Raw genomic sequence first — 70,371 nt, 5'->3', positions numbered from 1 at the left:
AAAATATTCAAACAACTTAATAATAAAAAAACAGAGGATCTATGGGGTATATCTGTTAAAATACTGGATAGTATAATGGAAATTATTGCGCCCTCTCTTGCTTTTATTTTCAATAAATGTATAGATGAAGGTAAATTTCCTAACATAATGAAAATTAGTAAAATCATACCGCTTTTTAAATCTGGAGATAGGAGTGACCCAATAAATTATAGACCTATATCCATACTCCCAGCACTCAGTAAAATTTTTGAAAAAATAATCCTTATGCAACTTGTCAGTTATTTCAATTTAAATAATTTAATCCACAATAGTCAATTCGGTTTTTCCAAAGGTCGTTCAACTACAGACGCAGGTGCAGAGTTGCTTAGACACGTATTTGCTGCATGGGAAACTAAAATTTTTTTTTTTTTTTTACAACACAGGGGGCAAACGAGCATGCGGCTCACCTGATGGTAAGTGACTACCGCCGCCCATGATCACCCACAACACCAGCGGCATTGCAGGTGTGCTGCCGGCCTTTTAAAAAGGAATATACTCTTTTCTTGAAGGTTATGTTGTCGTATCGGTTCGGAAATACTGCTGCTGGAAGTTGATTCCAAAGAATGGTTGTGCGTGGAAGAAAGTGCCTTGAAAAACGCACGGTGGAAGACCGCCACTCGTCCAGATGATTGGGATGAAACTTTAGTTTGTGGCGGGTTGTACGGTGGTGAAAATCAGCAGCAGGTATCAATCCGAACAATTCCTCAGAACACTCCCCATGATAAATTCGATAGAAGATGCACAGAGACGCAACATCTCTACGCAGTTTCAGTGGGTCGAGTCGGACAGTAAGGCGTTGACTATCGATAATTCGAGCCGCCCGACTTTGAATGCGGTCTAACGAAAGGAGTTGGTACTGTGGCGCTCCTGCCCACAGGTGAGAACAGTATTCCATATGCGGCCTGACTTGGGCTTTATATAATTTCAGGCGGTGTTCTGGCATGAAATATCGTCTCACCCTATTGAGTACTCCTAACTTTTTGGAAGCTATCTTAGCCTTCTCCTCCAGATGACCGCAAAACTGGACGTCGCAAGATATATCAACGCCCAGAATTCCTAGACTCGACTTTTTATCAAGGGAAGTGCCCTGAAAGTGAGGAGATACGACAAACGGCGTCTTTTTTGCGGTAAACGCGCAGACTTGTGTCTTTTTGGGGTTAAATTGGACAAGATTTTGTTCACCCCAGATCGAAACTTGATGGAGTGAAGTTTCGATTTCAGACACAAGTCTATTCCGGCACTCATCGGTATGTGCCCGCGAGATCTTTGCATGACCGGTATATAATGTATCTCCTGTACTGTCGTCTGCATAGCAATGAATATTACTTATCTGTAACATATCATTGATATGCAGAAGAAACAGAGTCGGAGATAGTACACAGCCTTGCGGGACACCAGCATTCAAAGGTTTTAAATCAGAGCATGCTCCGTCGACTACGACCTTAATGCTACGTTCCTTGAGAAAACTGGCGACCCAAATGCACAGTCTCGCAGGCAACCCAAATGAAGGTAGCTTTGAAAGCAGCGCTCTATGCCACACCCGATCAAAGGCCTTCGCGATATCCAGACTAACTGCTAAGGCCTCTCCCTTACTCTCGATTGCCACTGCCCATCGGTGTGTTAAGTAAGCTAAAAGATCACCAGCCGAACGTCCCTGTCGAAAGCCGTACTGGCGATCACAGATCAGCTGGTGCTCTTCTAGGTACCGGAGCAGTTGACGGTTAATGATGGATTCCATAACCTTCGAGAATAAGGAAGTGATAGCTATGGGCCTATAGTTAGCTGGATCTGAGCGATCTCCCTTTTTAGGGATCGGATGCACCAGAGCAGTCTTCCAAAACTTTGGGACTATGCCCGATGAGTAGCTAAGCCGAAAAAGACGCGTAAGAACCGGAGCCAACTCTGGTGCGCACGTCCTAAGCACAATTGGAGGAATACCATCGGGCCCACTCGACTTATGGATTTCGAGGGAGAAAAGTGCTCTACGCACTGAGCTATGCGTGAATTTAATGTCAGGCATAGAGCTCCTACAACACGTGATGGTCGGTGGTGATTTCATCCCGTCATCCAATGTCGAGTTTGACGCAAAGATGGATCCAAGAAGATCGGCCTTTTCCTTAGCGTTCTGGGCCAACGAGTCATCCTCCCTGCGCAATGGTGGAAAAGATGACTTACAGAAATTCCCTTGTGCAGCTTTGGCAAGAGACCAGAAAGCTCGAGTCCCAGAGGGCAAACTAGCCAATCTCTTGCCAATTCTACTAATATGCTCTGACTTCGCTGTGGCTATAACTCTTTTGAAAGACCTAGAGGCAGAGTTATACTTCTTTTTGAGAGCACTGGTGTTAGGATCTCGCGACGCCACACCTTTAGCCCAGGTTAGGAAGCACTCCTGTTTCAGACGAGATGCTGTTCTACAAGAGGCTCCATACCAGGGCTGGGATTTCCCGCCGACGGGCACCACAGAGTTAGGAATAAATAATTCCATTCCCTGAAGCACCACATCAGCAATGGAATCGGCAATGGCGTCAGGATCATCCAGTGTGAAGCAAACCCGCCTCCATGGGTAAGATGCGAAAAAAATCCGCATCTCATCCCAGTCCGCTGACCTGTAGTGCCAGACACGACGTCTACCCGTGGAACGTGGTGGAATCGGACTCATGAGAGGCACCTCGCTCCGCACCAGACTGTGATCCGACGATCCAAGCGGAGCTTCGACGGAAATCACATAGTTGTCTGGGTGGGTGGTCAGCAGAAGGTCCAACAGTGAAGGTGAATGGTCCAACACATCAGGTATTCGCGTAGGCGAGGAAACAAGCTGCGTCAGACCATAAGCCAAAGCAAAGTCATGAACAGATCTTCCCGCATAGTCGGTTGTACGTGAACCAAGCCATTCGGTATGGTGGGCATTAAAATCGCCAAGAATCACGACTTCAGCGGAAGGAATCTGTTCGAGCAGGGAATCTGTAGCCATTTGGACGTGCTCAATGAGTTGGTCGGTTTCGATGTTACCGCTGTGGGACCTGTATAGGCATGCATAGACGCGAGGATGGTCATTGCAGTCTACGCGCAGCCATAAAATAGACAGGTCCGTACCTTCAAGAGTTCCAAGGCGGCGACAGCAGATATCCTCTCTGACATACGCGCATACACCGGCACGTGAAACAAAACAATGTTCAAGTTTATAGCCCGGGTACGTCAGGTATGAAGTTTCGTTTGGAGAGGATATCTGTGTCTCCGTTAGAAAGAGCAATGCCGGCCGCGCCGTTTCTAGGTGGTGGTGGACAGCGTTTAGGTTAGAATGTAATCCCCTGATATTGCAGAAGCTCACATTGAGCGAAGGGGATGCCGTAGAAATCTTGCTCCGTTTGCCCTTGGTTCCAAAGAGCGGAATTTTGCCCCCCCCCCCAGAATACGCAGGGCAGCCCGAGCGTGGTTGCTCGAGAGAGGATTCTCCAGCAACATGGTTACTGGTACCTCCCTGGGGTATGCTATTTTTTTTTAATTCCACTGCCATGGTTGCGTGTTGTAAGATAGGGGGACGGGGTTGGGGAAAGGATTTTAGGAATAGGAAAGGGATGGGTATGGGATGGGTATGGGATGGGCCTCCGGACTCCCTCACTCACCGTACGGAATGTGATCGCACTGAAAGTGCAACCACTTAGCGTCGGTATTCTGTGAGGGTGTGGTACTTCCCCGGTCGAGCCGGCCCATTCATGCTGCAAAACCATATGGTATTACAGCGTGGCTCTACCACCACCATAAAATGGATGTGATAGGTGTTTTTTGTGACCTTTCTAAGGCTTTTGATTGCGTTGATCATAATACATTGCTAAAAAAACTTGCTTTTTATGGCGTCAAAGACAATGCTTTAAATTTAATAAAATCTTATCTATCTGATAGAATACAGAAAGTGAAGATTAGCAACGCTACGTCTGACGGGTCATTTGTGCAAATGGGTGTACCTCAAGGATCTATTCTCGGTCCATTTTTATTCCTAGTTTACATTAATGATCTCCCATATGCCATGCAGGATAGATGCGGCATAGTATTGTTTGCAGACGATACTTCATTGATTTTTAAAGTTAATAGAATGACAAATAATTATGACGATGTAAATAGTGCTTTGCGGCGTCTCCTGCACTGGTTTACAACTAACAATCTTATGTTAAACGCTAAAAAAACAAAATGTGTTAATTTCTCTCTATCTAAAAATTTTAATACTAATTGCAATATTAAATTAAATGACGAATCTCTCGAATTTATAGATTCTACTGTCTTTCTAGGAATCACACTAGATAATAAAACACAATGGGGTGCACAAATTCAAAGCCTTGCAGCGAAACTAAGTTCAGCAGCTTTTGCCGTGCGTAAAGTTAGACAGTACACTGATACTGATACTGCTAGATTAGTCTATTTTAGTTATTTTCATAGTTTACTCTCTTATGGAATATTACTATGGGGAAAAGCGGCAGATATTAAGAATATATTCATATTACAAAAACGTGCCGTTCGAGCGATCTACTGTATGAAGAGTCGTGACTCATTAAGAGAGAAATTCAAAGAGGCAAATATTCTCACCGTTGCTTCTCAATTTATATATTCAAATATTCTATATGTTCATAAAAATCTTGACTTATTTCCAAAAAACAGCAATATTCATAATATTAATACTAGACTTAAAGACAAACTTGCTGTCCCCAAGTATCGTTTAGAAAAAGTTAATAGGTCTTTTATGGGAATAGGTATAAAAATTTACAATAAGATACCAAAGGATATGTTGGAATTACCCTTAAATAAATTCAAAACATCTGTTAAATCATATTTACTGAGCAAAGCCTATTACTCACTAAACGATTACTTGAATGACGAGTGTGCATGGCAATAGTTGTTCATGCACTGAATTTTCATTTAACGTTAGACATAGACACCTATATAAATATACATTGTAAATAAACTGGCTTTAAAAAAAAAAAAGTAATTCAATTGAGTTTCTTGCCAGTTCTTCTCAATTGGACCTATATACCGAACTGGACGGTAGGGTAAATATAAAATTATAATGTAAAAATTTGACGTTCATAAGCGGCTAAAATGTCCTACATGAATAAATGATTTTTGAATTTTGAATTTTTTTGAATTTTAAATTTTGAAAAAAACCGTGAAGCAGTTGTGTTTGCATGGCTGTGTTTCTGTTTGAAGGGTGAGATATGGCGTAAATTTATAGGGTACAGAGGAATAACACCTGAGTCCTCAGGAATGGCAACGCATGGGGGATATCATGGGTGAAACAGTATGTGTGTGTACTGTTATATCCATGGTACTGCTCATGTCTTTAGGCGACGGTTACCACTTTCCATCAGGTGGACCGTCAGCTTGTTTGCCATTCGAAGTTGTATAAAAAAAAGTACATATACCTGGTAATTTTATTGGTTGCTAACTACATGCACCATGTTTGCACTTTTATTTAAATATAATAATATACAGCCTCGCCTCTATAATTACTCGCTGATAACGTAGAGGTGAAAGAATTTTTAGAATCGATTAAGTTGTTTTTGAATTAATCCACTATAAGCAAACATACAAAAAAAAAAAAACTTTTTTCCTTATAATATTTAGTTTAGATTTTTGATATTTTCTAACATCATCATCATTCCAGCCATTATCCGTCCACTGCTGGACATAAGCCTCGCCCATAGACTGCCATAAAGAACGGCCCTGAGCCACCTGCATCCACTGACTCACTGCAATGCATTTCAGGTCCATCTAGTGGGGGGGTCATCCTACACTGCGTTTATATTATTATATTTAGATTTTCTATCAATAAATATTTATTCTCACTACATAAAATACACTTATTGCTTACTGAAACATATAGACATAAATACAAGTACATTTTTTTTTACTTTTTGGTACAAAACCCAAAAAAAAAACACAAGGCAGAGTGAAATTGTTTCAACAGTTTTATTTCACGGTCCGCCATGCATTTTTCAGACATTATGACCAGAGTCTTGTATTCTCTGTGCAATTTCAAGATGGTTGCTGGCTGAATAGAGTGAAATGAATGCTCCCGCGGCACGTTAACACAAACGCGTTATAAATAATAGAAGCTCGCAAGTGGCTCCAGGAAATAGGTCACGTTAGAGTTTTGAGTCGATTGTTACACTTTCGTACCTAATAGTTCTGAAAACTGCCTTATATGCGACGAAGTGATTCAGAGCAATCATTTACTTTGAAGAAATATTCAGTGATATCTATATATCTTCTTTTCATTTAAGAGTTTCCTCTTGTCGGTGCAACTAATTCATGCGTCTTCCTCCAGCCAGCTCTATCCCAGGCCATATCCTTTATCTCCCTATACGACATGACGCCTAGTGTTTCCTTTATCTGTCCCATGTAGTTAATCCTCGGTCTTCCTCTTCCTCTTTTGCCCTCTATCTTTCCTTCTACTATGTTCTTAAAAAAATCGTCATGTCGTATAAGGTGGCCCAGCATTTTGCCTCTTCTATTCTTTATTATTTGAACCAATGTTCTCTTCTCGTTCACTCTTTTTAGGACTTCCTCGTTCGTTAGTTTTTCTGTCCAGCTTATCCTTTCCATTCTCCTCCATGTCCACATTTCGAATGCCTCAAGCATCTAGGTATCTATATATGATGAAATCTATATATCAACCGTTATACAGATATATAGATAGAGGAAACTAGTGCACTGCTAAACATAGGCCCTTTCATAAGGGAGATTTTGCCCTTATGAGGGGGCCTGTTTAAAAATGTACTAGTTTCCGGTTTAGCAATAATTTCGATGCTTGGTAGGCAGGTTAGCAACCGTATTTAGACTTTGTTGATGTTTTAACCCTTAAAAGCCTGATTATATATATATATATAATGTGTGTCTGTGTGTGTGTGTGTGTAGATTTATATTTTTTTTTACAACACGGGGCAAACGAGCATGCGGCTCACCTGGTGGTAAGTGACTACCGCCGCCCACACCCCACCCACAACACCTACGACATTGCAGGTGTGCTGCCGGCCTTAAAAAAGAATATGCTCGTTTCTTGAAGGTTATGTTGTCGTATTGGTTATATTTTTTACATTAAATTTGAGTACATTTCACTACAATCTCACATTACAGTCCTATTATTATTCATATATAAAAGTGTATGCAACTATTTAATAATACTATGGAGAGGGCTATGTTCGGAGTGTCTTTGCATGATAGAATCCGAAACGAGGATATCCGCAAAGGAACCAAAATAACCGACATAGCCCGAAGGATAAGCAAGCTGAAGGTACAATGGGTACATAGGTCGAAGAACCGACAACCGATAGAGAAGAAAGGTTCTCGAGTGGTGACCACGTACGGGTAAACGCAATGTACGACGACCCCCCACTAGATAGAGGGACAACCTGAAATGCGTTACAGGCGGCTCAGGACCATAGAGTTATGTATTACATTTATGTACTACATATGTACTCGTATTACCTTTAGCTATACAACAACGATACGATGTTGTATATACGACCGATACGACATAACCTTCAAGAAAAGAGCATATTCCTTTTTAAAAGGCCGGCAACACACCTGCAATGCCGTAGGTGTTGTGGGTGACCATGGACGGCGGTAGTCACTTACCATCAGGTGAGCCGCATGCTCGTTTGCCCCCTATGTTGTAAAAAAAAAAAAGTTGACTATAAGAGATCCTTCTGTAGGATAAGTTTACCATTGTATTTTAAATCCTTTTAATGTATCCAATGTAAAGTATTTACAATAAATATTTTACAATACATTAAAACACTATACCAGTTTATTTTGTGAAGTCACAAATTTTACGTTTTCTTTTTCTTAAGTCTTATTAACTGTTTTTTTTTTTTTTACTGAACTATTTCACTATATCATATCCCAGCCTTCAAACTAAAACGGCAGAACGACAGAAATACAATTGGGACAGAGGAGCTCATGCGGGCGACTTGTGCACATAATCTCATTCTGGTATTAGATTCAAATCAAAATATTAAATTGCTTTTCAACCAACTTCAAAAAGAAGGTTATATTTCTGTATGTTTATTACTGTTTACTACCTCATAACTCCATCAGTTTAAACCTATTTGGATTATTTTTATAATCTGAAAGGATATACTTACAGGCTGATCCCATAGACATTTTATCAAAATCGTTTCATTAGTTCAGTTTTGAAATCAGAATAACTGGTATTTCCATCATTTTTTTTTGTAGAACAAAATTTAATTATGTAATAAAAATAGTTAAATATATCCCAAATATCAATCTAAAGATTATAATACTTTAAAGTTTGTTTGTTTGGTCTGTAATCTATAATTATTTTTCCATTCGACAGCTCATTTCAAAAATAACATCACACGACCACAGGCAAAGCCGCGGGATACAGCTAGTATTTTATATTGCAAAACGGATGAATAATATATAAAGCTTAGAAATACTAGAAAAAAAAACACTGTCTGCTTTCACCTATAAGAATAGACGATGTTAGAACACGATATCTATCCGACCTAAAAGCATTTACAAATCTAATACCAGCCACTGTAAGTCGATATTTTAACAGCAACATAGATATAGTACATCTTATATGTATTCTACATCTAGAGATATCGATACATTAGGTATTGCGTTACATTTGATGGATCCAATCTCTCGGTACTTTGAAGAATATAATGAACGTATCCGGCGAGCGACAGCGGTAACAAAGTTGCACAGTGTACTCACAGAGTTTGGAAACTGCCATACACCATTTTATACTTACATCTATTGCTCTGTACACATTTTTATTATATGAACAAAATTTATTTATTTATTTATTCAGAGTCTGGGTAAATTCATCACGATGTACTGACTGGCTTGACTTGGTCCTCATATATAATTCACGAGGTTACCGTTCCATTATCATCCATCAAAAAAAACTTCTCTACCTTTTTTTTATGCAATTTGGAATGGCATACAAACTGACGGCCCACCTGATGAAAAGCAGTAATCGTCGCCTATACTCGTAGACATGAACAGTACCGTGGGCATAACAGAGTGTACTGTTTCGTCCATGATACCCCCCATGCGTTGCCATTCCTGAGGACTCAGATGTTATCATACCATTAGGTAGGCGGGGTTACCATACCACTTTCACCCATCAAAAAAAAAAATACTGAGAAATATAAAGATAAATACAGTAACATTTCTAACAGGAAGACTTGTCAATTTCCATACATAAAAAGTGTTAGGAAAAGTTTTTTCGTCTTCTTTTCATTTAAGAGTTTCCTCTTGTTAGTGCAACTAATTCATGCATCTTCTTCCGGCCAGCTCTATCCCAGGCCATATCCTTGACCTCCCTATACGACATGACACCTAGTGTTTTTTTTTTTTACAGTGCAAGAAAAGGAAAATTTGTAATGTAAGTGTAAACCTACTCACCATGGCCACCATAGAAACAGTCTACTAATAATTATATTGTTATCATGGTATGAATTCCACATCAGCGAATGTTTTGAATTCACCTGACTTTAATGATTTCCACGAATTTTGCTATACAGCGTATTTTAGAAATAAACATTTCTACTGAATCTGGAACTAAGATTCTACCTCCAACAAAGAAATAATAAGCTCGCGCTCGTGTCACGGCGCGAGCACGATTGAGGGTCCCGAATGCTTCCGAAGGTAGTCGAGTATTTTCGACTAAAATATACTTACGTCTGCTAATCTAGTTAGTTTTATAGTTAAAAAAATCAAATCGCAACTCAGTACAAACATTTTATTATATTAAATATATGACATGTAAACATAAAAACAAACAGTATATTTTATATACATACAAATAATTAACGGACATTTAATATGTTAAGATTTTGCCATGTAAGCACCATACTCGATCTGAGAAGACTTTCAGATGAAGTAGCAATAATTGTCGGAAATGATGAAGTTAAATAAGTTATATATAAATAAATAATAAAACAGATGTATTAAAAACTACTACTACTTACAAAAAATATCGTCCTTTAGTGTCAAGAGTTTCTGAGCCATCGTCAATACATATTAAAGCCTCTAACGTGACTTGCAAGACAAAGACTTACATACTCTCAGAAGCATGTGACAACAATTAGACGAACCAAACACAAATTTGATTAATTCAGAGGATTAAGCTGGGATTTGATTTTGGAATCCCCGGAGCACGATCAAGTGGCCAACTAAGCTGTCACAGCTTATTCAATCAATTGTAACCCTGCTAATTTTATAAGAATCCCCAACCACATCGGCGGTGCTTGTTCTTTGGTAGAAATTATTCTTCGGCTCCAACCCTGTCTCTCCGGTCATTCCCGTGATCGCTGTGACCACATCGTTTGTCTTCTTCCCACTTCTGCGACCTAACGTTATATTGTATCTAGTCACTTCCAGCCCTAAGGATCTGGAACTAAAAGATCTGCCTAAAGACTTAGATCTTTTAACGCGGAATTTGTCTCTGGGCATTTTTATGTCGTAAATAGGGTTGATGATCCCAGTATATGTGTCATTTGTTGGTTTCGGTTGATTCAGTTTGGCATTGCTCGTTTCTAGATATGTCAGTTGCTGCTCCAAGTGTTGTAGGCGATTGGGAGGTAGGTAATCAGTGTACTGCTTGCTTACCTGTAATATATTGCACATTAGTACACTGTCTGTATTTACATTAAGTTCTTTTGAAGCATTTTATATGTATATATTAATACGTGAAGCAAAATTAAATTTATTATATCTTATGGTCGAATTTCGACCACTGCTATGTCAGCTAGTTATTATAAATGTACACCATGGACCAGCTGTAATAATAACATTACAATGGTATCAAGCAATAAGACAAAGGGCGCCATTCTGAGGCGGTATTTCCCTAAAGTTGTCCCTTAATCTTATTTTAATTTGACAGTTTCACAAAATTATTATTTTATGGACAATTCATTATGAGCTAAATTTACAATAATTATGTTTTAAATATATTACAAATCGACAGAGAATTTATCCTCATGCACTTGAAATGGTCACGTACAGTGTGGTTTCAAAGATATTTTCTCCCGTGAACACTCAAGTTGTGGAATGAGGTCTCTGCCGAGGTTTCCCTAGAGACTACAGTGTAGGGTTCTTCAACAAGGGTATAGTAAGTTTTCTTCAGGGTCGGTAACGTACACGTGACACCCCTAGTATTGCAGGCAATCATAGGCTACAGTGACCGTTTACCATCAGACAGGTTGTATGCTTTATTGTCACCTTTGTGGTATAAAAAAAATTATTTATTAGTATATAGTAGTTTTTAGTAGCATAAAGACCTCGTTATGATATCAAATTGAAAGTTTAATTTAAGAAATAGGTTAAGAGATATCAATAAAATAGAATCGAGCCCAATTAGAGCGCGCAAACTAGCAACGTTACCTGTTTCTCCTTCTCTTTACAGACACGTCTTGGTAAAGGTGGTGGTGGGGGTGGTGCTTCGTCCCCAGACATGTAATCCGGTGGTCGGCTTCTGTACTTCTGCGGTGGCTCCACCGTTGACCCTTCAGCTTCGGGAAGCTTCCAAGAACTACGCAAGAAGTGAAAGAAGTAATATAAAACTAATATAAAAAATGTGAAAGTTTGTTTATCATCTCTTAGCGCCTTAACGGCTCATCCGATTGTTATGATGTTTGTTATATACCTATACATATATATAGAATGGAAAAGAACATAAGCTAGTGGCACACTCACGAAATGAAAAATTATATTATTTCTTTTATGTATTTTTCCTTTTTTTTGTATATGTATACTTTTATCCCTTTTTTTTTATCTCTGTTGCTTAAATTATATAGATAGAGTGTCTCCATACAAATGATTCGAGAAAAGCGAGTCAACTTTTTCATACAATTTTGCGTGATAAATAGTTATAAGTGATTCCTTTATAACTTTTATATTTATTTTATTTTATAATTTTTGCAGCTTTTTAATGCGTAGAATCTCATTTTATTAATTAAATAATTAAATATAGATACGTCACAAGATACATTATGTGCCTAAGTATATAGAACACTGATTAAAAAACGAGTCAGCTAATTTGACAATTAGCTGACAAAAAGTTGACCCGCTTTTGAGACTCGATGCTCTATCTGTAATCTAAGCTCTGTTATTATTTGTGGGCTGTACGAGAAAGTAATACAAATAAATTATATACCTATCCATCTATCTCTCTTTATCTATATATCTATTTTTTAACCCGATCAATCTACATACTCCGGTTACGAAGATAATGACGTTAAAAAAGTTCATTTCATGCGATAATAAAGTTATTTTAAAAGGGTACAGGTATACAGCTAAACATAACGTGTATATTACTTGACGAAATAATATTTTATATAAAAAAAAAACTTAATTTTGCAAATAAACTAACAACCTGTCTTCATTAAATATCTTCATTAAAACACTATTATAATAAAATATTAAATTCCGCTTGTATCTTTATATAGGTATAAATCTTTCTTTGAACTTATTATACGTATTATATCTCTATATTTATATATAATATTTAAACTAACGAACCAAACTTTCGTGCCTCCAGTCAAACTGTTTATAATTGCTCCTCTCCATCCAAAGGTTGCCTGGAAGAGATCGCTCTTAGCGATAAGGTCGCCCGTTGTTTTCTCAGTGTAATATTTTCTTATAATTGTTTATATTTATAAGAAGTTTACTATTGTAATCTTATGGAGGAAACAAGAAAGAGTATCTATCTATATACACATATGTGTTTGAAATGTATTAATATAGAATTTCACGTTCAATTGTTTTAGTAATTTTTAATAGTTTTAATTAAACTGCATCTCATTTATGTTGTGTTAACACGTTTTAGGATACCAATCTTGTCTTGTCTTGCATGTATATAACTACGTATTTTTTCAATTGTAACTGTTATGTTTTCCAAATAAATAAATAAAGTGAAAATGTTTCAATAAGGAAGACCATAGGGAGACTCTGTACAAAAGTAATTTACTTGGACACCTCTGTCCCATTCGTGATTCAACCGTGAAGCAGTTGTGTTTGCATGGTTGTGTATCAGTTTGAAGGGTGGGATATGGCAGTGAATTTACAGGGTACAATGGAATAAAACCTGAATCCTCAGGAATGGCAACGCATGGCGAAACAGTATACTCTGTTATGTCCATGGTACTGCTCATGTCTATAGGCGACGATTACCACTTTTCATCAGGTGGGCCGTTAGCTTGTTTGCCATTCTAAGTTGCATAGAATAAAATGATCCGCTGAATTGAATAATATAAAGAACAGAGGCTACAGTCTCAGTCAGTCAATACACATTGGATAACTTTTTATTCTATGTCAAGGAAGTAAAGCTGCAAAATAGAGCTGAATCGCAAATTTGGGCGAAACGGCACATATTCTCGTTTCCCATGCGATCCGCTAAAGAATGACATGCTCTTACTGCCTCTTGAGAAATACAGTCTGAAAATGTTCTAGTTCTAGTCAATTTATACACACAGAAAGAAAGAAGTAAATCGTTTTTATAAATATATATATGTATAGTGTAGGTAATATGAGTATTTTTTTATACTACTTTATAATACAACTGTTTCGTCCATGATACCCCCCATGCGTTGCCATTCCTGAGAAAAATAACACCTGAGTCCTCAGGAATGGCAACGCATCATATCATGGGCGAAACAGTATACTCTATTATGTCCATGGTACTGCTCATGTCTATAGGCGACGGTTATCACTTTCCATCAGATGGACCGTCAGCTTGTTTGCCATTCTAATTTGTATAAAAAAAAAGTTGATATTTTGATAATGTCAAACGAAATTATACCTAATATATATTTTTATAGTATTTATTTTAATTTACTTTTTTTTGTTAAATTTGGCACCGATATCTACTCGTAGCATTGCATTTAAATGGCCCGGAGCAAGAGGGTTAAAATCGCTTCAAGTCCATTGTTTTAATTGCCCTCCTTTAACTATCAAATTGCCTATCTGTGGGGCGTGGGCCCCACGTTGGGAAACACCATTCTGAAGTATCACACGGTTATTGTATTGTAAGAAATCTATTACTTCATCCTTACAATTGAATTGACGGAGGGTATTTGCTTATATTCCGAGTACAACCTGTTGATAGCACTTACAATATGAATAGACATCATAGCGAGCCGCCGACCGACGTCACGTCTAAAGATCAACGAGTCATCTCGCAATATTGACCTGTATATATGCTGATGTTTACGAATATTAATACTGTAAACGATTTTGTCTACTAAGTTTTGTCCGTGGCTTTCTCTGTTTAACCAGGTAATATTGGGGGGAAAGGGATTGTTAGCAATGGAGTTTGACAGCCCCATTACTAGCAATATGCTGTTTACCATCAGACGAGCTGTATTGCCCTATTTGGTCGACCTCCACGTGGTTCCCCCTGGAAACCATCGTGAACAATTCTTGTTGAATTCGTCACGATGGGCTAACTGACCTACTTCATCCTCACCTATCATCCTTCACTGGTGCCCCGCCGGTGTATACCGATAGCGCGGGCGGGGTTACCATTCCATTATATATCATCCATTAAAAAAAAAACAGGTAATATTGGGGAGGAAAGAATTGTTAGTAATGCGAACTACCAGTTCGCAATATACCCTGTCACGTCGACCTCCAAGTGGTTCCCTCTGGAAATCATCGTGCTGAATTCAAAGTGTATTACATATTATAATGTGCTAACTGACCTGCCTTTTCATTCTCACCTATCATCTCTCACTGATGCCCCGCCAGTGTATACCGTTAGCGCAGGCGGAGTTACCATACTATTATTATCCATTAAAAAAAAGGTAAACACTCGTGCGAAACCGGAGCGGACGACTATTTATAAATATTTAAGTTGCATTGTGGTCCCGGGATAGAATCCTTTCCCATGGGTGTCGTAAGAGGTGACTAATTGAATTTAATGGTCGAGGAATAGGCAACAACGTCCCTCTTAAAACATCACTAGAAGCTTAATTGTGGTTGCTAACTCGCCCGCCAAGTTTGGCAACTACTGGCAAAACTCCCCTTATGAGGAAGGCTTATGTTCAAAAGTGAACAGTTTATGATATAAGGGGATATGAGAGTGTTTACAACGAAGTCTAACAGCCCCGTTGTTAGCAATATATGCTATTAGATCGACCTCCACGTGGCCAGGCTGTGGAATTAGCTCCCTGCGAAGATTTTCCCTAGAGACTACAGTAGGGGATTCTTCAAAAAGGGTATATTAAGATTTCTTCAGGGTCAGCAATGCGCACGTGACACTCCTAGTGTTGCAGGCGTCCATACAGTAACCGTTTACCATCAGGCGAGCTGTATGCTTGTTTGCCATCTTCGTGGTATAAAAAAATGTGTAATACGTACTTAGTAGCTCTCTCGCTACTCCTGGACCTGGCGGCGCGACCCAGCCGGTGCAGAGCGAAGAGGGCACCCTCGCTGGACTCCCCCAGCCAAGAGCACAGTTCTTGCAGTATCTTCAATGTAGAGAAGAAATTGCTATTATTTGGCAAACGGAGAACATACTGAAGGAAGGTTATCAATATAATTAACTCCACATATCATATCATAAAATTATAATATTTATACACATAAAAACAGAAAATTTTAAATTTAAAATCAAATAAATAAATCGTAAATTCACCATTACACCGTTATACCGTGAAGCAATTGTGTTTGCATGGCTGTGTTTCGGTTTGAAGGGTGGGATATGGCGTGAATTTACTGGGTACAGAGGAATAACATCTGAGTCCTCAGGAATGGCAACGCGTGGGGGGTATCATGGGCGGAACAGTATACACTGTTATGTCCATGGTACTGCTCATGTCTATAGGCGACGGTTATCGTTTTCCATTAGGTGGGCCATCAGCTTGTTTGCCATTCTAAGTTGTATAAAAAAAATAGTCTGTTATATGCATGATGCTATTCGTGTTCATACCTGTGGATGAGCAACAGTTACCACTCACCAGCAGAAGGCCATAAGACTATTTTGCCATTAATAATTAATTTAAAGGCAACTAGAACTTCTTGTTAGTATCAAAGTTGAATTTGTTCCATAATCAGATCATGCACTATATTTTTAACCGACTTTAAAAAAATCAGGTTTTCAGAGCGTTTGTATATTTTATGTTTGTTGCCTCATAACTCCGTCATTTCTAAACCGATTTGGAAAATTCTTTTTTTATCCGAAAGGATATATTTTCAGGTGACTTCTATAGAAATCTTATCAATATCGGTTTAGTAGTTAAATTTTTAAATCAAATTAACTAATTATGTTCCTAAATCCGTGTTTTTTATGGAACAAATATTTTAAAATTATATACCTCTATATTTTTTATTTAAAAAAGCACTCAATATCAGATACAATTTACTCACGGTGAACCTTCCGCGCTGCAGAAGAGCCAGTACCAAGTCTCCGAGGGTGAGGTGCAGCGCGTGCACCCCAGACCGAGAGGCGATCAAGTTCAAAGGCGCCGTTTGTCCTACCAGCCATTCTTCCTCCATAGACCAGGCTGTCTCCTCGGCATCCGATGCCCCTGATTCCTCCACTGAATATAGGGATTTTTATCAGTAATATAGACACAAACTAGACTCATCTCCGTAATAACACATTAAAGATGATATTGGTCGAATAATACCGTGCTTAGTGCATGGTTTTAGGTATTTCTGGTTTTCTTTTCTTATACTGAAATATTATACTTCGTTTTGTCATTTAAAGAGAAATGTTTGATCAAAGAGTTTGACATTTTAATTATTCAAATAGATTTACATACGGTAAATCTATTTGACATTTTTAAAATGTTATTAGCAATTTGCTATTTATTATTTTTATTTTAAATAAAATAAATATTGTCACTATAAAATTTGATATTATCTAAAATGTATCTACCTAAATAAGTCTTTACATTTGTACGCCATTAAAACAATATGGCTAAATATGTGATTCTTAAACAATTTTTTTTAAAGGGTGTAAATGGAATCGTAACCCCGCCTACGCTAACGAGATACGCTGGCGGAGCACCAGTGAAGGGTGATAGATGAGAATGAAAACAGGCCAGTTAACCTCATTTATCATGATGAATTCATCAGGAATTGACCATGATAGTTTCCAGGGAAAACCACGAGAAGATCGACCTGGTTGGGTATGTTGCTAGCAATGAGATTCTCAGTCTCCATTACTAACAATCCCTTTCCCCCTAAAACACTAATTAGGATCTATTCCAACCATATTTATAAAAAAAAATCATTATTATTATTAATTCCCTAATCACCTCTCAGTATATCTGGGGAAAAGGTGTGGTGACAAATTGTATTGTTACTCAGTACCTATACTTTTATCACAAGTTATTTTGTAGTTATCTATATATTAATACGTGATGCAAAAACTTTGGACCGCTTTTTACGAAAATTGCGCGGACGTAGGAGCATAAAATTTGGTACACTTATAGTTTATATAGAGAAGGAATGCAGAATGCTATTTTTTTTTTAATTAATCATAAAAATACATTAAATCAATAAAAAAAACATTACACATACTACCATGTATTTGACACACACACGCATATATATATACTCTTTTGTTTATTGTTAAAGTCCGTGGTTAAACTGAGAATAGATTAATATTGTTTGTCTTTAATATTATTTGTCTATAGTCTTTCTGAATGTCAAACATGACCATAATCAATTCATTTATTACATTATATGTTATTTAATTTAATTTAATATTTTTTTAATTAGATTAAAAAACGCTGTTATTAATGACGCATATCTGATCATCTATTTAACACATCATCACCATTATATTGTTAAAATCCCATGACCCTCATGGACTCATAAATGAAATATGTACATTCTTAAATATGTATTGACTTACCACTTAATGCATCCTTAACGCCGTTAATAAAGTCCAATGTCTCCAATATACTGGGCCTGCTCAAAGCTGCCTTGTTTCTTACGGTATTTCCTGCAGACTTGGGCCTCTCACGCAATTCTTTGATACTTTCAACAGGCTCCGTGTACACCAAACTCCTCAAAGTATGATACTTCCGCCTCATCGTCTTCGCATCCGACTGGTCGGTGAGAGAAATTTCTGGAAAGCCATACGAGGTCACCGGCCTATTCCTCCTGGATCTTCGTCTCACCTTCAACACATCATTGTTCTCCCTAGAAATATCCTGTACGGACGTTGAAGGTATGATATCCGGTCTTGTATTGTTGCGCCAGTAGTTGCCATTCTTGACGCTGGCCAGAATCTCTTCGCTGCTCTCGTGCCGAGCTATTCCGTTTAATTTCGAGCTAAAAATAAACGGTGTACATAAAATAAATTAAATCTAGGCGCTCTTGAGTAGCGTCAATAAAAACTTGCCTCCTAAAGCGTGTCGCTAGAAAAACAAGATTGATCGTTAACACGGCAGGGCTCCATCCATGTACGTGTTTCAAATTCGAATTTCTGCGCAGCTGCTTTGTTGCAGCTGACAGAATCGGTAGTTCGTAACTATGGGGTGATAATGGACAAAATTATGGGTCGTATAAGATTTCTTATGACACCTAAATTTGCAAACAAGTTGACGAACAACCTGATAACGGATCTACTGTCGCCTGTAATCATGAGGTGCACTGTGATGATCCCCTCATGCTATAATTCCTGAGGATTATCGAATTATGCAACAGCACTCTATAATGCACATACCTTCAAATCGAAATACACACATATTTCATATGTAGTTAAAATATATATGTATTTACTTCTATGCACGACGCACTTTTTTAGTCTCTTTTTTAACTTTTATTAAAAAGATGTTTTATTTCTAATTTGAAGTCTGTGTCAGTTTAGTTTTGTTTTCGTGCGCTTTTTTGCTCCGTTAGTTTGCTTTGTATATTTTTTATATAATTATATTATCTTTCTAAAAACACCGTGTTTCCATACCAGCATACAGTCCTTTCGCTCACAACTTCCTTACTTTACATTTTACTGCTTATATAGTTGTTTCGCAGCAAAAACATAAGTAAAACAAAGATATTTCATGTCGATGACTTTCATACAATTTAAAAACCAATTGACGACAGTCTATAAGCGCATCACTTCAGAACAGATGTGCATACATAGCCAATTCTTTTTTGGTGTGTTTATAATTATCAGAACAAGGTTTGTATGAAAGAAAATTTTTGAAAATTCAATGAAAAATAAAAAATAAATTCACTAATAATCTCTATATTAAAAGTGAGTAAGATGGAAGATTCGATCTCATTTTATTCATTAGTACACTCGTGCGAAACCGGGGTGAATGGCTAGTTATAAATATTTAAGTCACCATGTAGGTCCCGGCATAGAATAAGCCACTCCTTCCATTCCCGTGGGTGTCGTAAGAAGCGACTAAGAATGGCGAGGAATGGGCAGTAGCGTCTCTCTTAAAACATCACTAAAAGTCTAACTGCGATTACCAACCCGACGCCAAACGTGGCAACTACTCGTACTGGCAAAACGCCCCTTCTAGAGAAGGCTTATGTTCAACAGTGTACAGTTAACGACTCATATAATGATGATACTTAAGTTCCATCGATATCAATGAAGTTTTATAAACATATAATAAATCCTTAAAATAATCTCCTACATTTTTTATTTATTCATTAGTACAAATATGTGTACATGGCGGACTTAATGCTAAAAGCATTCTCTCCCAGTCAACCATAAGCAAGTGTCAGAATACTCGAAAGCGGTACTAGTAATTATTGATAGACATACATACTAAAATTACATATATAAACGAATATACTTACACACATATGACATATACTATATTATACACGAAATTGCGAATAAAGTACTTACTGTTCGGATAAAGTAAAAAAGTGAGCATGAACGTTTTTCCTACATTGAGGTCATTCAACGATAAAAATAAAGTTTTTTTTATTCCTTAAAAAGTATTCCATAGTAGCGCTCCATTAATATTCTAAACATGTTAGGAACTGCTGTCTGCAAGTCGAACGGAGCCACGTGGCCGTTATCAATAGCCGGCGCGCCGACCTATCGACTAGAAACCGATAAATTGTGCCCCAATGGAAATCAGGTCGGGCCCGTTGTATCTTATCAGTCCACGTTTGGAAGCTTACTTTACAAATTAACACTGCTTTAGTTTCAAATTATTTAAAAAACGAGATTTTTTTATATATTTAGTTCATGTACATTGAGTGAGATGTTACCACTTTCCATCAGGTGGGTCGTCAGAGGGAGACTTTGTACAAAAGTCGATTGCTTGGGTACCTCTGTCCCATTCGTGTTTCAACCGTGAAGCAGTTGTGTTTGCATGGCTGTATTTCGGTTTGAAGGGTGGGATATGGTGTGAATTTACTGGGTACAGAGGAATAACACCTGAGTCCTCAGGAATGGCAACGCATGGGGGTATCATGGGTGAAACAGAATACTCTGTTATGTCCATGGCACTGCTCATGTCTATAGGCAACGGTCACCACTTTCCATCAGGTGGGCTGTCAGCTTGTTTGCCATTCTAAGTTGTATAAAAAAATTTCTTTGCCTATCTAAGAGAGTACATAAATAAGTTATTTATTTATTTTACTCTTTATTGTACCAGAAACCTAAAAATATACAAAGACAATTAAACAATTTAAGTGAAATATAGTAACATATTACATATACATATTACTTAAGCCTGATTGTATTTGTAAAAAAATCCTGACATAATTGTCTTACATAGCTTCTCTGTACAGACAGCGATCTAGGTCATCAGTATACTAAGTAAGATTGGGGGGAAAGGAGTTGTTAGCAATGGAGTCTGACAGCCCCATTGCTAGTAGTATACCCTATTAGGTCGACCTCCACGTGGTTCCCCTTGGAAATCATCGTGAACAATTCGTGTTGAAATCATCACGATGGGCTGACTGACCTGTCTTTTCATTCTCAGCTCAAAGGATGATCCTTACACTGGTGCCCCGCCAGCGTATTCCGATAGCGGGGGCGGGGTTACCATTCCATTACCACCCATTAAAAAAAAACTAAGTAAGATTTCGATCCATCAGAACACGGGTAGGGTTGGATAAGAAAGTGAAATTGGACCGTCCTCGTCCCACATCAGCGCTGTTTGTTTTATAGCCGTCTACGGGACGAGGGTGATCGTCTGTTAACAATATAAACGGCGTCAATACGTCCACTTGCATGTAACTACGTAACACATGCGTTTGACAGGTCAACACGTGATCATAATGTTATTGAAACGGGTGTTATTTTATTGACATCTAGCGATCAGGACCAGATTCGCAAGGGCAAATAGAATTTTCGAAAATAATTTTTTTTAAGCTGACGGCCCACCTGATGGAAAGTGGTAACCGTCGCCTATAGACATGAGCAGTACCATGGACATAACAGAGTACACTATTTCGCCCATGATACCCCCCATGCGTTGCCATTGGAAATTGAAATTGCTTCAAATGAGTTGCTTATATAGAGCGTTCACTGTATTTCATTAAAATCGGTTGAGCTGTTTCGAAGATTAGCGTGAACGAACATTGTAACACGGGATTTTTATATATTAAGATTAACGACCTGCCGCCAGGGTCACATGGATGCAATTATCTATGTAAGTTTAATTAAGATTCATTGCACATACAAAAATAATGGAAAAAATATCTAAACGAGAGTATAACTAAGAGGAACACTGCTGCCCATTCCTCGCCCTTCGTTAGTCGCCTCTTACGACACCCACGGAAGAGACAGGGGTGGCTTATTCTATGCCGGGACCACCCGTCCAATTAATTAAGTCGTTTGCTTGGATAAATCTATCCTCGTGTTTCTACCATGAAGCAGTTGTGTTTGCATGTATGTGTTTCGATTTGAAGAGTAGGATATGGCAGTGACTTTACAAGGTACAGAGACGTAACACCTTAGTCCTCAAGAATGACAAAGCATGGGGGGTATCATGGGCGAAACAGTATACTCTGTTATGTCCATGGTACAGCTCATGTCTATAGGCGACGGTTACCACTTTCCATCAGGTGGGCCGTCAGCTTGTTTGCCATTCTAGTTGTATAAACAAATTAATTCATTACTATTAGTAACCATTAAGTTGGGTTAAAACAGTCAATAATAGGATTATCACTTACCATCTGTCTCCAATAATCGCTGTGGTGAACGCAGCCAGCACACACCTCCTGGCGAGACGCAGTTTTGCTTCAGCCTTGTCCCGCCTGCTGAGGGTAAGGGTGCGAGCGGAACTGTGCTCGCGGCGGGACGGCAACTTCATCGGATACGATATAGCCATGCCGTCCCCTGTCGGGAACACTAAACGGAAGTCTGTAACAAAATTACTCCATTACCCTAAAGGTTGTCTTGAAAAGATTGCTCTCAGCAATAACACCGCCTTCAGCTTTAGTAAAATTAACTGATTCCATATTAGTCGTTAACTGTCCACTTTTGAACAAAGACAGCCCCTTATAGGAGGGGAGGGGTTGCTAGTAGTTGCCACTCTTGGCAGTCAGAATAACAACCGTTAGTTAGGCTTTCGTGATGTTATAAGTAGGACGCTACTGCATATCTCTCGATTGTTAAGTTCCCTTAGTCGCCTCTTACGACACCTACTGGAAAGGAGGAGGTGGTCAATTCTACGCCGGGACCACATATAAACTGATAGCTAGACAAAAATCGAAATTGTGCAATTGTACATGAATATCAAAAAAATCAGTAACATTCTATTAACTAAATTTTTTTTTTATTTTGTGCAAATGAACATGCCAATAATACATTTTCTGAAGAGTCTTTAAGTTAAAATTACACTGTTTTCTATAAATACTCGTTATTAAATAATTATATATCAACGGACAGAGAATTTGATCAAATTAATGCATTAATTTATCTGTGGACAAGAAAGGTAGCAAGAGGGTAACAACAAAAGGCCTAATAAGAAATAAATAAAATAAGAGTTCCAAAGAAGCAGTTCGCAAGGGCTAATTGCCTTAAGATGCCTTCCAAGTGCCACTGACTCCTGGACCAAATGTAATTAAGCTTTTATTATAATTCAAAGCGATTAAACCCGCTGAGAAACTTTTCAAACGAAAATATTCCATTGTTTTTGTTGAATTTCCCTTTTCACTCGGCCGATGAATTCTCTTGAGCGTCACTTTGACACCCTTTTATAGATTTATTGTCCATTAGTCCATAATCGTAGATTTATTGTATGTATTTCATATTTGGTGAGAAGACAAATTAAATATTTCCGTCATTTCAATAGAAGAAATTATTAAATAATAAAAATATAATTAGTAAATTAAATATTAATTAAATTTCACTTCTTAAGACCTTAATTAGTAGTACCGCATTCGAGTATTCTAACACTTCCCTATGGTTGACTGGGAGAGAATGCTTTTAGCATTAAGTCCGCCATGTACACATATACTACTAATGTATAATGAATAAATAAATATGTACTAATGAATAAATAAAATAAATAAATAAACTACAAGAGAGAAAGTGAATAAAACTTTGAGAAATCAAGTCAGGGTACAATAGGGCTTATATTCCTGAATAAGGTAAAAGCACAAGTCTCTTCTGACATGATTTACAGAAGTACAGAACTATAAATAAAATAAATCACATAGAGATCCTATGATCTCAATGTAATTTATTTTATTTATAGTTCTATTAATTATTATTATTACTATTAATAACCAGATCTACTAGCCATAGTTTCGACTTTATTAAAAAGATAAATTTATATTATAAGTGCCATGTCATCCCGACATAGAATGGGCCATTCCTTCATTTCCCGTGGGTGTCGTAAGAGAATGGACAGCAGCGTGCCTGCCAAATGTGGTAATTATTGGCAAAACTTCCCAAAATGGAGGCCTATGTTCAACAGTGGACAATTAGCGGCTAATATGATTTTTTTTATACAACTTAGTATGGCAAACAAGCTGACGGTCCACCTGATAGAAAGTGGTACCCGTCGCCTATAGACCAATTGGACATAACAGAGTATACTGTTTCGCCCATGATACCATTTGCCATTCCTGAGGATTCAGATGTTATTCCTCTGTACCCTGTAAATTGACTGTCATATCCCACCCTATTAATATTTAAAATATTATATTATTATTTATGTATCAAATATTAATTTGACAAATATTCACTATTAAGACTAGAGGCTTAATAGTTATTACACACACAACATAGATACTTTACTACTTATAAGTTTTTAAGGCTGTTTAAATGTTTATTACTCAATTACTCTTAAACGACTAAAAGAGTTTAAATAAATGGTCCTTATCTTACATTATTTTTTTTTTACAACACAGGGGGGCAAACGAGCATGCGGCTCACCTGATAGTAAGTGACTACCGCCGCCCAGGATTACCCACAACACTAACGGCATGGCAGGTGTGCTGCCGGCCCTTTAAAAAGGAATTTGCTCTTTTCTTGAAGGTTATGTTGTCATATCAGTTCGGAAATACTGCTGCTGGAAGTTGATCCCAAAGAGTGGTTGTGCGTGGAAGAAAGTGCCTTGAAAAACACACGGTGGAGGACCGCCACTCATCCAGATGGTTGGGATGAAATTTCAGTTTATGGCGGATTGTACGATGGTGAAAATCAGCAGCAGGTATCAATTCAAACAATTCCTCAGAACACTACCCATGATAAATTCGATAGAAGATGCACAGAGACGCAACATCTCTACGCAGTTTCAGTGAGTCGAGTCGGACACTAAGGCGCCAATCGTCAACAATTTATATTACAACGTCAACAATAATATATTACAGGATACCTTTATGCTAATTAACATGAGCAAAACCGTAGTTTGCAGCTAGTGATTTGTAATTAGCAATCAACAAGAGATACTGAGGTGCATAGTGTTACTAAACTATTACAAGTACGCGCAGATTTCACAGGGACTCTGTATCGAGAACTTAGCCGGGATTTGCAAGTTGCCACAGTTGCAAGTTCTTAACTTTTCACACTGATGTTACACATGCAAAATGGAAGAGGCATTTGTAAATTTTAAACTTCCTCGAAAGTCCGCGTAACAAACAGCCACCCAATGACGTTAATTATTTTATTAATTCAAACTTATTTTTGAGTGTGTCAATTTACATGCTGATACGAGTAGTAGTAACGCCTTTATAAAGAAATAAATTCAGTATCAATAGTTTCTTTTTCTCTCTCCATCTCTCTCTCTCTCTCTCTCTCTCTCAAACTACAAGCTGACCTCACCTCAATATCATATTTCTAACCTTTTGACGTTTCCTTTCATATTGACCTTTGCGTTTATTTCCCTAAATTGAAAGAAGCGATATCTAGGAGATGAATAAAATGTAGACACATTGTATTCTTGCATATGGTAGTAGCTACACGTAATGGGAGGGGATAGAAATTGTTAGTAATGAAGATCTGACAACTCTATTGCTAGCAATATACCCTTCCAGGTCAACCTCCACGCGTTTCCCCCTAGAAATTATCTTGGTTAATTCTTTTTGAATTCCTCACAATGGATCAACTGACCTGCTTTCGTCCTCTCCCATCATCACTCACTGCTGCTCAGCATATACCGATAGTACAGGCTACCATTCCATTATCACCCATTGAAAACAAACCACAAATAACATTTCTAGTATACTTAACTCTAAGTCGAGCGGCCTTAACTAGTACTAACTTTTCACCAGCTCTAGTTGACCTACCGACTTTCGGTTTACCGAGAGAATACTACCAGCCACCCCAGGATCTGGGGGTCCACGTCGAATAGTCAAATTTTAAATGTTAACGTATTCACGCGCAATGCAAAACCGTTCTGAAATTTTGATCCTCCCGCCTCGATACGAAATAGTCGGCTTTGTTTTTACCCTTATTAAAATATTGGGCATGCATAAGTTAAGAGGAAGCGATAACTAGTTACAACTTTATGTTTGCTCTTCACTCCCTGAAGGGTATTATGGCTTTTGACCGAAAAAGTAGAGAGTGTACTAATATAGAGGTTTATTTTATAATTTCCTTTAAATATGTTTAAAAATTCCCTTCCCTTCCCATGGGTGTAGTAAGAGGCGACTAAAGAGAACTCAGTGGTCGTGGAGTGGACAGCTTGATAGAGTATATTGCTAGAAATGGCATTGGTAGTCCGCATTACTAACAATCCCTTCCCCCAGTTTTTTTAGTTATAGTTTATTTATGTTAATAATAAGAGTAAAATTATGACCACAATATGGTAATAAGATTAACATAATATCTATATCATGCAAGTTTTCTCAAGTTTATCATGAGGTGGAGAACACGAGTGAAGCATATCACATGTGTAAGCAATATTTTACAATAACCACTGCAGGCTACCCGGCCACATAAAATATTGGATATAGCTAAATTTATTCAAAAAGCTGGAAATTTATGCAACAGTAAAGAATTTCTGATGCTTGAGCTACTTTAAATATTCCCATATTCTTAAGTGACTTCTAAAAGAAGGAAATTCGAAATTAGACTGACTTTTTTATGTCTCCATTACGGAAATATGTTATCAATTCTAAACAGATTTGCTCTTATTCATTTTGTGACAATTTATAATTTAAGATTGCCGACCTGAAATCCATCGTGGTTAAACATCAGGTAAATGCGTCTGATCTGACTTCATTCTCACTTAAACTACTTCATTTTAACCCTGGCAACGCAAATCGATAGCGCAAACAGAACTACCTACTAACTCATTTACTTTCATAAAAAAAAAACTTACCCACATGGCGAAACTTGTCCACGAAGTCCACCATAGCCTTCGCCCAAGCATGTCTCTTCGCCAAATCAAGTAACCCCATACAAGGCTCCACATTCCCATCATGCACTCCCATGCAATACTCTCTGAGGCTCTCCAACTCATTCTCACAAGATTTGGCCTCAAACTCTTCTAAAAACCATCCATTCTCCAAAGAACAATTGAAAAGTCCATCCAGATAGGGTTTCAATACTGGCCCCAAGTACTTTTTGTCTTCTTTAGCACCCTTATAAAGCCAATTGAGAATGTTCTTCATGACATTGAGTGGATCTGTAAGGTCTTCTTGACGTAGATCAGAGTCTCTGCGCACAGCATCAATGAGACAGGCTGATGATGCGTCATAGTAGTCTTTGAGTTTGTTCCATTTCTTGGACCTGCGATTTGAAGAAAGATTTATTTCCACATGTGCTCTCTAAAACTATATTATTTCTTTGGATAACTTTTTTATGGATGTAATATTTCGGAATTCTCATTTTCATACATGCTTATTATACTGGTATTTATTTCGTTAACTGTCTACTACTGGACGAAATAAGCCTTCCCATAATGAGAGCTTTTCTAGTAGTACCACGCTTGGCAGACGGATTGGCAACTGCAGTTAGGCTCTCAGAAATATTTTAAGAAGGACGCTGCTGCCCATCCCCCTATCATAAAGTTTCCTTAGTCGCCTCTTACGGCACTCACGGGTAAGCAACGAATAGCACACGGCAGATTATGCTGGTATATACTCAATAAAAATGTATATATACTGTTGATAGTATCCATATGGTGTTCTTATATGTATATTTAAATAACACGTGTATAAAACATAATACACTGTACTACCTATAATATTCTAAATACTACTCTCCTGAGAATTACCTTCGAAATAATAATAGGAAATATCTATAAAGTTACCAACGAAACCCAAACAGTAACTACTAAGTAAAAAAGAGTATAAATTACGAAATGCCAATTAGAGAGACTAATCCCATTGCTCCAATGTAACGTATATTCAGGTCGACGTCTACAGGGTCTCTCCAAAAACCATCGTGATTAATTCCTGAGCAATTTGTCACAATAGCCCAAATGACTGTACCCAACCTGCGTAAACCAATACCGTAGGAGGCGTTACCATGACACGTAATATTAAATTCGACTAAAACCTTATAACAATACAGCAAAGTATCCAAGACATTCGTTTCTATAGTTGTAAATTTCATATAAATTCCAACTAATTTCTCTACACTTGTTCAAATCTATTTTGAAAACTTTACAGACGTCCTTAATTCACAAGTTCGGTCTATCAGGTCGTTTGTTTTGTTTCAGAAACAAGTCACGCCTAGGTTTAAAGAGCTAATATTGAAGTGAAACTCAAAGGACCATTGATAACTGGTATTGAATTCTGGTCTCCCCAAGGTACATTACCTGAGCCTTTGACAGAATTTGTTTTACGGTTCAACCACGGTCTAATAAATTAAGTATTTATTAGACTGTGGTTACTTTTACCTACTCGTCTTCTAACGATGATACCAAGTTATGTCCCTAAATTGTTATATAAACATTCCGACATTGCCTAAGGTACTGGACCATTCATTTCTTACATTCCAATATAACTAACTATGTATAGGCAGATGACCTATACATATGTAACTATACATAACTCGCATAATGCGAATGAAAGCTCATAGAACCATAAAAACAGAACTGTTAAACTATAACTATAACGGATTCAGTAAAATATATAATTGCGGCAAAGGTTTAATTATGATTACTAAATAGACTTAGGAAACAAAAACAACTCAGGACTGTAAAACAGCTACTTAAAACCTACCAAAATGTCAGCCTTTGCCCATATGCTATTCTATGATGCGTAGAATGTAGCAGTAAAAACTTTCAAATTTGTTTTCTGTGCCACGAAGGTGGCTAACAAGCATACAGCCTGTCTGATGGTAAACGGTTACTGTAGCGTATGGATGGCCTGGAACACTAGAGGTGGCACGTGCACGTTGCCAACCCAGAAGATACCTTAATATACCCTTTTTGAAGAACACTCTAGAAGACTCTATTAGAAGTCCCTAGGGAAAACCTCGGCAGAGAGCTCATACCACAGCCTGAGCGTTCACGGGAGAGTATTTCTTTGAAACCACACTATACGTGAACGTTTAGTAGTTGGGTATACCAAATTAAAAAAGACTAATAAAATTGGTTCACAATTGGCAAATATCCAATGTGTCTGTAGAATCGAGTCTCTCCCTTTATTGAAGTCGCATGTTTTAATAAAATAAACTATAAAACATGACCCACCTGTAGGTAGACAACTCCCTATCGAACTCCCCCAGCGTCCTGTGCTGGAAATTGTTTAAGTACAAATCCCTGGCCTGGTCCAGCATGATTGCCAGGATGTGGATCAAGTCCTCCACCGACTCCTGATTCTGTGACGTCGCCTGAATCAGGTTTTCACGGAAGGCGAAACGGTTCTCCTGTTAATGCAAAAAATGAGAATATTCATATGTTTCTTAGTTTATAATACTTACATATTGAGGGGGGGGGGGGGGATTGTTAATAAAGGGGATTTTTTTTATAAGTAAAAAAGGAATGGTAGCCCCGCCTGCGCTAATGGGATACTCTGGCGGAGCACCAGTGAAGGGTGATAGATGAGAATGAAAACAGGCCAGTTAGCCCATCATGATGAATTCATCAGGAATTAACCATGATAGTTTCCAGGTGGAACCGCGAGGAGGTCGACCTGGTTGGGTATATTGCTAGCAATGGGATTCTCAGTCTCCATTACTAACAATCCCTTTCCCCCCTAAAGGGGATTATTTGCCCCATTGCAAACATTACACCCTATCAGGTTTTCCTTGGAAACCATCGTGTCCTAATCGAAGTGAATTAAGCACGAGTGGTTAACTGACCTGCCATTTCATGCTCACCTATCATCCATCACAAGTGCCCCACTAGCGTATATTGTTAGCTTGGGCAAGGTTAGCATTCCATTATCATCCGTTTAAAAAAATCACACATTTTACTTTATTTTTGGGCACATTGCATAAAGAAATTCTCGCATTTGGTACTCGGTTGGGTCAATTTAGAAATAGAACTTTCCTGAATTACCTCGAATCTGGATGTTCTGGATTATACTTCCAGATAGTCGTTGCCCGATTCTTCATAACACAAGGTATCCTAGCTTGAGCACCAGGCATTTAGTGTTATTGTGTGGCTCTTACTATTTTTTTTTTATACCACGAAGGTCTAAATATCTAATGATAAACGATTACAGTAACCATGGGCATCTATAACACTATGGATGTCACGTGTGCGTTGTCGATCCTGAAGAATCTTTAATATACCCTTTTTGAGAACTCCATATTGTAGTCTCTAGAGAACACCTCAGCAGGGAGCTCATACCACAGTCTAAGCGTTCACGGGAGAAAATCACTTTTAACTAGGAATTAAATAGGAATAAGTAAATAGGTGTAACTCTATAAATAACACGTAACTGCGCTTTTCAGTGACTGTTAACTGCCAAAACTTCCTAACTGATTTAACACGTGTAAACCTTTACCGCCCAAACCCGGGTTCATCTCCGAAGTTACCGGATCACCTGCTTGGAATAGTTTGATTACTGCGCCTAGTCGTCTATACTTTGATTGAGGTAAGACATCGGTAAGACGTGTTAGGAATCTATATGAACTTCGCAATTAGTTATAAAGTTAAGTATTTGTTTAAAAATCAAAATATTTGGTAAAAATGTCTTATGTAGCTTGCAACAGTAAAATATCTAATGGCCAACCTGGTAGAAAGTGAAAATGAAAAAACGCTCTGTTAGTTACGTACGACTTAAATTAGACTGGTAACCTTATTTTTGTTGATTGCTGAACAGGGATCTTGTTAGTAGTTGCCACGTTTGGCAGGCGGGTTGGTCGCAATTAGGCTTTCATGATGTTTTAAGAATAATACTGCTGCCCATCCCTCGACCATTAAATTGTCTCAGCCCCTATATATAGTTAAAGCCAAGATATAAATTGAAGCCTAAAATTATATTATATAAATTTATAATACTCACACATGCGATCATGTTCTTGCATTTCACAAGCTCACTGGACACTCTCCATAGGTAGCGCAACTGCCTCCTAGAGTATGAGGGTGTGGTACCAGCTGCTATCTTCGACTCCTTGTTCAGACTCTCCCAACGGCTAAACAGCACCATTTCTAAGGATTCCGAAGGTGTAGGTGGAATTTCTTCTGATTCTGGTAAATTATATGCACAGGTAAGTATAAAATCAAGAATATCACAGAATTAGAGTACAAGACCGAATCCAATCCGAATTCCAACAGCACTACTATATGTCGCTAGCTGCAGCTACTGACCTGCGGCGGCGTGCAGGTGCAGCAGGCAGCGGCGCAGACAGCGTGCGTCGTGGTGCCAGGCGGCATCTCCGCGGCCGCCGCGCCGCGCCACGCTCGCGCGATCCACGCTGTGCACGTACCCAGCCACCCCACCTTTCTCGCACAAGCATACCAGCCTGGAAAAAGAAAAAGGGGGAGAGGGACTATTAGTAATGGGACTATTAATAATCAACACAACCCAGCTGCTAGCAATAAATCCAATCAGGTAAACCTCCACACAGTTTCCCTGGAAACCATCGTGGTTAATTCTTGGGGAATTCATCACAATGGACTAACTGACCTGCTTTCATCCTTATCTATCATCTCTCTCTTTAAAAACATAAAACCGTTTTCCTATATACTAAAAATATAAGATGATACTAGAATTAAAAATTAAAAACCTATGAGATAAGCAAGTTTTCGATTAAATCATCAGTAGAGAATAACTCCACGTAACATACATCCTTGAAATTAGTTCTTGAAATTGGTTTAAAGATGTATGACAGAATGGTAAAAACAGGTTCTTACACAACAGGGAGTTAGATAACTAGCTAACAACTTAGATGGTTTTGTACGTATATAGGCGTATTTATGGCGGGATCAGGATATACGAAGCTCCACAAAAAATATGTCTAAAAATGCATGCACCTTTTATAAAGGACCAACTCCCCTGGAAAATAATATTAAGTGTGCCAATGGTGAAAGGTACTCACTCATCCAAAATCAGCAGTAGATGATGCGCTAGATGAGCTGATACGCAGCTACGGGCTGCAGCTTGCGAGTAGACGGCGCAACGTTGCAAGCGACGACGCAGCGCACAACTAACTGCATAGCGGCTCAAAACACGTAGTGTACCCTGATTGGTAAAAGTGCCTAAGAAATATATATGGAAATTTCAACCATTTGTGGGCATCAATGTTCATTATAGTGTTTTGAAATCGGAGTGTTGGATGTCCCCAGTCCCCATTATACAGTTGAGAAGGAGAGAATGATTTGTATGATATATCTGTCTATCTATTTTGCATCAACGCGAGTAACCACCAATACTGATCCGGAGCACAGGGATCTGTTATAGGGTTATAGGTTAACATCTGTCCCATGGCCCTATAAATTTATATGCCTCCACATGAGTATTACCTTAAAAGACAGAGTGACAAATAGTGTGATTAGAGAGAAGTGTGGACTGAAAGACATTGTAGGGGCAAAGATCGAAAAGTGAATATTGCGCTGGCTTGGTCATTTAAAAAGGATGAATGAAATAACAATTACTGAAAAGATTTATTAAACACGAATGAGTGGAAATATTAGTAAGGACTGCCTCGACGAACGCCGGTAGACCAAATAGCAAGTACCCATTATCCGGCGAGTGTATATGAAAATATTGATAAGTGGGGAGGAAGCGAGAGAGCTCTGTTTGAATGTGAGCTTTTGGCGTTTAATTTTTTCTACCCGCTCTAATGGAAGACGTGGCAGATGTGTATGTTTAGATGGTTCGCTCGGCTACCGACTTCGTAAGCTCCGTGGCGCATGCGGTGCAGCAGCGTGGTGAGCGCGGCGGCGAGGCGGCCGGGTGCGGCGGCGCGGGCGGCGTGCGCGTCGAGCGCCGCCTCCAGCGCGGGGCTGCGCACCTGCCACCACGCGCTACGCTCCCCGCTGCCACCGACGGCCGGTGGCGGGCCCACCGCCACCGCGTAGTAGCCCTGCGATGCAACACTCGCTAAATAAGTTGTGTTTCGGTCTGAAGGGTGGGATATGATAGGCAACTTACAGGGTACAGAGGAATAACACCTGAATCCTCAGGAATGACAACGCATGCGGGGTATCATGGGCGAAACAGTATACTCTGTTATATCCATGATACTGCTTATGTCTATAGGCGACGGTTACCACTTTCCATCAGGTGAACCGTCAGCTTGTTTGCCACTCTATATTGCATAAAAAAATTGTCGACCCTCTGGATCGGAGATCTCTCTGGAGATCGTCGCGATTATCTAGTACCTGGTGAACTCGTCACGATAAGCCACCTGACCCGACTACGTCCAGCACCCTCCTCGTATTAAACTAAAACTTATCGTCACTCTAACAAAGTTGTACTTATTTTACTATGGGATAAATTGATAAAAACCAAGGGGAGAGAAATTGTTATTAAATGAATCTAAAAACCCTATTACTATACCGCCATCAATTCGACCTTCACGTAGTCCCCGCTGAAAACTATCGTGTTTAATTCCCGGCAAATTCGTTCCAGTGGACGAACCATACTGACTACATCCTCACTGGGAGGAAAAGATTCTTAGCAATGCAGACTAGCTCTAGTCTCATTGCTAGCAATAAAATTTTTCAATTAAGTAGTCCGTCAGCTTACTTACCATTCCAAATATCATAAAAAAATTACATTAATGAATCAGAAATGATATACTGACCCCTTGCGCGCTAGTGTAATGCAGCATAGCCAACGGATGAGTCAGAGGCACCCTTGTGGTGTACGCGGTTGCACTGCACCCCTCTACCCGGACGCCCAGCATGAGCTTGGCTTCAGCCTCACCCGCGCCCACCCGGACCATCACCCATGCGGCACCTTCCACTATGGCGAGGCGACGATCGTTGGCCGTTTGTGGAGGTGACACTAAATACATAACCAATGATTTATAATTGTTATCAGCCAATAGTAGTCCACTGTTGGGCATTGATTGACCTCTACCAAAGTGCGCCAGTTTGTATGGCCATTTGCTTTACGCATTTCATTTCCAATTAATCACCCCCAATACTAATTTCTCTTTGTGTGACCTTTATACATACACATACTGTCACGGCTGTCTCCCATTAGCTACCCTAGCAGAACGCCAAATGCTTCAATTCAAACAAGTCGCTTTTGCTTGCTCCACATTCATCAATCTTTTCATACACACTCGCTAGTTACAGGTAATTTTTATTTGACTCTTTAATGTCGCCTAATTTGGTCAACATATAACGTCTATCACGTCTATATATATATATATATATATATATATATATATATATATATATATATATATATATATATATATATATATATATATATATATGGTGGATTTGATACCTTTTGGAAAGAAAAAGACTCCCTACAAGAAAAATCGTTATTCTCCATCCAAAACTAGTAAAAATAACATATACACAAAAAATACAAGAGAATTAGGGTTTCTCTTTTTCTGAAGTCGGATTGATCGTCTTCAGTAAACTACCATTAATTATTACAATATCAAAAGGAAATTAGTTCTGGTTCCATCTATATTTGTCACAGAATACGTAATTTTAGTGTAAAATATTTGCTATAACTACATACGAGTATATACAATAATATTATAATTTAACTATAACCATAAAATAAAAATTGGAACAATTCATCTCATAACCACAGAACTGATCCCAAACTGTGTGCACAGTTGACGGTGGCCAGCGGTTACCAGTATTACAGTAGAGATATGCCGAATCAGGCTGACTCGAGTACTGACTCGAATATTTACTAAATACTCAGGTACTCGAATACTCAATATACAAAAGTCAGATACACAATATTCGAATACAAGTTTCCAGTACTTACGATACTCGAATGCTACTTCTGTGTTTATAAGAAGTTTTACTATTTCTGTTAATTTTGCATTTTATTAATAATTTTCATAATTATGAAAAGAAAAATTATTAAATTACTGAGTATTTACATATTATTTTCATGAAAGCAACCTAAACCAGCATTTTTTTAACATCTCTGTAAATTATTGATGCCCATTAATTCTTCTCTTTCCGCGTCTAGGAAAAGTAGACAATGTTTTGTTTGAGAAATCAGTTCAGGGTACGATAAGGCTGATATACCTGAAGAAGGTAAAAGCCCTTAAAATAATAATATAAAAAAAAAATTAATTAAAAAAGTACCCGAGTCTAATATCAACATTATATTCGAATACTCATACGAGTACTTATTCGAATCCACGGACTCGAGTCCAGGATTCGATTTATTTTTAATAAGTACCGAAATACTCAAATAGCAATAAACGGAAAACACTAACAAGCCTCGCACAATGATCGCAGCGGTCGCATCCGCGGTACAAGCTTTGAACTTTCCATTTGCAATTACGTTCCGCGTTTCATTTATCATTTACATAATTTCGAACCCTAACGTTATTATAAAATATGTTACTACTCGTATTTAACTGAACTAGGTGTATTCTTGCAGAAGTCCAGAGAAGAAGAACAGAGTATACTGTTTCGCCCATGACACCCCCCATGCGTTGCCATTCCTAAGGACTCCGGTGTTATTCCTCTAGATGCTGTAAATTCACACCATATCCAACCCTTCAAACCGAAACACACCCATGCTTTATGGTTGAAACACGAAAGGGTCAGAGGTACCCAAGCAAACGACTTTTGTACAAAGTCTCCCTCTGGTAAAATCGGTTAAAATACCCCTAATAAGTGAATCTTCGAGTGTTGACAGTCGCACACATACTAATGGTAGCGGAATTAAACAAAATAATTTTAATTAACCAATGATATGTACATCCGCAAAATGAACCTAGTTAAAAAAAAATATTAACGATTTGGAACTGAAAATATACTAAAACTAAAGTAATCACTCTCTTTGTAAATAAGTTTTTTTAATTTAATTAATCATTCATTTTGTATGTGTACATATTGTTAAATTTTATAATCATTCTTTGAAGGAAACAATAAATTCAAATCAACTTTGTATAGATTCTTTTGTTAAATTTATTCAGCTTAATAACAGCATGGCATGTATCATTGCACATATGTACAGATTATAAGTGTACAAATCTTTCAAATCTAAAATATTACTGTAGTCTATTTATTGTATAACTAGTATTGTAGTTTTTATAAATTTTCATACTATGAATAATATATTATGTATACGCGTGTCGTGGCGGCCTTTAATTGAGGCAGCATTTTATAATGTAACCATATTATCATGTATTTTAAGTAGATATAAATGTACGCTTTGTTGGTTGTCCTAAATATATAAATAAATGAAGTTTTCATACATTCATTCATTCGTCATTAACTAAAATTACAAAAAATATTAACTTTATTAGAAAGCCACTTCATACCAGTCCTTACAACAAATATTTCGCTGTAAAATCAAATTAAAAATTTAATTTTATAGATAGGTTTAAAGAAATCAGAAGAAATTTTACCAGAGGGAGAGTTTGCACAAAAGTCGATTGCTTGGGCACCTCTGTCCCATTCGTGTTTCAACCGCGAAGCAGTTGTGTTTGCATGGCTGTGTTTCGGTTTGAAGGGTGGGATATGGCGTGAATTTACAGAGTACAGAGGAATAACACCTGAGTCCTCAGGAATGGCAACGCATGGGGGGTATCATGGGCGAAACAGTATACTCTGTTATGTCCACGGTACTGCTCATGTCTATAGGCGACCGTTACCACTTTCCATCAGGTGGGCCGACAGCTTGTTGGCCATTCTAGTTGTATAAAAAAAAAATCAGAATCGATCTCACAATTTCTATGTAATCGCCATCTATGAAAACTGAGATTGTAAACTAAAACGAAACCTCCTGGGATTAACAACTGATTTTAAACCTCGTCACCTAGTCAACTGTCGGAGATGTCTAAACTAATTAACTTGTAGGTACTTGTTACTAACCTCTCAACCCAAAGTGTTGCCATATCAACCGTTTTCATTAAGAACTGTATAAGGATAATGTATTTTATTATTAAGCCAATATCTGTAATAGTCCACGGATTTCGTATTAATATTTGCTAAAGCGAATATCTACTTATGTTCACAGACGTAATACCGCACACGAAAATAAAGAATTTATGTATGACCTGACATCATCATTACAGCCATTATATCAAATCTACTGCAAGGAGTCAATGGTAAGCTCAGGAGCGTCCTCATAGCAGTTTATGGGGAGGCTTATGTCCAGCAGTAGATGAATAATGGCTGAAATGATGATGATGTTGAGTGGTAAGCATGTGTGGTTGCTGGAGTTACCTCTCTCCAAGTAGCAGTAGTGGTAGGGCTTAGCGACGCGAGCGGCGCGCGCGCACAGCACGCGGGCGCGGCCGCGGCCGCCGCGCGCCGCCGTGCAGCGTGCCACCAGCGACACCCACCGCTCCAATACTTTATCCCTGAACAAGATAATCTATAATCTTAGATTATATACGAGTACATATATTAGATACAATGACTCCATAATTTTTTTTTATTCAAGTAAGTGTCATCATCATCTTCCTACCCTTATCCCAATCATTTGGGGTCGGCGTAATATGCGTATATTTTTATTCAAGTATGTGTAAATTAACAAAAAGATTTTCCGAAAGAAGAGGACGACCGAGGAATAACTACATGGGACATATAAAAGAAACACTAGGTGTCATGTCGTATAGGGAGGTCAAAGATATGGCCTGGGATAGAGCTGGCTGGAAGAAGATGCATGAATTAGTTGCACCGACAAGAGGAAACTCTTAAATGAAAAAAAGAAAATGTGTAAATTACATCAACATATTATATATTTATTATTCAGTATATACATAACTATAATTCAATATACAATGCCGTGTGATTCCGACATAGAATGGTCTCCCCCTTTCTATTCTGTGGGTGTCGTGAGAAGCGACTGAAGGAACTTAATGGTCAAGGGATAAACAACAGTGTCCCTCTCAAAACATCCTAAACTACCAGCTAAATGAATTTATAAATTTGAATTTGGAATGCTTAACCAAAGAGGAGATATTTCAGATCAAAGTGGTCAGTACGACAAAGCACTAATTTCATATGTAAGGATATCGCTACCCTGTTTACCATTAAACGGACCCTATGCTTGCTTGCCACTATTGTAGTTAAAAAAAAAACATTTATAAAAACGCGTGAATTTAGGCACTAGGTAGCCATTCAGGTTTTAAGTTGCACCTTCAGAAATACATCTATGAAAATCGCATTGTTATTTTTTTAACTATTGTTTTTTTTTGCGTGATACCGGAACAAACATACAGACAGATACAAAATTGTTAAAAATATTTTTATTAAGACCTCTAATTTACTGAAGACAATTTTATTACATTTGTAAGATAAGATTTACCTGCACAAGTATCCCGAGGGTGTGAGGAACTCCTCCCACTTGTCGGCTCCCCTGCCAGTGATCCTGACCTTCCCGTAGCCCACCGGGCCTTCTTCTAGCCGGCAATCATCGTTCACATTCAGCACAGGGAGAGAGTCCAACGTCACTAAATACTCCAGGGAGCGCGACCGCATCTGAACATCATTTTACTAATATCATTATTACAATATCTATATGATTTCCCGCAGCGTTGCCCGCTTCTAACTATGTAGTTCCCGTATATCATTCCCATTGAAACTTCATGGATCCGATCTTATATTGTATTATATACTTAAATGATAATTACATACCTAATACCTTTATAAAATTTCAGCCAATTCAACTGATCGGTTATTTTATAGCATTTTATATGTGATGCTTTAGATTGATATAACTTTTTTTTATTTATGAACCGATTGAAATAAAATAAACACTAAATGTTAAGTGGAGCAAACCGTAGAGCATTAGTGAAAACCGCATTCAAATCGGTTAAACCATTTCTGAGATTAGCGCGCACAAACCTACATACAAACAGACAAAAATTCTAAAAATCATTATTTTGGATTCTATTGCGTTCATAAAGCCCCCCTATAATAGTTTTTCTTATATATCTTACATGTACAGACAGCGACCAGTTACGATTTTATTTTATGTATTGATTGATGGCAAATACATGGCAATATCTATGTATTTTAGTTCCAGTATCTATATATTGGCCCCAATAACGAATATATTAAATGTCTGTTATCCAATATTTAAAATAGATATGAAGAACGCGATCGAAATTAAGATAGATATCCGACCGATGCGAGCGACATCGGAATGGGTAATGACTTTATTTCCGCCTTCAATGTCCAAAGGAACCCAATGTATAGATATCGGATCGGTATCGATATTACCCATGCCTCCTTATAATACAACTAACCATTTTCCCTCTATGTAGGGCGATGAGGTGACAGCACCTGAACCGCGGGTCCCTCTGACCAGCGCCGTCCACTATACGCTGAACAAGACTCTCCACCTCACTCTCCATCTCTGTCGACATCTGACCTACGTACATGATCAATAATGTTATAATTAATCCAAAAGATTTGCTATAAAATGGCTTGTTTTATGTATGTAAGTTTGGGACTATATTTACATCATAAATTTTATAAAAATAATAATATATATATTGACATTCTTTAGAAATACGGTACAATAATTATTATGTTAATAATACATTTTTACCAGAGAGACTTTGTACAAAAATCGTTTGCTTGGGTACCTCTGTCCCATTCGTGTTTCAACCGTAAAGCAGTTGTGTTTGCATGGCTGTGTTTCGGTTTGAAGGGTGGGATATGGCGTGAATTTACAGGGTACAGAGGAATAACACCTGAGTCCGGTAGAAACACGAATGAGACAGAGGTGCCCAAGCAAACGATTTTTGTACAAACACTCCTTCTCAATTTATACTATTTGCATTATAATTTGTGGATGTTTTTTTTTTTTGTTTTCTATAATTTTTTTATTAACGCTTAGTCCTTTTTTTCTTGTACCTTTCCTGCACTAGTTTACCCGCTTATACATTGGGTTGACTGGAAGAGATCTCTTTTAGAAATATACCCACCTTTGCTAACAAGATGTTACACTAATCGCTGTATTTCTTTTATAAATGCAATAGAGAATGTATAATATGGTAACAATCTTTCCATACATCTTCCAATGCTCAATTAAACACAACAATTTGTTTATTGATGTAAAATAGAATATACAGCCTTTATTTTTGCACAAGCGTAGCAGTAATCAGTTAATAGTGAAATATGGGGGAAAGGGATTGTTAGTAATGGATTCTAACAGCCCCATTGCTAGCAATACACCCTATAAGGTCGACCTTCACGCGGTTTTCCCAAGAAACCATCGTGTTTCATTCTTGTCGAATTCTTCACGATGGACCGACTAACCTGTCTTCATCCTCACCTATCCATCTATCACTAGTGCCTCGCCAGTGTATAACGACAGCGCAGGCTGGTATCCGTTCCATTTTCACCCATTAAAAAGTAATGAAACAAAAGTACTTACTATATATTCATAATATCAACATTACATAAAAAAAATCTGATCTTAAATGACTAAGACTTCTATTTCCTTTAATTAAATAAGAATATCCTACCTTTCTGGTCTTCCTCATACAACTCGTCTACGTAGGAGTTCAGGGCGCGGAGTTGGTTCGCAGAGAACTTGAGGCCGGTGAATGGTAGTCGCAAATCACCGCCTGGCGTCTCGCAACCCATTCCAGATGCTGCCGAACCCATAATTTCTGGACTAGCCTTAATCTGGGTTCAGGAAACCAACCTGATGAAAATAACGTGGTATATTATTCAAATGTTAATTAATTTATTTATACTTTATTGTACACAAACATGTTATAATTTATTTTAAATAAAGATGTACAACAGGCGTGCTTAGGGGGGAAAGGGATTGTTAGTAATGGGGTCAAATAGCCCTATTACTAGCAATATACCCCGTCAGGTCGACCTCCACGTGGTTCCCCCTGGAAACCATCATGACTAATTCTAGTTTAATTCGTCAGGATGGGCCAATTGACCTACTATCATCTTCATCTGTCATCCCTCACTGGAACCCCGCCAGTGTATACCAATAGCGCAGACGGGGTTACCATACCATTATCACCCATTAAAAAAAAACAGGCGTGTTTATACAGTTGTATGTTTATAAATCATTTCATACATTCTACTTTTTTTCCATTCATTTCTTCGACCTAATCATTTTACATTACTAGTGACTAGGCACGGATAGCATGAATACCGATGCAATATCTATCTATAAATTGGATTTCTTTGAACGGAAGAAAGGTCATCGCCCTTTTCAATATCGCCCATGTCAGTCGGATAACTATTTTCGAATATGTTAAAAGTCTGTTACCCAGTATTATTTTTCAGGTTACAGAACCAGAGGGAGACTTTGTACAAAAATCGAATGCTTGGGTACCTCTGTTCCATTCGTGTTTCTACCGTGAAGCAGTTGTGTTTGCATGACTGTGTTTCGGTTTGAAGGGTGGGTTATGGCGTGAATTTACTGGGTACAGAGGAATAACACCTGAGTCCTCAGGAATGGCAACGCATGCGGGGTATCATGGACGAAATAGTATACTCTGTTATGTTCATGGTACTGTTCATGTCTATAGGTGACGGATACCACTTTCCATCATGTGGGCCGTCAGTTTGTTTGCCATTCTAAGTTGTATAAAAAAAAATACTTTTAAGATATTCGTTATCATATCCGTACATAGATATTGTAACAAAAATATATAGATATTGCTATTTATTAGCCACCCTTATTCCTGACCATCTAGACAGAAAAAATCTCAAAACAATGATAGGGACAATAACGGGTCATTGTCCATTAAACAAACATCTATACACAATAGGAGCCACAGACAGCCCTCTATGTCGAGGCTGTTTCAACGCCGAAGAAACGGCAGCTCACGTAATCCTGGAATGTGAGGCTGTGGCCCATCAACGTTTAGAAATCCTCGGAACGGTGAGGTCGCTCTGTGAAGAACCCAGGAAGCTTCTGCGCTTCTGGACGGAGCTAGGTTGGCTGCACTAGCCACGACTCATACGCACAATGGCCCAAATGAGAGGCTAAGTGCGGAAAATGGAGTCCCTTTCCCATTCACATTCACATTCCTGACCATCCAAAGGTTGCAATGAAAAGATTACTTTTAACGATAAAGCCGCCCATTGTTTTTTTCAGTGTGGCCTTTTTCTTATGATGTTTGCTTCTGATATGATTTTCGATTTTATTTAAAAAAAAAGAGACGCTTTTGGTATTGTTTATATCGACATTCACGCCTTTCACAGTGGTGTACTAAACTATTTATATGTTGCAGTTAAAACTCTTAACTAATCAAAAGTACTTTTGACTCAACAGGTTGGTCAAAAGTGGTATTGACTCAAAATGAATGAATGAATGGTTTATTTTCTCTTCACAAAAGGTAGTATAAAGTGACAACTTGAGGTACAATTAGATATGTAAGACCAATTTTTTGAAAGACTGGTGCTTGCAGTAGGTTTTGAAGAACCTTAATTATTGGTTATTAGTGCTTTTGACTGATTTTGCTAGTCAACAGTACTTTTGACTGGTTAAGAGTTTTGACTGTAACATATATACGTACGTAACTCTTATATTTTAACATGTATTACTTTACATATACATACATATATTACATAGTTTTAATGATACTACGTATTAAGTTAAACCAACATACATGCAGCGCTTGATTACACAACATTGAATACACACGGTGTGCGCGGGCGCACAATGTCGGGGCGAAATGAAAATGGCCACAATAGCCCTTCCGGCGGAAGCGCATTATGTCTCGCCGGTCATGCGCGCAGTTGACCGTGGGGCGACACACATGGGACAAGCTCATATGTAATTGTAATTTAATCATTAATATCATATACTATAAGGAATTGCTACCTATGGGTACTAACAAACATATTGCGAGCAATACATCTTAGTAGATCGACCTCCACGAGGACTCCACTGGAAATCATCGCGGTTATTTGTATATCGAGTTCGTCACGATAAGGCAACTGACCTCTACTGTTTTAATCACCGGTGCTCCTAATAAAAAAAATATGCCTTGTTTTGTACAAAAGAAACCACTTTTTTATGAAAAGTAAACACTACCTATTTCAATAATAACTATCAAGACAGATTTAGATTTGAAATATAGTAAGATACAACTAAAATGCCCATAATATATATAATAACATATAAACACCAGAGGGAGACTTTGTGTGGAAAAGTGGATTGCTTGGGTACCTCTGTCCCATTCGTGTTTCTACCGTGAAGCAATTGTGTTTACATGGCTGTGTTTCAGTTTGAAGGATGAGATATGGCGTGAATTTACAGGCTACAGAAGAATAACACCTGAGTCCTCAGGAATGGCAACGCATGGGGGGTATCATGGGCGAAACAGTATACTCTGTTATGTCCATGGTACTGCTCATGTCTATAGGCGACGGTTACCACTTTCCATCAAGTGGGCCGTCAGCTTGTTTACCATTCTAAGTTGTATAAAAAAAAACTTATTATAAAACAAACAATTACAAGAAATAATCACAATGAGAAAACAATGGGCGACCTTATCGCTAAAAGCGATCTCTTCCAGGCAACCGGGTAATTAGATTTTTTCAATATTTACCAACCACATTACGAAATGCAATAAGAAATAAATAAATAAATAAAATATAGACAAATCGAAACCCCCTTCTTTTTAAGTCGGTTGTCTAGCAAAGTAGATGATTCTTTATCGTAAGTATGGCATTGGGTGTAAACTAATAAATAACGTGCCCGTTATCTACGGGTTAGTCACTATGTTAATATAATTAAACTATGTAAGATCTGTGTACACACAAAATTAATCAGCAACAATATATTAACTAGTTAGTTATCTACCACGTGTGTTTACCCAGTTACTTCATTCGGTTAATCTATGGAGAGGGATTGGCTGTTTAAAGGTCTTTCAATGAATGGTGTACATATTGTAGGTTAAATGATTAAATTATTAAAAATATTTTATATCACAAAAACAAAAAAAAAGCACTGACTTCAATCATAGCATATATATATATATATATATATATATATATATATATATATATATATATATATATATATATATATATATATATACTTTTGGAATGTTCTTATTATTTGTAATTTCAATTTTATATTTTTTGACATATATATATATATTTAACAGTATCTAGCCGCCTCTATGGAGAGGGCTATGCTCAGTGTCTGTTTGCACGATAGAATCCGAAACAAGGATATCCGCAAAAAAACCAAAATAACCGACATAGCCTGAAGGATAAGCAAGCTGAAGTGGCAATTAGCTGGTCACATAGCTCAAAGAACCGACAATCGATTGGGAAGAAAGGTTCTTGAATGGTGGCCACGTACGGGTAAACGCAGTGTCGGACGACCCCCCACTAGATGCAGTCAGTGAATGCAGGTGGCTCAGAACCGTTCTTTATGGCAGTTTATAGGGGAGGCTTATGTCCAGCAGTCGACGGGTAATGGCTGAAATGATGACGATGATGAATAGTTCTTAAAACAGGCCAGTCAGCCCATCATTAGGAATTAACCATGATAGTTTCCAAGGGAAACCGCGTGGAGGTCAACCTGGTTAGGTATATTGCTAGCAATGGGATTCTTAATCTCCATTACTAACAATCCCTTTTTCCCCCAAAAAGGAAGAGCTGGTCCATTCTACGCCGGGACCAGACAGCTAAAATGTATATACATTGGCGTATTTAAAATTATGTTTAAGAGGACAGGGGCTCCCAAAAAAAGAAATGTCTTTTCGCATGACTTTGGAATGGGCACCAAACAATTCTGGAGTTTAATTGAATAATTTTAACAAAGCGTATATGCCTTTTAATTAATTTATTTTAAAACATACCATACTTTGGAACTAGAATGTTACATGTAGGTAATTGTTTTATTTTAAGTAAGATAAGGAAATGACGACACAAGTAACGCTAATGATGCTTAATCACTACCAACCTCGAAATCAAATCTATCATAATGATAGGAGTTTTTGTAACACGGTACGGTACGAACGGTAAAGCCACTGAGGTGATATGGGAATCATTATGTATCCTACTCCATTTTTTTTTTGATGGGTGAAAATGTAGTGACTCCGCCTGCGCTAACGGGATACGCTGGCGAGGCACCAGTGAAGGGTGATAGATGAGAATGAAAATAGGCTAGTTAGCCCATCTTGATGAATTCATCAGGCATTAACCATGATAGTTTCCAGGGGGAACCGCTAGGAGGTCGACCTGGTTGGGTATATTGCTAGCAATGGGATTCTCAGTCTCCATTACTAACAATCCCTTTCCCCCCGACTAAGGGAAAAGGCATTAAATGTCATAATAAGATACCGAAATATATTTTGGATCTACCTTTTAATAAATTTTAAACTATTATTAAAAAATACTTATTGAACAAAGCCTATTACACTCTAAACAATTACTTGAATGACAAGCGTGCATGGTGTTAGTCGATCATACACGGGCTTTTTAATGACCATGTAATTTTAGACATAGTACATTTAACTAAATACATATAATGTTAGCAGAGATTAAAAAGAGTAACTGTTGAGTTTCTTGCGGGCTCTTCTCAATAGGTAACAACTTATTCTCATCTATCACCCTTCACTGGTGCACCGCCAGCGTATCCCGTTAGCACAGGCGGGGTTACCATACCATTTTCACTCAGCAAAAAAAAATCCCTTAGTTGGCTCTTATGTTACCCACAGGAAAGGAAGGGGTGGTATATTCTACACCGGCACCTACACGGCTGTATATTTTGTTGGCTGTCCATAAATAATTTAATAAATAAAACTATTGAAATAAGTGTCATAAAGTCATTAAATCTATGTATGTATATATATTTATATATGTACGTATGTGTATGTGTATATATGTATATATTTGGATATATGTGTTTATTTATGTATGTGTATATGATTATGCTGTTACAGATATTTATTATTTTATATTATTTTTACAGATCTATTCTTTTAACGCGCCACCTACCTATTTATTCTTTAAATCCTTCTACCTAAAGGTTGTCTGGAAGAGATTGCTTAGCAATAAGACCGCCTTTTGTACTACACTATACTTATTAAAAATTGTTCAACAAATCCTTTAATGTTGGTACAATAAAGTGGTAAATAAATAAATTAAATAAATAATAAATCTGTAACGGCTAAGCAATCGCACATTGGCTCATCCAACACGGCATATATCATAAGTCGATTCAGTAATAACTTGTATTACAATGATTGTTGCCCAATGACATGTCATTTGTAAATCCTATTGTCATTCGGAGAGGCGGAAGGTCGACGCGCAGTGGTGTGTGACGCACCTAATTTTCCCACAAAAAAACAACAAGTAATTGTAATAAAACAACTATTTGAATGCTGCCTGATGACGGATTTAACTAAATTTGTAACACAACATAATTGTTATGATTCTATTAACCGCTAACTGTCCACTGGTGAATATAGGTCTCTCCTATAAGGGAGAGTTTTGGGAGTTACCACGATTAGCAGGCGAGCTGGCAACCGCAGTTAGAATTTGGTCGCTGCCGCCTATCTCTCTATTAAGTTCCTTCAGTCGCCTCTCACGATACCCACAAAGGAAGGTAGCCACATGTCAAATATGGCAAATACAACAAAACATAAGTTACATTTTATTACAATTATGTATGTACGATTTCAATTTATATAATTACTTAGAGATCTCGAGGTTTTGAGTTCCGATACTATCAATAACTAAAAACTTTATGTCACATTCAATCTCTTGCTGGCGGTGCCATTATTTCAACATTTTTTTAGTTTTTTTTTTTCAAAAACATCTAACTTTTTTTATAGCACGACAAGTGAACAAATACAATGACAAAGTGATCTTAATTTACACTTAATCAGTCGACTTCAGAAAGATAAAGTACCTCAATTTGATTGTATTTTTTTTTGTTACCTCATAACTCCATTATCTCTAAAACAATTTCAAAAATTATTTTTTTATCTGAAAGGATATACTTACAGATTGGTGTCATAGAAATTTTATCAAAATCAATTTAGTAGTTTAGTTTAGAAATAAAAATAACTAGTCATGCCACATTTATCCATTTATCTAATGTTTAAAAAATTAAAGACTTTTTACTTTGTGGAAAACATTTTTTTTTTTCAGAAATTAATTTACATTAACAAACTAGTCGTATTCACTAAATATTTCGTAGCTATATTACATTGATGATAGTCGAAAAATAATTAAACTTTATCTATCTTCTATACTTATAATAAATCTGTAGAGAGATCAATTCTGTACATGAAATATATTTCTAAAATAACTATCAGCGGGTGATTAGTGATCGATACTGATGCCAAAAATACAATCAGTAAAATTTTTGTCTGTCTGTCTGTATGTTCGTTATAGAAACAAAAACTACTCGACGGATTTTAACGAAACTTGTTACAATTATTCTTCATACTCCTGGGCATTTTCATCACGCTATGATCAATAGGAGCAGAGCAGTGAAGGGAAATGTCGGAAAAACGGGAGAAGTTACTCCATTTTTAAGCTTCCGTCGCGTGTGCAGCCTTAATGGCTATTTTTTAAAGTGTAAAAATGTCCACCCATGCAACGCCGGGACGGGCCGCTAGTCAAGAATACAATAATTAAGAATGAAAAAGAAAGTGTACATTATTCTCTCACCCCGCAAAATCAAAATGGCTACAATCGTCATAAAATAAAAAAGAGCCAAGCCAGATATCGATTGAAAAAAGAAATTCAAAATCGGAAATAAATATAAAGCTCCATAATAATAATACAGATAAAAATCTCCTCCTTTTGAAAGCGAAATTGTTAACAGGGAACAGAGCACTGTAAGTGGCTCAAACATTATCTCGTGCCATAGATATCCCGCGGGAGCGTCTCACGAGCTCTTATCCAATCAATTAGTGTACAAGATAATACGCCGCCGAAATCCAGTAATGTTCACTTGCCTCTCATGCCTGGGAGGTATTTATTTACTTACACTTTATTTCACTAATTATAAAAATTATATTATTTTAGACATAAACTATTATTAGCCGTTATTTTTTTTACCTATCCCAATAATGTAATACCGCGTTCGTGATTCACAGTTCATGCCAAAGGTTGACTAGTAGAGAATGTTACTAGCATTAAGTCCGCCTATTGTACCATATTTTCTGTTGGTCAATAAAGTAATTAAAATAAATAATCCTTATTTATTTAAATAAATTTATTGACCAAAAGAAAATGTATTGCAAAAGATTTAATGCTAGTAGCATTCACACACACAACTGAATTATAGTAATATTTTATGAAACTTGAAAAACAAACAAGTCCACGGCCCACCTGATGGATAGTGGTAACCGTCACCTATAGACGTGAACCGTTACCACATATATCGCAGAGTACACTGTAATGTCCATGGTACCTTTGAGCCCTGTAATATTACTCTGACGAAACAGAGCTAAAGGCTGCTTCACGCCAGAAACATAAATGGGACAGAGGTACCCACGCAGACAAGTTTTATGCAAAATCTCTCTCTGGAAGTTAATTTGCGATTTGATTGCTTTTCGATGTTACTGCTAAGCAATCTCTTCCAGTTAGACTCATGTTCTATGGTAAAACTGTCGAAAGAGATGTCTAAGTAATAATAATACAAAGATAAAAATACTAGTAAGTTAGGACTTAAGGCAAACATACCTAATACTTATTACATGACACAAAACAATAAAAATCTTGAAATTAATAATTAAATAAAGTCGCCATATTAGTATATTTTTGGCGGGCACGGCACTACATTTGTTTTTTTTTAATTGCAATGCTAAATGTTACATTTAATTACATTATAATTTTAAATGTATTTAGTACTAACTTAATGCCGCGACTTTGTCCACGTGACCGGTATATTAGTATATGGTACCGGTATGATAGACTAAATCGTTCTCCATCCAATATAGTTCGTGTAATTTTGTTTTAAATTTCTTAATGATTGGTTAAGCCGTTAAATTGCTATAAGGTATAATAGACAAAAAGACTGTGTCTCACAAAAAAAAACGATTACAGATGTAAGAAAAACTATTATTTTTATTTAAAAACTAAACTACTAAACCGTTTTTCTTAAAATTGCTATGGGACCAAACTGTAAGTAGGTATATTCCTTCAAATAAAAAAAGAATTTTCCGAATTGGTGGTTTCAAGTGATGACAGAGTTAGAAGTAAACAAATATAAAAAAAACCACCCACCCATTTGAGAACCTCGTTCTTTTTGAAGTCGAACGAAAAGAAGAAAGTATGATTTTCAATTAAATTGTATTTTTTATTTTCCTTTTTTTTTCTGTATGGTACTCGATAACTTAGCCAATTATGGACGGATTATGATTATTTTTAATCGGAAAAGTTTCATTCCGTGTTGCTTCTACATCTATTTCATTAAGATCAATACGTACCTATCTCTTAACTACAGTTTTTTTAACATGATTCAAATTATATTCATAACTCGAAGAAATTGTATTAAATTTTTTAATTACTATTTTAACACAACAAACTTACCTAATACTTATTACATAACACAAAACAATAAAAATCTTGAAGTTATTAATTAAATAAAGTCGCCATATTAGTATATTTTTGGCGGGCACGGCACTACACTTGTTTTTTTAATTTTGTGCACCGGTATTCAACCATACAGCCGCTCACAAAGCGCGGGAAACAAGTGTTTGGGTTTTCAACTCAGTCGACGGAAGCATATCGTTCATGGAGCTATTGTCTGGCCACTACCATTATTGTTTATTTGATGATTCCATGGTAAGCGTGAACCTAAATATGAAATAATGTAAAACTATATTTCTGACCTGTCATTATCTATTTTCGACGTACTATTTTTAGTAATTACTGAATACTTATATAATGTATCAAACTACCTAAATATTACACACAAACCATATTAAAAAAAAATCGAAAAACAGTTGAAGTATAGAGAAAGCTATAAAAGAAATCGAGATTAAACCTAATTATCTCTAAGAAATTAATTCCAGAAAAATTACTGCGCCCTCAATTGTAACAAAATTGAGAGTAATGTTAGGACTGCGAACAGAATTATCAATATCAGATCAGAATTAGAAATTATCGTATAGTTGTTGCATTAATACTTTCTTATATTACTTAAAAAATAACAATAGTTTATTTTTTCTGTGCCTATTATCGTAGATAGAGAACGGAAGGTACTATATTTAATCTATGTACGATAATGTAGTTTTCATGTTAAATCATATTCGGCCAATAAATGTTTTCTAATCCATTCACTAATTATTATTATCATTAGTAAGTAAAAAATAAACATCAAATACTTCTAACTACCCCAACAAAGAGAAGGGAAAGGGATTGTTAGTAATGAGATTTAACAGCCCCATTGCTAGCAATACACCCTATCAGATCGACCTCCACGGAATTTCCCCTGGAGACCATAGTGGTTAATTCTTATTCAATTGGTCACTATGGGCTAACTGACCTGCCTTCATCCTCACCTGTCACCCTTTACTGGTACCGCCGGCATATACCCATAGCGCAGTAAGGATTACCATTCCCTCTTCACCCATTAAAAGAACCAAAAACTACAGTCGTGAGGAAAAAACTTTGTATTACACATTATAAATTAATATTTATAAATTATTTTTTTATTAATTATTAGTGATTATATTTTTTTTATTAATTACATTTTTATTAATAACTTTTTTAATACAATTTGTGGCACCAATAAGTTTGCACGGCAGTGTAGAGCAGCGTGTAGGAAATAGTTTCGTTATCGGCCCCTCCAAAACACTTTATCTCGTAATTTCGTTCCAAATTTAGTTTACATTTGTGCCGTTGAATTAAAAAGCTATTAGGCACATCCGCGCACCTACATGTAAATAAATACATATATGTATGTCGTGACTTATTTACACAAATACTAGTTACAACCCCGACTTTGCTCACACGATTGATACAGTCGAAATTTGATACCAGGGTTATAAATCACATTGGGCACCTACAATCGTTTTTATTTTAATATTTGGCTGTTTACATGTTACCAAATGTTTTTTTCAAAATAAATATATAAAAATATCGTTTTGATTTTATACTATTTTTCCCCATTAGTAAACACAGTAAAGGGTACATATACATTTTTTAATTTGATTTAAAAATCAGACTTTTAAGTGTTAAACTATATGAAGACATAGGGAGATTGTAAAGAAATCATCTGGGTACATCTGTCTCACTCCTGTTTCTGCTGCAAGACCTTCGTATAAAACAAAAATGGTCTAGAAAGCAATGGCACAGTGTAGGTGGGAATTGTTAATAATGAAGACTAGCGGCCTCATTGCTATATCCTCTGTCAGGTCGACCTCTACGCGGTCCACCTGGAACAAAACGTGGTTAATTTTTCACATATTCTGAATATGAATATGATACTCATCACGGTGAGCTAACCTGCTTTAATCCTCACTTTGGTGAGAGATAATATCCTGGTGCCCCACCAGCATATACCGCTAGCACAGGCGGGGTTACAATTCCGTTTTCATCCATAAAAAAAAACACAGTATAAGGAGTAGTTCTTTATACTGTGTGTTAATATTTATTTATTTATACTTTTGTACACATTAAAATATGTCTACAGGATAGACTTAATGCCTTGGCATTCTCTACCAGTCAACCGTTACGCTCAACAAAGAGAGAGTAAATGGCGGTGCATTGATTTCAAATAATTTGTCAATTAACTAAATATTTGGACAGTAATAATTTATAAAGAGATCCGTATCCAGCAGAGTTTATTTAAACCTTATACAATCGACTGGGTTTAGTTCCCTATTGACCCCATATTAATTTAATTTTTTTTTTTTTTATCTTACTAGTATTTTTCACGAGTCCTAATTTTATTCCATTCTCATTGCATAATCCTCGCCCGCTATAAAACTGATCCGATGATTAAATGGCGGGCAAACTTGTCAAGCGGTTTGAACCGTGATTGTTATCGCCCAACACCGCCTTATCATTCGGAAACTCGGCCCCCTGGGGCGGAACTTTCAGAAATGACTGTTTATTATAAGTCAGCCTTGTGTTGTTTTTACCTAGCTAGATACTGTTCGTAATAATCATAGTTTATTGAAAGAAAGAACGAACATTCAAAAAAAATATATTAAGAATTATAATAACGAAACTATACACAAAATATTAATATATAAATAAAGAATATATAATAAAAATAAAATAAAAAAAAAACAATTCGTATTATAACAGTTTCATCCAAAATGAGTGTGTGTGTGCGTGCGTCGCAATACCTGCAAAATGAGGTGCGTGCTCAGCATTTTGCTGTAGTGTCAGGGACACTACAGCGTTGATTTTCAGCACGATCCTCGGCAACCTACAAAGTCCTAAATGCATCAATTATAATTAACTGCCCACTGCTGATCATAGTCTCCTTCATGAGACGGATTTTCCTCTGTGCCCTGTAAATTCACGCCATATCCCACCCTTCAAACCGAAACACAGCCATGCAAACACAACTGCTTCACGGTAGAAACACGAATAGAACAGAGGTACCCAAGCAAACGACTTTTGTACAAAGTCTCCCTCTGATGAGATCAATCGGAACAATTCCTCATAGAAGTATTACTTTGTGAAAGACATAGACAACTTTTTATCCAAGACACGCGTCGAGTCGCGTACACAGAGTATAAAATAAAATAGCCCAAATTAATAACTTGCCAGAAACTTACCCCTTTACCTAATACCCTACAATATAGTACAGTAATTACACATTGGTCGTGAGCACACAAACTATTTCGTGCCATTCCGCAGTTAGCGCGGCGAATTAAAACTACAGCAATACAGAGTAACACCTGCCGGCACGCGACTCTGTTCAACTTCCATCGTAGTTATTAAGAGTACAGGCCGATTCCTATGCATCAATTTTTTTTAATTCGAGAAAATGACTTCTAATTTTGAATTTTTTTTAATAGAGACAGGATCTATGTCACTATTTCGAGATTATATCGAAATAAACTAGAACTAATCTCCTGATTAGGTACCTACAATCATAAAGGGAAATTTAATTTAATCTATATAATTGATATTTTATTTCATTGATTATATTTACTAAATGCTGGGTGGTGACCATGTTGGCAATAATAAATGTAAAGTTTTTTTTTTTAATTCATAATGTATGTAACTTTTTGTTGTTGTCAATGAATGTTTTCTTTCTTTCTTTCTTTCTTTCTAAATAACTAACTGTTTTTAGTCTATGAATAATGGAATGATAAACTAAGGCCACCCACATAGACTGCCATAAGAAACGGTCCTGAGCCACCTGCATCTACTAACTCCCTGCAATGCATTTCAGATCGTCACTCTATCCAGTAGGGGGGTCGTTATACTACGTTTGCCCATACGGGGTCGCCAGATTCATCCAGCTATGCGACCAGCTCGGGGTGCCATTTCAACTTGCTTATCCTTGGGACTATGTCGATTACTTTGGTACTTTTGCGGATATTCTCGTTTCGGATTCTATCAGGCAAAGAAACTCCGAACATAGCCCTCTCTCCATAAGTAAAGAGTAATCTGTAGCTTTCTCATACGGGCAATCGTGCAGGGCCATGTTTCGGTTCCATAGGTCATCCCTGGCAACACGCACTGGTTAAAGGCCTTCAAACTTTGAAGTATTTTTAATGAGATGTGGCATAGTTTCCCAAATGCTGCCCAACCAATTTGGATTCGTCGGTGAACCTCTCGATCGAAGTTGGAGTTGCCCATTCAGAGAACTTTTTTTTTTACAACACAGGGGGCAAAAGAGCATGCGGCTCACCTGTCGGTAAGTGACTACCGCCGCCTATGATGAAACTTTAGTTTATGGCGGGTTGTACGGTGATGAAAGTTAGCAGCAGGTATCAATTCGAAAACCTCCGCCTTCTTGTCAAATTATATGATTCTTGGTCAACGGGAAATACCCTATAGGTTTTGATTCCCTGTGTGAATGTCAAAATATATATATATTCTTTATTGCACTAAAACATACAGTAACAACAATAAGTTGATAACAATGTTAGCAAAGGTGAACTTATCTCTAAAAGAGATCTCTTCCAATCAACCTAACGCAGGCAGGCATAGGAAGTAGTGAGTGGACAGTAATTAAAATATATAAACAGAAATTAAAATAAATATTTACATAAATTATATATATATATATATATATATATATATATATATATATATATATATATATATATATATATATATGTTATTATTTATTTATTTATTTATTTATATATATATATTTATTACACCAACAGCATATTGCATTATAATATATAGGTATAACAAACATTAAATACAATACAATATTAATGCACATGCCTATTATAAGTATTCACAGCATTCACTTTAACATAGTTATACAGTGCGAGAAAATGAAGTAAATAATAAAAATAAACATGTAACCTAAGTTGTGAGCAATATCAGAAAATACGATTAAGAGTGAATTAAATTAAAAAAAATATTAAAAAAATATATATTATGACAATTAGAGTTAATGTTCATAAGAATATTATATATATATATATATATATATATATATATATATATATATATATATATATATATATTTGAAAGATACAATATTAATACATACATATGAATATAAACCTACATAAATAATAATATGATTGGAACATAAACGGTCATATCTTTTGATTGCGTCGATTTAGAAACAATTTTTCCACTGCTTTAAAAGATTGCAGACCTGAATATTTGATATAAATATCAACTTGATACCTCCACGCGTTCCTAAGATAACGCGTCTTGACAGACGGACGGACGGATGCACGGATAACGAAATGATCCTATAAGAGTTTCGTTTTTTCCTTTGGAAATGTGCAATCCTAATAATAGCAGGTGTTGTCGGCCCTTTAAACAGTATTCTATTATCTTCACGTCGTATCTCTTCGAAAATACTGCTACTTTTTTTTTATGGGTGAAAACGGTATGGTAACCGTAACCCCGCCTGCGCTAACGGGATACGCTGGCGGAGCACCAGTGAAGGGTGATAAATGAGAATGAAAACAGGCCAGTTAGCCCATCATGATAAATTCATCAGGAATTAACCATGATAGTTTCCAGGTGGAACTGCGAGGAGGACGACCTGGTTGGGTATATTACTAGCAATGGGATTCTCAGCCTCCATTACTAACAATCCCTTTACCCCCAAATACTGCTACTAAAAGTTGTCTTCGTGTGCAGGTAATCACACATAACATATACTAATGGCAGTGACAAAATATGTCTAATCAAATAACCAGCAACAATAACTTCAGCAAGATAACATCTTGTTTAGTAAAAAAATTGTACACACTTGCTGAAATGAAAAATTTTTTTATTACACTTCAAATAACCTTTATTTCTATTTACACAGAGTACAGTTTATTAAAGAGTTATTTATTACATTAGCGCGTTCTGCATATCAAGTAGATCTGTGCTAAATAAAATATATAATACGATCAAGTTTTATTTACAATCTATGTGACTAATTGTTAATAATTCAAACGATTGCTATATGCTTTTTCGTGTCACGCATATATTATACAAATACATAAATATATATGACATATATTGTAAAAATTTTAAGTAAAAACTATAAATATTTATAACTTGCAATTTTTATCAGTTTGGTCATTTTTTTAAAATATAAAAATAATATGCTCACGATTATAATTCCTGAATTAGCGGTCAGTCATTTGTCGACTGTTGATGTATGTGGCGCTGTTTTCCTTAGCATGTATAAATCCAAGATGGCCGCCTACTGTCATCTCTTAGGTTTAATTAATTCGCTACAGTGTATTCACTAACAATCAACCCCGGCGTCACGCGGGTAAATACCCATAAAATAAAACACATTCAATGTTAATCTCTAACAATTTTTAAAATCGGTTAAGTATTTTTAAGTTAAACCATTATAAACAAAAATCAAAACCTTTCCTCTTTATGATATTACATTGAATAGCATACTTGTTTCTATTTAGGCATGTGTTATTTACCTTACATTATCTATTATTCAACTTTTCTGATCCTTATCATGTATTTCATTGGTTAAAACTCCCTTTACTAAAATGCCCTTTCCCGAAATTTGTTTTTAGCGGATGCACTTTGTGCCGTGTCATATGAAGAGGAAAAAAAACATACTTTTATATAAATTCATTTTCATATACTATAATTTGTTACATATGCATACTAGAAGTCACAAGTTCAAATATAGGTAGTTACATTTATTATCAAAAAACTGATCGCATGTTATAATTTATTATATTCACACAACAAAATACACTTTTTACACAATACACAAATTATTTATTTGAAAAAACAAAAATCCAGAGATCGCTCTTAGCGATAAGGTCGCCCATTGTTTTCTCATTGTGATTATTTCTTGTAATTGTTTATATTTATAATAAGTTTACTATTGCAATCTTTTGGAGGAAACAATAAAGAGTATCTATCTATCTATCCAAAATTTAATATTAAACGAATATATTAGGGTTTTTAAAGGTGTACATCACAACGCAATAGGTTGCCAGTAAAAAAAAAAAGTATATATATCTTTATTGTACATATTGCACATTTCAACTAGGGCACGATGATAAATATAAAATCTAGTTTTTTTTTCTTCTTTTAGCTTCGGCTTAAATCTGTGTTTAATACATAAACATAAAATTATTACATGCTGGCAATAATTAACAAATTATTATGGTAATTTTTAATTATGAAAAGGGCAACACCTTTGCACTTTTTTCTTCTTTTGCTCGAGTTCAAATGTATCGCACGAATCTTCTTATAAACTTTTAATTAATAAAATCTTTATTTTTAATTTATATTTACTATAAATTAAACAAGGTGTTTAATTTCAAACGACTTGTATGTGCACCATGAAACATATGAGAACCCCTAGAGTAGGTATATAATACTGATTTTCATATTATGTAGTTTATTGACGTAACACATAATAATGCTCTCACTACAAACATATTCAGACTGTAAGGTGCTGCATTTATTTATATTCTATTTTGAAATTAAAAAAAAAAACAATATACAAAGGAATAACACCTGTTATGTCTCATGGAATAGCAACCACTTACCATCAGGGTATCTAAGTTGTATAAAATAAAATATTTTAAGGACCACGCAAAATATATTAGAACTGGGTCTGAGTACACGCTCCATAAAATTTTCTTCCTAAATCCGGATCCTGATTAATGGATTTTTTTTATAAATCATCCCTAAACCAATAGCCAGGGCTAAAACAAGATCTACGTGTTTTACGAGACAGTTCTGTTAAATTTGCATATCCGTTTAAAATTTTTTTTTACAGCTTTCTTAACAGAAGTTCTAGATTATACTTACGAGGTTTGTCCGGAAAGTACGTATAAAAGTTTTTTAAAAATTTTATTTTACAATTATTCAGGTAAATCAATTTTATCCCCTTCAAAGTACTCCCCCTGTGACATAATGCACTTGTGCCATCAGGTGGGCCTTCCCGTCGTAGCTTTTTTTATCTCATTTATGCCCCCATTCTAAGTTTTGGTTTAAAATCAAATCCGGCGAATATTTTAAGGACTCAAAAACTCACGGACAAATATATTAGAACTGCGCCAATTCTGGACGAACTCGTACACGAGCTCCATAAAATTTTCTCAACTCTGGCCTGGAGGGAATCCTTGATGATCCTGATTAATGGATTTTTTTCTTGATTTTTTTGTTCGTGGTTCCCCGGAATCATCAAATTCGTAAACCAATAGTGATGACTCAGGGTCTAAAACAAGATCTTCGTGTTTTTGATCGACAAAAGACAGTTCGCTTTCTTAGTGGTTCCCAAATTAAGCTCTTCAGGGTCTGACCGTTAAACGACGGTCCCCATTAACACAAGGATTTTGAATATCTAAATGAACTTTGAATTAAATTTGCATCATCCGTTTAAAATTTTTTTTGCCGACAGCTTTCTTAACAGATGCCGACGGGGTTTCGTTAGTTCTAGATTATACTTTGTTAGGGACATAAAACAAAACATTACCAAAACATATATTTAGGAATTCACGACAAAATACACATAAATCGATACGACTATTTTTACATTTAAAATATAATGTGTGCTTACGAAACTTTTAACAACAAAATAAAATAAAAAAAAGTTAATTAACAAAAAATCATATGGATTTTAAAGTCTGATTGAATAAAGGTGAAGAATGGTAAATATTTACTTTTAGTTTTCATTCCCTATCCAAACATAATATCTCTAAAGATATCATGTTAAGAGTATCACAAATCAGAAGAGATGGCGTTAGGAAACAGACACTAGTAACGTCATCCATCCATACAAGTATATCCAATATTTCAGTAATTTTAAATCTTTGTTTTACAAAAAACAAATTAGTATAGGACTAATAAGGGATACACACTTTTAATTAAGGGATAATTAAAGTTGGTTCAAAATTAACGAAAATATCACACAATACACACACACACATACATACACACGTAGAAAATACGATTGAATTCAAAATTCCTGAGTCTTTTGAAAAAAATAGTTTTTCGTAATTGCAGGACATAAAAAATGTTTAAAAACAAATTTATAAGCATCTGACCCTTTAATATTTTCTTGTAAATTTCAAATGCAATAAAAAATATAATTACATTTTTGTTCGAATCATACAAACCAGCCACTTTTTGGCACAGTTTATCTAAATTCATAGCCAAAGTGGCAACTGTGATTTCTGGCCAATTGTAGACATAATTTGTTAGGAAAAAAAATATCCCTAGCGCCACCTCTTGACGTACAATGAAATATAAACCATCGCCCCTTAGCTTTAAAGTCGTAATTCATTTGAAGGAAGTATAACTGTGTGCCATTGGTTAGGCCTGCATAAAACACCACATAATCAGCCTTTAACGTTGGACAATCCATAGCACTATAGAGCCACCTAATTATTTAAACATATACAGCTGTCAAACGACATTCGACCATATCGTTATCACGTTCAGGTGCAATTTCGCTAGCCTACTCCCAACGGCTCCGTTTGCCGCCCTTGCGCACGCGCTCAGTTTTGTCCTTCTCCTGTGGCTGTGAGGCGGGGGCGTTGACACCGGGCTGGATGGTGGTCACCGTTTGTTCCCACGAGTGGTCTGTAGATGCTGTGAACTGGGAAAAAACGAGACGACTGGTAAGAAAAGTACAATAAATAGAGACTTTTTGGGGAACAAAATATTAAACAGCCTGGCTCTTGAAATGGTGCACATATGTATTCTTGGATGTGTCTATTGCACATAACTGAAAGCTTCGTCCTGGGATGGGCACCAGACAATTCTGAGGTTTTATTTCTTATTATTTATTTTATTTTATTATCCCAATTATTTGGAATCAACGTAAAATGGTTTTATTAATTTTTTTTCACCAGAGGAAGACTTTGTACAAAAGTCGATTGCTTGGGTATCTGTCCCATTCGTGTTTCAACCGTGAAGCAGTTGTGTTTGCATGGCTGTGTTTCGGTTTGAAGGGTGGGGATATGGCGTGAATTTACTGGGTACAGAGGAATAACATCTGAGTCCTCAGGAATGGCAACGCATGGGGGGGTATCATGGGCGAAACAGTATACTCTGTTATGTCCATGGTACTGCTCAGTTCCATCAGGTGGGCCGTCAGCTTGTTTGCCATTCTAAGTTGTATAAAAAAAAATAAAAAAAAAAATTCATATCACACAGAGATTTGGGCTGTTAGTTTTCCAACCACCTGATGTTAACCTTTCTTAGAAATACACTTGTTGGTAGTATCCGCCACCTATGGTATGGAGAAAAGAATTGAGTTTCCTCAATTCAAATAGGAGGGAATAAATAAAAGAAATTGATAAATTTGGCAAAGTCAAGCGCACTATTAATCTCAAATCGTTAATATTAGCAATAAATTAAAAATATCTTACATAAGTTGGAATGACATCATTTGAGAGTTTATAACTGTGAATATTGTAAACAAAATGATGTTAGCAACACACCTGACTGTACTGCGACCTGAAGGCCTGTTTGAGCGACGCGAGGCGGTCGGTGGCGGGCCCGTGCGCCTTCTCTATGTTGACCATCGGGCTCGGCTCGTCGTTGTGCGCCGGCAGCCCCGGCCGCTCCTTGTAACTGTACACAACAATCGAGTGTTCACCACTTAAATGAACAGCTCACTAATTCGCCATTCCAAGTTGTGTTAAAGATATAATGAACAAGCCGCTACCCGAGCTGGTTTTCCGACTACATTCCTCAAGTCCACCAGCATATACGGATACTACATGTGGGGTTACCATTCCGTTTTTAAACACAAAAAAAAACAAAATTTCTCTCTGGTACTTTTCATCAGGTAGACCATCAGGCTGTGTGCTCTTCCTGATCTATATTTAATGTTTTAAAGGGGAAAGATTCGATTTTTCTATGTGTGTTTATAATTGATAAATTCAAAAACTACTCAATCGATTTAATTTTTTTTTTTTACACTAGCTACATTATCATATATAGTCTATATATTATAAAAAAAAAATTGTAACGAAAATTACAATATTTTAATCCAAAGTATCAAAAATTTGCTCATTACAGTTAATATTAAACACTAATTTATCTTTCTGGTTATCTAGCTGTGTAAAGCAGGTTGGCAACCACAGTTAGGCTTTGGTGATGTTTTAAAAAAGGCGCCACTAGGGCGGGACCGGAGCGAATTAGTAGTATTTAATAATAAAATATTATTATTGTATTATAAAACATACCCAAGTCCACAGCCCCCCACGTTCAGGTTCTTGGCTTTGCCCTTTTTGAAGCGCGACTTGCGGAACCACGCCGACTGCATCGCTAGCTGCATCAGATCTTCAGGCACCTCCTGTTTATCGGAAATCAATAATGTGACAAATACAAACGGATCTAAGTGGGCGAGGGGAGCCTGCGTAGAACAATGGTATAGACTGTGGCGTCTGTAAATAAATATTGTAAATATTCATCTCATAGCCACTTGTCAACATCATTACTTTCTTTTCCATCAAGTAGGTTAATTTAATTGTACATAGATATTTCACCTCTTTCTATCTTTCGCACTGGACGTACAGACATGACAGCGATGTTTACTTCACACATTTCTGTCATTCTCTCATTATATGAAAATCAATAATATAATCAAGTTGGTTGTTACTTATTTCCTCCAAACAACTACAAAACAATGAAACAGTAAGGGATTACTACTCCAGCGTAAACCTTGCCATCACTGTGAAATAGTAAATTCGGAGGCCGACCACATACTCATTTGTTGTAATAACCGGCCGTAGTACCTTCCTAATGCTCCTCAAATATTGCGTCTAAATTGCGCCCACCACGTACCCTTTTGTATAGGCATTCCGTCGTCCGTATCCAATAGCGAGGACGGGATGCCTTAAATACTGTACCGCAAACCATCAAAAAAAAACCCTATTATTGGGAGATAAGAGATCGTTGTTAATGGAGCATACTGGTGTCATTGTTAGCAATATATCCTGTCAAGTTGACGCTTACGCATTACCCTCTGGAAACCATCACGCTTAATTCATCTACGAATTAACAACAACAAAAAGTTACATAAATTATGAATTAAAAAAAAAAAGCTTTATATTTATTTCATCGTGGTCACCACTGCATGTGCTGCAGTTAATTGCTACAGCGATATTCTGGTTTTTTCATCCGACGACATCATTCCTCATATATATATATATATACATATACATATATACATATACATATATATATATATACATACACATATACATACATATATACACACACATACACATACACACACATACACACACACACATCTACGAATTAAGCGTGATGGTTTTTACCATCGTGATTTCATCATGATGAGTCAACAAGTTTTTTCATCCTGTTCATTCTTCATGGCCCTGCTAACATTTTTTTTTTTTAATGGGTGATAATGGAATGGTCATCGTCACCGCTATCAATATACACTGGCGCCCCGCCAGTGAGATATCATAGGTGAGGACGCGGGTCCCATCGCGACTAATTCAACCAAGAATTATTCATGGTTTCCACACATTGAAAAAAATAGGGCATATTGGTAGCAATGAGCTGTCAAATGGCAATGCAGCCAACAATCTCTTTCCGTGCACGTGCCGTTGGCACGGGCAGAGTGCAGGTGGCGCGGCGGGTGCGTGTGCGTGTCCGCACGTACCTGGTGCACGGCCTCCAGGTTGCGCAGCAGGTGGCCGGCGAAGTCGCGGTCGCGGTCGCGCGCCAGCAGCGAGTAGGCGCGGCCGCGGACGCCGGCGCGGCCCGTGCGGCCCACGCGGTGCGTGTGCGTGTCGATGTCCCGCGCCACCGTGTAGTTCACCACCGTGCGGATGTGCGGGATGTCCAGCCCGCGCGCTGCCGACAACACGTTTTTTTTCTTATACAACTTAGAATGGCAAACAAGCTGACGGCCCACCTGATGGAAAGTGGTAACCGTCGCCTATACACATGAGCAGTACCATGGACATAACAGAGTATACTGTTTCGCCCATGATACCCCCCATGCGTTGTCATTCCTGAGGACTCAGGTGTTATTCCTCTACACCCAGTAAATTCACGCTATATCCCACCCTTCAAACCCAAACACAGTCATACAAACACAGCTGCTTCACGATAGAAACACGAATGGGACAGAAGTACCCAAGCAATCGACTTTTATACAAAGTCTCCCTCTGGTAAAATACATACTCCTACTGCATGTACGTCTACTCGCTCTCCTTGTCACTACCAGCGACTTCGTTTAGTTAATACCTATTTACGTATTTTCGTTCTCTTGTTTGCTCTCTCACTTGTGATGGCGCTAAACAGGATATACTGATTACTTTGATTTATATTTATATAAAAACGTAAAATATATTTTTATTTTTAAATACATTTATTTATTTATTGGAAAACGTACAGCTGAATTACAGTCAATACATAATCAAATTTATATCTTTGTTAAGCCATGAATCGTTTTCACATTTGCGATGTATATTAATTTGCAAGCAATACGTACACTTGTATATTTATATCAGAAAAATAGTTTTTAATTGTAATTAAAAAATCTAGAAAATTTTTAGTCTAATAACTTGCAACTTTGAAATAAGTGTTCGTCAAAGATTTCAGAATAGAATAGAATAGATGGAATGCATAATTCACTTAGTGTGTTGCTCGTTGTATTTATAACATTGCCAATGCGTTAGAGAGGGATAGACATATAAAAACGCATCTGCCTTTTGACTAGTTCGTAGAAGACAAATTCATCAAGATATGGCTTGGATTTTATTGGCCGTATAACCCTACCAAATTCAAATACAACCTGCTCGCATACTTTCTATATAAATTGTGTCGAATATACAATTTAGTAATAATTGACATATCTCAATGAATAAAAATTTTACGAGTACATACACATTTCCTATACACTAGCCTGTTATGAACTGAGAAAAATAGCAATTGATGGTGTATGTTTCGTCCTTTTTTTTAGTAGTTATATTTTCTCAACCATCTTGGAAATGTGAGCATTATTTTGACAATCTTCTTCGAGATAAATCAAAATTACCGTACGGGCCAGATAAAAGTTGTATGAAAATCCATTTCTGTCGTGTTTTGCTGCTAGATAAATTACTATGTAAACTCATCTGTCCTGTAATTTAAAAATGGAATCACCTTTTACTTCAAAACATGGCTACCAAGGAGGTAACTAATAAAGTTTTATTTAAATTTCGAACTGGCTTGCAAATAAAAAGCTGTTTATTGAAAAAAAAAGGAATGTCATGGCGCGTGAAAAATTATTATTGTTCGTTATTCGTCATTGAACTTAAAAAGTAAATATATGTTTTTGATTTCCGCGCATTGTTTAAGAAAAGTACTATACAACCCTTGGCCATAACTGGGCATTGATGGACTCACGTATGTGTGCCTTAGCTACGCCTCAGCCCACATTTGCACGTTCGTCCATCAATGCCTCAGTTGCTGGCCGCTGCAGTAATGTCCTATTGCATAAGAAGAAAGGAGGCAACCATATGATCTACAGTGTTTATTTTATCATTCGTTCCTTCAATTCCTTGTTCTTAGGTGTTAATTTAGATTAAAAAAAAAACACGAGTCTGTCAAGTTGACGTTTGGCTGACTAAAGGTTGAATTATTTTTTACACTCGATTCTATATCTATGTAATCTAAAAATAAGTATTATTTCTCACCAGCGACATCAGTAGCAACGAGTATATTGTTCTCCTGCCTCTTGAACGCTGTGATCACCTTGTTCCTGTCCGCTTGGTCCATGTCGCCGTGCAACAGTAGCGCATCGTACTGGTGCACGCCAAGGTTGGCTGCCGTTTGCTCTGCTTCTAACTACGTATGAGTGAGCGAGATAAACATATACCATACACCTCTAGCTACATAATTCTGAAGGCAAAAACTCATTTTAAGAAGGACTTACGAGTAAACTTACGTTTTAAATAATTATTCAATAATTTCAAAATATATTTGCTTTAAAAATGGTAATTTTTTTTTATACAACTTAGAATGGCAAACAAGCTGACGGCCTCACTGATGGAAAGTGGTAACCGTCGCCTATAGACGTGAGCAGTACCATGGACATAACAGACTATACTGTTTCGCCTATGATACCCCCCATGCGTTGCCATTCCTGAGGACTCAGGTGTTATTCCTCTGTACCCTGTAATGGCAAACATTCACTAACTTGGGTGTAAATTGTCTTAAGAATATTAGCATAATAAAAAAAAAAAACAAGATACATACTTTCTTTGTAACGAATATCAAAACGCTGCCCTCCGATAGAAATTCAACTAAGTGCTGTAGAAGCCAGGGCCATTTTTCTTCTGGTTTGTTGAATATTCTGAAAAATAAAAGAAATTGTATAATATAACCAAATCATATTAACAGATCTGTGATCTGAAGTTAGAATGGAAACATATGTTGAACAATCTATACATAAGGGATTATATTGAGAGTGCGGAGGAAGTGGTACCTGACGTGCTGCGCGACGAGGTGGCTGGCCTCGCCGGCGGCGCCGTGCTGCACGCGCACGGGGTCGTGCAGCGCGTCGCGCGCCAGGCGCTCGACGCGGCGCGGGAACGTGGCGCTGAACAGCAGCGCCTGCCGGTCGGGCCGCACGTGGCTGCAGATGCTGCGCACCTGCGGCTCTGCACGCGCACCGATACACGACTATCAAGTAAACGACTAAATATAATGTCAAACAACATCCGCGCCCACTAATACCGACACGTGACGATGTTGTATGAAACATTTTGTTGATGCCGCTCATGCTGTCCAAGCCACTTGGTATAAGATTTATTTCAATGTCTTCATTTGTACCAGTGCATTTTACTTTATTCCCCTAATCACCTTCTATGATAACTTGGTAAAGAAAAGGAGTAATAACATATTTTGTTATTACTCTGTCATCACCCAATAATAAATTGTGTTGCAAAATAAAAAAAAAACATAGACTTGAATCATGGGGAAATAGGCATTTTGACTTAAAAACCAAACTATACTCAGTTTCAATGATTTTTTATGAGACTAATCTGAAAGTATATCCTTTACAATCGATTTCTGACAGAGAAGAAACCAATTAAAAAAAAATGCAACCGAATTCAAAATTTCCTTCTTTTTTTAAATTGACTGAAAAAGATAGTTTATTAATTAAATAAATAATAAAATAAAGTAAGACGTTAAAAATTAGACAATAAAAAATGTTCAACAACTTACCAAAACCCATGTCGAACATTCTGTCCGCCTCGTCCAACACCAAGTAGGTAACTCGTTGAAGGTTGGTCGCTTTGCATTTGATCAGATCTATTACTCTACCGGGGGTGCCCACTATAATTTCCGCTCCGCCGCCTGAAACAACCATATCAATGTAGCTGGTACGGAATCAGAGAGGATTAAAATAGGGGGAAAGGGATTGTTAGTAATGGAGACTGAGAATCCCATTGCTAGCAATATACCCAACCAGGTCGACCTCCTCGCGGTTCCCCCTGGAAACTATCATGGTTAATTCCTGATGAATTCATCATGATGGGCTAACTGGCCTGTTTTCATTCTCATCTATCACCTTTCACTGGTGCTCCGCCAGCGTATCCCGTTAGCGCAGGGGGATTACCATACCATTTTCACCCATCAAAGAAAAAAAGAGAGGATTAAAAAAGCTACTTTACACGAATCATAAGATGATTCATATAATAACCCAGCCAAGTTTAATAGGCATTCCGCGCTGAGGGCGTAATGTTAACTAGTTCAGATACATCGGCGGGTAATACTACTAAATGTATTCGTGTAAAGAGGCTACTTTACCCCACTGTGAGTTTATTATTCTTTATTGTACACAAAAGGTTATTGAAATGTAAAAACAAACATAATAGTGCACAAGGGCGAGCTTATCTCCAATGATTTTAAGAAAAATTTATACCATAAATACAACTGACGATAAAACCACTTTCCATCAGGTGGGCAGTTAGCTTGTTTGCAATTCTAAGTTGCAATAAAAAGAAAAAAAATCAGGCATCGTGCCTACTAAACACTCATACCTTCTAACGCTTTAGTCTGCTCCCACTTGGATCCACCGCCGTAGCAACACACGCATCGTATGTTGTAAACCTTTCCGAATTTTTTCGCTTCCATGTATATCTGAAATAAAAATAATTCCTAAAGCATTTTTTGTTATACAACTTAGAATGGCAAACAAGCTGACGACCCACCTGATGGAAAGTGGTAACCGTCGCCTATAGACATGAGCAGTACCATGGACATAACAGAGTATACTGTTTCGCCCATGATACCCCCCATGCGTTGCCATTCCTGAGGACTCAGGTGTTATTCCTCTGTACCCAGTAAATTCACGCCATATACTACCTTTCAAACCGAAATACAGCCATGCAAACAACTGCTTCACGGTTGAAACACGAATGGGACAGAGGTACCCAAGCAATCGACTTTTGTACAAAGTCTCCCTCTGGTATATCCATCCTATAAAAGACTGAGGCTCGACTTCACCTCCCTCTGTGTGTTCTAATACTTGTATAACAGATTATGTACTGAGAAATCATTTGAAATGCTACCCACAGCCCCCTTTTATCATCGCACCACTTGGCATCGACAGGGAGTTCATCCTCACACGTTCAAACAGTGCAAAATGCAATGATTTTTTTATACGGTTTCTGCTTTCCATCAGGTGGGCCGTCAGCTTGTTTGTCATTCTATAAAAAAAAAGAGAAGAAGGTAAATAGCGTACCTGCTGCGCCAACTCCCTAGTGGGCGCGAGTATAAGACCAATGGGCCCGTCTCCTGGCGCCAACTCTTTCTGGTCCATAATGTGTACCAGTAGGGGCCACAGGAATGCTGCCGTCTTGCCTGATCCAGTGCGGGCAATACCTATAAAAATGATGTAAAAATAATACATGACATTTCGCCTATTCCGTGGCAACGCATGGGGGGTATCATGGGCGAAACATTATACTCTGTTATGTCCATGGTACTGCTCATGTCTATAGGCGACGGTTACCACTTTCCATCAGGTGGACCGTCAGCTTGTTTGCCATTCTAAGTTGTATAAAAAAAAATTCCTGCTGCTAAAGAATATGCAGTGTTTGAGTTTTAAAAGTGCAATGTGGTAATAAAATTACTGGGTTTCTGACTCAACATTACAAGAATCGAGATATTCACAAAGTTTCAACCAAGGAATATAATACTCCTCTGGCTGGACCGATACTGGAGATGTTACCTCACAAACACAGAGCACCACGTCTGTATATAGGCGCGTACATTCAAATAGACTTGTTTACAAATACTTTGAAAACGTCATTTATTTTTTAAATCTAATGCAGGGTTCGGAGAATTATTATTTATTGAAAAGAGCCCGCAAAAAACTCAACAGTTACTCTTTTAAATCTCCGTTAATATTATGTGTATTTATTTAATTGTTTATTATTTCAGCCCTTAACTGTCCACTGCTGAACATAAGCCTTTCCTATAAGGGGAGCTTTTCCAGTAGTTGCCACGCTTGGCAGGTGGGGTAGCAACCGCAGTTAGGCTTTTAGATGTTTTAAGAGGGACGATGCTGCCTATCCCTAGCTCTCCCTTAGTCGTCTCTTATGACACCCACAGGAAAAGAAGGGGTAGCCTATGCTGGGAGCACACGATGGATTAAATAAATGTACTATGTTTAAAATTACATGATCGTTAAAAGCCCATGCACGCCGGACTACATTGAAGTGAATGGCACAGTATACCTATGAGGTCCCTGCCGGAGAGCGCGGCGGGCACGCCGGCCGCCTGCACGGGCGTGGGCTGCGAGTACTCCGAGCGGCGGATGGCGCGCATCAGCTGCTCGTCGAAGCCCAGGTGCGCGAAGCTGCTCACCGGCCGCGGCGGCTCCGGGCCCGTGATCTGCCGTGCAAGCTATGCGTCATGCTCGGGAACCACCACATTGTACCGAATACCATTTGTGCTATGGTTGATTTAAACCAGGCTCCCAAACTTATTTTGTCTACTACCCACTTTGAGAATAAATTATTTTTTAGCGCCCCTATGTATTCGCCTACTTTAAAACCACTTTTACTTCGAGATCAACAAATCATCCCCCAAGCCTCAACACGACGCCCCCATTTTTTTCTGCGTCTCTTATCACCCCTCTTTAGGCCTGTAGTGCCGACAAGGAGGCATTGTCGCCCACTTTAGGAAAGGCTGATTTAAACTATCAGTGTAAAATGAAGAAGCGAATGCCATTTCGATGACATGAGATTCTTAAAAAAAAAAAAGGGGTAAAGAGATTTCTTTAGGGTTTGTAACGCGCGCGTAATGCACCTGATATTGCACGCATTCATGCTAAAGTTCAAGCTACGGTAACCTTACATAACTTACCATCAGGTGGGCTATATGCTTGTTTGTCACCTCAATGATATAAAAAAAAATTTATGACAAAACAGATACAGATATAGAATGCAAAAGGATGTGGGACCATACTATTGTGATTAGATAGGCTGTACTATCTAAGGGAGAAGTCGAAATTTCTTAAAATCTGCATATATGCATAAAAAAAAGTTATGTAAGTGGAAAGAAAACAAGATATATGTCTAAAAGTAACTGTAGAATGAAACCTTCCATTGATTAACTAGTTTAACAATTTTGCACCATGGAAAATTGAAGTTAGATTATGAACAACACAAATTCATACAATAAACGTTCTTTCACTCAGTACACGAACAAACAAAATAATTTATTCAAAGTAAACAAAGCTATTTTAACAAATAAGAATACCTTCACTCCCAAATTCTTCTTCAGTTCCTCGACCTGTTGTGGGGTTAATTTCTCTATATCCTCGTGTGGTGTGTAGAAGTTCTTCTCAAATGGCTCATATACTATCTCTGAGTGATCAATAGGAGGTAGTGGATCTATATACTTCTTTTTAGGTGGCGCTATTGGATTACCATCTTGATCATACTCTATTTCAACATCAGATCCATCGTCACCTTGATTTAAGGGATTTTCTTCCATATATCTGCATTGAAAACACCATGTTAAATTTTTACCAGAGGGAGACTTTGTACAAAAGTCGATTGCTTGGGTACCTCTGTCCTATTCGTGTTTCAACCGTAAAGCAGTTGTGTTTGCATGGCTGTGTTTCAGTTTGAAGGATGGGATATGGCGTGAATTTACTGGGTACAGAGGAATAACACCTGAGTCCTCAGGAATGGCAACATATGGGGTGTATTATGGACGAAACAGTATACTCTGTTATGTCCATGGTACTGCTCATGTCTATAGGCGACGGTTACCACTTTCCATCAGGTGGGCCGTCAGCTTGTTTGCCATTCAAACTTATATACAAATAATAATAATAATAATTAAATCCATAATTAGTTTATAGTTGTATCTAAACTGTCTAAAAATGTAAAAATTGACAGAACTCTTAACAAATATTTTATCGAAACAATGCTACCATGAGCAGAACCAACTTATAATAACTTTCTTCATCGTCCATATCGTCAATGTCCCCTCTAGTGCCTCTGCTGCTGTCACCCTTGCCGCTGGCGGCATTCTCCTTGCTGGCCACCATATCCTTAGCAGCTTGCTGCTCCAGACCTGCCATGTACGCATCTAGAGGATCCTCTTCATCATCATCTGCCTGAAAATAAACCAATCACTTTCTTATCTATACTATAAACAAATTTATCACATTTTGAAGTTACATTTAAAAATTTAAATTGTAAAAACTTATAAACAATTAATTTATAGACAGTTTTGTGACTATTTTATAATATAATATAGTTTTATTTTGTTTTACTACTTAAAAACATGACTATTTAAAAAAAAATCCCTGAACTTTATTGCCTTTAAATAAATTGTTCTAAAC

The 70,371-nt window shown here is 37.2% G+C and overlaps 2 protein-coding genes across 5 annotated transcripts in view; both read right to left on the bottom strand.

The window, feature by feature from the left end:
• Positions 1 to 9,791: 9,791 nt before the first annotated feature.
• LOC113513357 (uncharacterized) lies at positions 9,792 to 49,624 on the bottom strand. 4 transcript variants are annotated; one of them, XM_052897517.1, is made up of 18 exons: positions 49,464 to 49,624; positions 40,442 to 40,623; positions 39,215 to 39,339; positions 38,272 to 38,444; positions 37,185 to 37,321; positions 33,602 to 33,804; positions 32,687 to 32,878; positions 31,892 to 32,034; positions 31,161 to 31,315; positions 30,856 to 31,040; positions 29,094 to 29,269; positions 26,772 to 27,181; positions 22,171 to 22,360; positions 17,930 to 18,351; positions 16,432 to 16,604; positions 15,424 to 15,533; positions 11,444 to 11,596; positions 9,792 to 10,669 (listed from the first exon to the last, which is right to left on the bottom strand). In XM_052897517.1, exons 2-18 carry the CDS (start codon positions 40,581 to 40,583, stop codon positions 10,258 to 10,260), a joined length of 3,501 nt encoding a protein of 1,166 aa, XP_052753477.1. In that variant the 5' UTR covers positions 40,584 to 40,623; positions 49,464 to 49,624; the 3' UTR covers positions 9,792 to 10,257. The 4 variants fall into 4 exon arrangements, with proteins under 4 accessions (XP_052753477.1, XP_052753478.1, XP_052753479.1 ...); XM_052897518.1 differs by having other exon boundaries at positions 9,792 to 10,674; positions 11,449 to 11,596; XM_052897519.1 differs by lacking the exon at positions 49,464 to 49,624 and adding an exon at positions 48,615 to 48,729.
• An 8,726-nt stretch (positions 49,625 to 58,350) lies between these two features.
• LOC113520596 (ATP-dependent RNA helicase DDX42) overlaps positions 58,351 to 70,371 on the bottom strand; it is a 14,811-nt gene continuing 2,790 nt past the window's right edge. Inside the window, exons 3-15 of the mRNA XM_026905976.3 lie at positions 69,974 to 70,143; positions 69,276 to 69,516; positions 68,249 to 68,405; positions 67,252 to 67,391; positions 66,548 to 66,647; positions 65,730 to 65,861; positions 64,987 to 65,161; positions 64,758 to 64,854; positions 64,196 to 64,346; positions 62,173 to 62,366; positions 60,725 to 60,834; positions 59,975 to 60,107; positions 58,351 to 59,127 (exon numbers count right to left, since the gene is read on the bottom strand). Coding sequence (XP_026761777.1) covers positions 58,987 to 59,127; positions 59,975 to 60,107; positions 60,725 to 60,834; positions 62,173 to 62,366; positions 64,196 to 64,346; positions 64,758 to 64,854; positions 64,987 to 65,161; positions 65,730 to 65,861; positions 66,548 to 66,647; positions 67,252 to 67,391; positions 68,249 to 68,405; positions 69,276 to 69,516; positions 69,974 to 70,143 — 1,941 coding nt within the window. The 3' untranslated portion in view covers positions 58,351 to 58,986. The remainder of the gene's footprint in view (positions 59,128 to 59,974; positions 60,108 to 60,724; positions 60,835 to 62,172; positions 62,367 to 64,195; positions 64,347 to 64,757; positions 64,855 to 64,986; positions 65,162 to 65,729; positions 65,862 to 66,547; positions 66,648 to 67,251; positions 67,392 to 68,248; positions 68,406 to 69,275; positions 69,517 to 69,973; positions 70,144 to 70,371) is intronic.

This window comes from Galleria mellonella, unplaced genomic scaffold (genome assembly GCF_026898425.1).
Source record: "Galleria mellonella isolate WM207_F2 unplaced genomic scaffold, CSIRO_AGI_GalMel_v1 utg36, whole genome shotgun sequence".
Lineage (NCBI taxonomy): Eukaryota > Metazoa > Arthropoda > Insecta > Lepidoptera > Pyralidae > Galleria > Galleria mellonella.
The sequence above is the reverse complement of the archived record's forward strand: the minus strand, read 5'-3'. Positions and strand labels throughout refer to the sequence as shown.

What these genes read in the sequence shown, in the direction of transcription:
- LOC113513357 (XM_052897517.1), bottom strand. Translation starts at nt 40,583, where the DNA reads ATGGGTTCGGCAGCATCTGGAATGGGTTGCGAGACGCCAGGCGGTGAT. An exon ending in CCCTCGGGATACTTGTGCAG is followed by an intron (nt 37,322 to 38,271) that starts GTAAATCTTATC and finishes TATCTTGTTCAG; the next exon opens with GGATAAAGTATTGGAGCGGT. An exon ending in TGCAGCGCGGAAGGTTCACC is followed by an intron (nt 15,534 to 16,431) that starts GTGAGTAAATTG and finishes TCTACATTGAAG; the next exon opens with ATACTGCAAGAACTGTGCTC.